This window comes from Coptis chinensis, chromosome 7 (assembly GCF_015680905.1).
Source record: "Coptis chinensis isolate HL-2020 chromosome 7, ASM1568090v1, whole genome shotgun sequence".
Classification (NCBI taxonomy): domain Eukaryota; kingdom Viridiplantae; phylum Streptophyta; class Magnoliopsida; order Ranunculales; family Ranunculaceae; genus Coptis; species Coptis chinensis.
The window spans coordinates 89,442,132-89,514,220 of NC_141462.1; the positions used below are offsets into that span (position 1 = coordinate 89,442,132).

At 38.9% G+C, this 72,089-nt stretch overlaps 3 protein-coding genes across 3 annotated transcripts; 1 reads left to right on the plus strand and 2 right to left on the minus strand.

Annotated features, from left to right (window-relative positions):
- Positions 1-27,803: 27,803 nt before the first annotated feature.
- On the plus strand, positions 27,804-32,813 carry LOC147489807 (uncharacterized). Its single transcript, XM_086573459.1, has 7 exons — positions 27,804-27,965; positions 28,113-28,247; positions 28,365-28,436; positions 30,993-31,142; positions 31,220-31,356; positions 31,711-31,891; positions 32,497-32,813. Exons 2-7 carry the CDS (start codon positions 28,191-28,193, stop codon positions 32,623-32,625), a joined length of 726 nt encoding a protein of 241 aa, XP_086429585.1. The 5' UTR covers positions 27,804-27,965; positions 28,113-28,190; the 3' UTR covers positions 32,626-32,813.
- Positions 32,814-49,300: 16,487 nt separating this feature from the next.
- On the minus strand, positions 49,301-51,284 carry LOC147489808 (patellin-6-like). The gene is given in 3 exon segments (XM_086571582.1): positions 49,301-49,458; positions 50,317-50,820; positions 50,822-51,284. Coding segments are annotated over 3 exon segments (927 nt in total). The 5' UTR covers positions 51,092-51,284; the 3' UTR covers positions 49,301-49,305.
- A 2,780-nt stretch (positions 51,285-54,064) lies between these two features.
- Positions 54,065-56,709, minus strand: LOC147489809 (uncharacterized). Its single transcript, XM_086574737.1, has 6 exons — positions 55,570-56,709; positions 55,284-55,381; positions 54,877-55,185; positions 54,708-54,795; positions 54,384-54,616; positions 54,065-54,266 (listed from the first exon to the last, which is right to left on the minus strand). Exons 1-6 carry the CDS (start codon positions 56,707-56,709, stop codon positions 54,065-54,067), a joined length of 2,070 nt encoding a protein of 689 aa, XP_086430863.1.
- Positions 56,710-72,089: the final 15,380 nt, after the last annotated feature.

Below are 72,089 nucleotides of genomic sequence, written 5' to 3' on the forward strand. Positions count from 1 at the left end.
ATCAGTTTGACCAAATGACAAGTCATTATATATAGATTAAGACTCGACAGCCCCGATCTTAGACGGACTTCGCATACGAGATATGAGAGAGATACATTTTTTTTAGTTAGTAGGGTCCATAGCTCCACTTTAATAAATAAATAAATAATAGAACAAAAAAAAAATCAAAAAAGAAGGGTGATTTTGGACACACCCATAAAAACACTCCCGCCTAACTTTAAAATAAATAAATAAATAAAATTATTTAAGACATATTTAGGTTCCTAAATTACATTTTTTTTATTAGGCGTACCCAAGACAAAACAAGTCATTTACTTATTCTTCTTTCTTTAAAAATAAAATAAAAAATGTTCTTGAATTCTTCTCCAATAATTTATCTCGCTCTCTAACAACATTTCTCTCACCAATAAGCATGATTACAAATCAACAACTAATTATTTTGAATTATGAAGTGCAAGATTACAAAGCCGTATATTATTGTTGTTGTTGTTTTTTTTACCCCTATTGGAAATACCCCAAATGAATTTGGGAGATATTATTGGATTGAAGCGGTTATTGGGTATGGCAAAAACTTTAGTTAGTTATGGGGTATGGGATAAGTTTTATGGGTGTGTCCAAGATCACCCAAAAAGAATACTGAAAAAAAAAAATCCACGTATCACAGCCCATTCTCCTCATTCAACACTTTGTCTCCCACCCTTTATTCTCCAATTGTAATTCGATCTCCTCTCTTTTGTACTCCAATCTTCATAAAACCCCACAAACCAAATTAAAGTTGCTTCTTTCTTCTTTGAATCATAATATTTGAGAAGTTAATGGTGTAATTGTTGTCTGAGGAATTTGTGTGAGGATAGAACATTGTGGCAGGCAAGGCGATGATGATTTTACCGCGTATAATCGACACATAATTTTTTGCTTCTTGGTTGGAGTTGGTGAGTTTTTAGCCTCTTTTGAAATGAGGATTGAATTTATGAAAAATTGTGTTTTAGTTTACAGAACTTTTTGTTGATTTATGCTATGAATATATGTTAGATGTGGTTTAATTGGATTTAGAACTAGCTAGAGTTTTTGAGTTGGTTGTGATTTTGGGGATTTAGAACCCTAAGTGAAATTGACACGTGCATCGTAAGACAAGATAACTAGAATCTAAGACATTATAAGTAGCCCCCTCAGGTCAATATAGAAAACGGTTTTTGTGTTCATTAAGTAGTTAGATTCAAATTTAAAGTAAGAGTTCTAGGAACACGACCGTGCATCCAATGACAAGATAACTAGAATCTAAGACATTATGCGTATCGACACATAATTTTTGGTACTGTGTGTTATTTTTCATTATGGAATTTAGCTTAAACGGTAGAGCGCTTGAGAACACTAGTGGATCTCCACTACATCTTAAGAGATGGTGGTTCGAGTCCATCAATATCCATTAGTGCTAGTGGGTTGCTGCGGATGCAATGTGTTGATTGTGATCCTATGATAAGCGTCAAGTTTTGCATCATATTGCATGTTTATTGTAGGATGGTAGTAGGATTGCATGGCTAAGATTTTGATCATTGATCCCTTTTACGACAAATATTCTAGTCTCTTTGCTTTATAATATTAATTTTTTTTCTTGAGTTGTTTCGAACTTCTAAGTAGAAAATATTACACTGTCAACAAGTGTTTTCCATATGTTTGTTGTGGCAAGGTTAATAGTTGATATTCAATTTTACTTTTTTGTTGTTGTGATTATGTGACTTACAAATAAGTTTTGCTATATGGTTCAATAATTAATACTAAATTTTGGTTTCAAGTTTGTGTTTTAGGATTAGTGGTTATGCAGATAATTTGGGTCTCTTTGATTCAATGTATTCGGTAAGTTCTATTGTTGTGAAATGTGATCCAATCAAGCAACATGAATACAGCCTAGAAAGCAGGTATCGTATGTCGAATAATTCTAGTGGAAGCATCTTGTAAAGAGTACACCTACCATGTTCCATCTATTTAGCTCTTTCAATGGTAAGTAGAAAATATTTAAGAACATAATTTTCCTAACTGCACCAAATAGTATAGCCCAAATTCATTACTGTCTCAAGTGCTAAATTTGTCCAGACTAAAACCATAATACAAAGTCAGGAGTTCAGAAACTCAAAATAAAATCCTTCTGCACTACAAGGAAAATGAACTACAATTTGATAGACAATCAGGGAAAGTCGCTGTAAGTACCTTCCATTCCACACTATAGTACACGTGTCCACATACCAGGTCGTCCTCTTTCAACTCGTACCCACGATCCAACACCCAGGTCGTCCATAGCGTCAGTTACAGCCATTTATGGAAGCAAATCAACAAGCACAATCTTGGAGCTCAATCAACGCCACAATCAAGGAGACATTAACTTTGTAACAGCAGAATAATAGCGAATCATCAAGATAGTACACAAGGTGGATCTACACTTCATAACGGTCCAGAGCAAATATGAAAAGTTAGCTCAAACATCTATAAATAGAGAGAGATGAACTACGTAAAGCTTGATTCAAGTTTACCCCAAGAAACTTGATACGTAGGCAACTCTTATCCCAAGAAGAGTGCAGCCATTCCCAATCCAACACATCATCAGGTCGTAGACCCAAATTAAGTAACATCTATATTGGCGCCGTCTGCCGGTTCGTTCTCTTGAGAAAATACACATACCATTTTCTTAAGCCCACGAAGCTAGTCACAACAAGCCACCATGGAAGCACAACTACAAGCATTAGCAGATCAGATGAAAACGTTACAGGAGTCATTCATAACACTTCAACAAGAGAACTGGACGATGTGCGAACAAGCCACCTCCAACAACAACAACGACACTCCAGATGCAGTGGAGAACAACGCCGTCACAACCTTCACCACCACCACCACAAACAAAAGGTTAGAAAACTTCGAACAAAGATTGGAAAAGTCGAATGACAAGGCCAGCGCGCTCCAAATCGCTCAGAAGATCCTCCAGACGTACAAGGCGTCACCATTCACATCTGAAATCAGAGACAAGCAGCCTCCATCAGAGTTCATCTAACCAAAATTCCCGCTGTACGACGACAGCTCATGTCCAGGCCAGCACGTAGCTCGTTTCACCAAGATCCTCACCTTATACAGCGCTGCAGAGTACGATTACTTGAAGTGCAAACTCTTTTCAACCAGCCTGAAAGACGGAGCTTTGGAATGGTTTTACACGCTCGCTCTTGATTCTATCAGCAACTTCGACAAGCTAGCTGAGTCGTTCGCATTAGAGTTCGTCCACAACAGGAAGAAGCAAGCCGACCTGGACTCCCTGTTTCAGTTCAAGCAAGCACATGGCGAGAGGATCCACGCCTTCCTAAGACGTTTCAAAAAGGAACTCCTCTCAATGGAGCCAGGCCTAAAGGACAGTTTTGGAACTTCAGCTTTCACGAACGCTCTCTTGGAAGACTCCGACCTAGCAGGATCTCTGATGCACAACAAACTAGAACGCTTAGACGACCTGTACCACCGAATTGACAAGTACATCAAGTATGAAGAATGGCTCACCTAGCGCAAAGGAAAAGAAGTCCTCGCAGTAAGCGACAAGCGAGGACCCAAAGAAAACAACCACTATTCAGGCAACAATAGCAACAACAACAGCACTAACAATTACAATAAGGGCTCCAGCTCCAACAAACCCTCTTACACAAAAAGGGAATTCTCCAACTTCTCCAGGACACCCAGCCAAATCCTGAAGAAGATATATACAACACCATACTTTAAGCCCAACATCAACAAAGTGATCGCCATACCAGAACGTCCATACTGCCATTTTCACAAGCTCTATCATCATGACACTAATGAATGTTGGAGCCTCAAGCAGTACCTCCAAGACTTAGTGGAGGAAGGCAAATTGAAAGAGTTCCTGCCAGAACGCGACCTAAGGCACAAGTTGGATGCCAAACGCCACAGAAGCAGGAGTCGCTGCAATGAACGACCTGCCAACAACAGAAGAAGGAGCAGAGTAGCCCAACGATCTAAATCTCCAGGTCAGTCAAGGCACAACAAGAGACAACACTCCTCCGACCACGATGAGGAGAAAGTAATCAACATGATTACAGACACCTCAAACGACAAAACCTCAGGTCGGGAGAAGCGCAGAAGAGTAGGAGCGCTTAAAGAAATTTACCACCTCTCACACAAAGCTGATCAGATGATCAATCCCACCAACCCTCAAACAACAACATCAATTTCATTTACTAAAGAGGATCTAGACAAGGTGTGCCAACCCCACAATGATGCCCTGGTAGTGCACATCAAAATCAATGGGTGGACAGTCAAAAGAGTCCATCGATCCAGGCAGCTCGTGCAACATACTTTTCTATCAAACTTACAAGGACATGCACCTGCCAGACTCGGTGATGATAGAGTCAAATGCACCACTGTCACACCCCGAATTTCGACAGAATTCGAAAAAACAATATTTGTTCCCGACTCTTCGATTTTTGAGGTGTGATGCACTCTCACCTCCCAAAAACCCATAATCAGTTTAAATACGCGGATAATTAAAACCAATAAAAAAATTTAAGATAAACAAAAGTCCTCTTCATTTCCCAAGAACTCACAAATATGATTAAATTACAAATCTCCTTTCAACCCTATTTACTTATAATTACAATTGAAAATACAAAACCACATGTGTCTCAACTAAAATCAATTACACCTTAAGGAAAAACAAAACATATCCTGAATGTGACGTTAATGCAAACCACAAGCAGCAACCAATCTTCTTCAACACTAATCATGTCAAGACTTATCACCTATGTTCATTTAATGAACACACCCGATAAGCAAACATGCAAATCGGGTCAGCATTATAAACAATGCTGGTGTAAGTAGCCCTAAAATACAAATTATACACAATCTATAAGGCATTTAGTTCCTCCACCGAGGTGCCTTAACATCCAACGAATAATACAATATTCTTATTTACACTAATTAAGGCAGGTAGTTCCTCCACTGAGGCACCTTAGCCTCCAATTCATTAATAGTAAGGCATTTAGTTCCTCCACCGAGGCGCCTTAGCTTCAAACCGTACTATATCAACTATATCTAATAATCAAATAATAAACATAAACTTACTCTTTACTTACACTAGTATAGGCCAAATCACAGAGTGGGTCGCACCTGCATAACTAATCAATTCAACCCACCATTTCTGGCAAAACCTTGTGAATGCAACCTAAGTTACAATAGAACAAGCATATCATAAACCTAATTCCAAACATCTCATTTGAACCAACAAGAACCATCTTAAAGACTAATTTCACAACCACCATAAATAATTTATTATCGATTTAACGTACGCTTCGATATATCGTCACAATTATTGTTTATAGTTTCTTCAAGTGTCTCTAGAATCACGTCGTCTCTATGTTTTACCTAGTTTCCTTGGCTACTACAATCGCTACCCAACGCCGAACATGTACATCCACATGCCTCCCCTCACATAATGAACCACTCCGTGCATAGTTACCCTAAGCGGGATATCGCATACTAGGTAACCATCACACGAAAGCCATTATGTGAGTATTGCCACTATTCAGCATACAATATCGCGCGTCTCGTTCTAATTTTGCGAACGGAATAATCAAACCACTATTCGGCTACGCCAGAAGGGCCATTCAGATTTACTGAAACGCCAGAAGGGCCAATCAAATTACTTATGCCAGAAGGGCCATTCAGATTCACTGAAACGCCAGAAGGGCCAATCATATCACATACGCCCATCACAAGGGCCAAATCACATGAGTTGTGGTAGCTAGGTTCTAGGATTTTCGTTATGTAATTTATTCAGGTGTCATACATTTGTATCTCATAATCATTCCACCATATCACGTGCATGTCAAATACATTATTGCACTAAGCCAAATATATTTAGAGAATTATCTCAATACATCTCATAACAACTTTCCTTCTTTCACGTGCCAATTAATTATTGCACTAAACCACAATCCCGTAGGAAATATCCACAAATATTATACTACCTCATAGTAGCATCTCACAAAAATGATAATGGAGAGTTTACCTTTATTTCTCCCAAAAATATTGCATTTAATAGATATCCTAACATATGATATCATTTAACCGAACAACAATTTCAACATACCACATAATGTCACAATAGCTCCAAACGTACCGCATAACATTTTTATAGCATTTTAGGAATATTAGGTCTCCTAAAATTTCTATATCGTCACGTGTCAAAAATACACAATATCAACGTCAAATCTTTCTTAGATAATGACAACCAAATTTATACAAGCTTCCATAACATTTTAGCATTTGATTTGTCCATACAATTTACAACATAAAACGTAGCACAATTCAACAATCAAAAGTCCACAATCAAAGTCCGAAACCAAAACCCAAAAGTCTAAATATTTAAAGATCCCATTGGATCTATTTTAATTTATATGGACCGGTCCCAAAACAAACTTGAAACTGGCCCAAAGAAAGCAAATTGGTTTCGGCCCAAGCCAACAAAAAAATGAAACTTAAACTGGCCCAAAACTTTAATTGGTTCGGCCCACAAACTACTAAAATGAAATTGGCCCCAAAACAAACTAAACTAATTTTTGGCCCAAGGCCCAACCAAACAATCTAACTCAGTTCCGGCCCAACAACTAACAAAGGGTTAGGCCCAATCCCAACCGACCAACAGGTTGCCTCCCTCAGCTCACCAGCAACCTCTCCTCCACCACTTCCACCGATCCACCACCATCAACTACCCACATTTGACCCCTCAAAACCCAGTGGTTTTAACCCTCATGAAAACCCCCTTCTATCGATACCACCATAACCCGATTCCCCTTATAGCCAAAACTCAACCCCGACCGCCATTAACGAGTCTTCAAGCTCCCAATAGCCCCCATTCGACAACCCTCACACACACTACACTACCCCACTACAACCAATCATAAATCAACCAACACAATCAACAGAATAACAGTTCAAAATATTTTACAGGATTATGTTTGGGCGAGCCACCATTAACACGTCCTTCAAGCTTTGAACTCACTCAAACCAGCGTCAATACCACATACCCAACACTTCACCACAACCACCTAACATCATTCAATCATAACCACCTCAGTAAGGGTTCAAAACCACAACCAGGAGAGTTCAAATACTAGACCTGACCGATTATTTCTTTTGGGCTCGGTGATGCCATTAACGGCCCATCAAGCTTCGACAGTTCAATGTCGATTTCCGAGTCTCAACAGAGTTTCAACAGACAGTTTAACCAATTTTAACAACGATAAGACGAATAATAATAATAGAATAATGAGCCGAAAATATGAGTAGAAACCTTGAACAGTAAAGTTAGACGTGAAATAGAAAACTAATCTACTCACATTAATCCAAAGCTCCACGAATCCCTCATAGACCGAATTGTTGCTGTCACACCCCGAATTTCGACAGAATTTGGAAAAACAATATTTGTTCTCGACTTTTCAATTTTCGAGGTGTGATGCACTCTCAACTCCCAAAAACCCATAAACAGTTTAAATATGCGGATAATTAAAAACCAATAAAAATTTTCAAATAAACAAAAGTCCTCTTCATTACAAAAATTCACAAATATGATTAAATTACAAATTTTCTTTTCAACCCTCTTTAATTATAATTACAACTGAAAATATAAAACAACATTTGTCTCAACTGAAAATTTATTACACCTTAAGGGAAAACAAAACATATCCTGAATGCCAAGTATATTCTATACTTACCGCATTTCATGCTCAATTACAGAGTGGGTTGTCTCTTCACAAGTAATTAGTTTGACCCACCCTTCTGCAAAACCATATCTGATCATATATTTAAAGATATATCATTAACCAACATATTACCATAATTATATTATTTAAGGGTTTCTTTCATGTCCCTAAAATCACATCAATATATCTATGTCTTTACCTAGTTTTCCCTGCCTACCAGTTTTCTGCTACCACAATTGGCGCTTAACATGTACATCCACATGTCTCCCCTCACATAATGAACCACTCCGGTGTGTAGCTACCCTAAAGCGGGATATCGCGATACCGGTAACCCTCACACCTAAAGCTATTATGTGAGTCTGCCACTATTCGCATAAAATATCGTCGCGTCTCGTTCTAAATTTCGCGACGGAATAATCAAGCCACCATTCGGCTCGCCCGGAAGGGCCATTCACTTCACTGAAACGCTAGAAGGGCCAATCACATTACTTACGCCCGAAGGGCCATTCAGATTCACTAAAACGCCGAAGGCCAATCATATCATATCACATCGCCATCACTAGGGCCAAATCACATGAGTTGTGGTACCTAGGTTATAGGATTTTCGTTACGTAATTTATTCAGGTGTCATACCTTAGTATCTCATAACCATTTCACTCTACTACGTGCCAAATAAATTATTGCACTAAGCCACCATATTTGGAAAATCTCAATAATAATTCTTGTTCTATCTCATGTCAGTATACTTAATTGTACTAAAGCTCAACGTTTCTCGTTATAATAAAAATCCACATTATCACATGCCAATACTATTCATTGCACAATATCCAATCATCTCTATATCAAATCTCAAAACTTATTATTTCACGTGCCAATCATATATCGCACTACACCATATAGAATATCTCCAGCCTTCATAAATACTACAATTCATTTAAGTAGCAACTCATAATAGTAATCAATAATGTAACATATTCATTCAATATATTTATGTGAACTCAATTCACCATCAAAGCCCAATACTAAAGTCCATGAATCTAAGTCTGTATATAATTTAATTATTATAAAAACGTATATATCTAAGTCTTATAAGAATTCCCCTCTTGTTACGTGCCAATATTTATATGCTTTACACACTACTCACGTCAATCTTAATTAGATAATGACAAACAAAGTTATACAATTTTTGACAATATTTTATTACTACATTTGTCCATATTCTTAAATATGTGAAAATCTGGAAAAAGTCAACATTCCATAGTCAACAGTCAATGTCAAAGTCAACCTGTCATTTCCATGTTCAACAGGTTCAGGGTCATAGCCATGGTTTATGGCTAAGGTCAAGGTGCATGGCTCCTGGGCTCATGACTAAGGTAATTGTAACGCCCGTATTTTTCAATACGTATTTTTCTATTTATTTATTAATTAATTTAATTATTTATTTTCAAAATTTGTCGGATTGGACTCGGGATATGTGGGCCTGGTTTTGGGCCCGAGTCTGTGTTGGGCTTGGGTTTCGGACCCAAGTATATAAACATATTTTTCTAGAAAATAGGGTTCAGAGAATAATAAAATAATTAAAAATGGAGGCAGAGCATGAAAATTTGGATTTTGGAGGGTGGAGCCGGCTTGACGGCTTCGGACTTCGGAGAAATTAAGTAGGAGCTGTTCATCATAATTGAGTAGCTATTTTGCTATTTCACCGAATACGAAAACCGTTTTGTTTTATTGTCCTATGTTTTCATTAAATTTTACAGTTTATTACTTGGTGTCCCGTGGTGTTGTTAAAAAACTAGAACTCACGAAATTGAGATTTAAGCTGTCCAAGCTTGATGGGCGTTAAGAGGCGATTAAAGTCCCATAGAAATCGTTTTTTTTCTCCTTGTTTTCTCTGTTGCACTTTTTGATTTATCTTGTGATCTTTGGGGTATTGTTGTGGTGTATTGGTTGTGTGTGTGGGCTGCTGAGTGGGGGCTTGACGATTAAGCGGAATGGAGCTTGAATCCGGCGTTAATGGCGGTGGCGAACCGGTGGTTGGGCTGTTTTCTTGTTTAATTGGAGTGTGGGGTTATATGTAAGACTAGTGTATTGTTGTGGTGTATTGGTTGAGTGGTGTAATAGCTGTTGGAAGCTCCCAAAGCTCATTAATGGCGGTTCGAAAATTTGGCTAGATCTAGTTTTTTGAAGAAGATATATATGGATTGATTTGAGGGTTTTGGTTTTGTAAATGTTATGTGGTTTTTCCTTCTCTTCATTTTTTAGGTTGATAGAAGAGAAGAAATGGTGGCCCGGTTTTTGGTGGTTGGTGGAGGAGAATTGGAGAAGAGAAGATGATGAAACATGGCTCAATTTGGTTTGGGCCTTGGGCCAAAATCTTAAGTTTTGTTTTTTAGGCGGTTTTGTTTTAGTTGGGCCGACCTTGTTTTTGTTTTAGTGGCTAGGCGAAATTTCAGATGGTAGTTGGGCGAAATTTGATTAAATTTTCGGACCACATTAGTTATGTTGGGCGGTTCTCTTTGTTTTTTATTTTGGGCGAACCCATTTGTATTTTTGGATCGGTTTAATTAAGTTTTGTTTGGGCCTTCTCCAAATTATGTTTTGGGCGATTCGATTATAAGTTTTGGGCCCGTTTAATATTCTTTGGGGCGATCCATTGGACTTAAAATAGATCTATTTGGGTTTTAAACATTTAGACTTTCGGGTTAAGGTTTGGGCTTGGCGGTTAAGGTCCGAACTAGTAACTTAGTCGAGAGCCCATGAGCCACCTGTACCTTTGCCATAGCCATGAACCATGGGTGTGACCATGAACCCGGTCGAACATGGAAAAACGATACTTTGACTTTGACTAGACCGGTTTGACTTTGACCATGACATGTTGACTTTGACCGGGCGGTTTGACTTTGACCATCGGTAGTTGGCTTTGTGATTGACTTTGACCTTTGACCATGGCATGTTGACTTTGACTTTGACCATGACATGTTGAGTTTGACCTTGACCATGATGTGGTGACCTTTGACCGTTGACCGTTGACTTTGGTATTGACCGTTGACTTTGGTATTATGGTATGAATGTTGATTTTTCCAGTTTTTCATATGTTTGTTTATATGGATATGTATAGTAATAAAATATTGTCGATATGGTATAACTTGGTTAGTCATTACCAAATTTAGATTTGACGCGTGAGTAGTGTGTAAAAGCATATATATTGGGCTTTGATTGTGGGATCGTGGATCTTTTTTATTTGTCTTCGTTTTATGTGTATATTATATGGACACATATAGTAATAAAATCTTTGTGGAAGCTTGTATAATTTGGTGGTCATTATCTAAGAAAGATTTGACCTTGATGTTGTGTATTTTTGACACGTGGACGATATTGAGATATTAGGAGATATTATATTCCTAATCGTTATAATAAAAATGTATGTGATCGTTGAAGCATTGTGACATGAGATAATATCTTTGGGATATTTATATTAATGCAATATCTTGGAGAAATGTATATACACTCCATTATTTTATATGTGAGATGCTAATATAGTATTGGTGAATATTTGCCGCCGGGAGTGTGGTGTAGTCTGATAATATATTAGCGCGTGAAAGAATGAAAGTGATTATGAGATATAATTGAGATGTTTCTAGATATTATGGCTTAGTGCAATAAGGTAATTGACCCTTGCGTGATATAGTAGAAATGTTTATGAGTCATTAATGTATGACACTGAATAAATTACGAACGAAAAATCCTAGAACCCTGACTACCACAACTCATGTGATTGGCCATTCCGGTGTTTGATTAATCTGAATGGCCTTGGCCCTTCCGGGCGTTTCAATAAAAGCTAAATGGCCCTCTCCGGCGAGCGAATAGTGGCTTGATTATTCCGTTAAAAATAGAACGATGATCGCAATATTTTATGCGAATAGTGCGGTGCTTACATAGATTTGGCTTCCGTGTGAGGATTTACGGTGTCGCGGCATCCCGGCTTCGGAATGGTTACGCCGGAGTGGCTCATTATGTAAGGGGAGGCATGTGGATGTACATGTTGTTGGGTAGCGATTGTGGTAGCCGGGAAACTAGGTAAGACATAGATCTGACGTGATTTTAGGGACACGCAAAGAAAACCTTAATTAATATAATTATGGTAATATGTTTGTTAATGATGTATATGTAGATAGATGATTATATATGGTTTTGCAGAAGGGTGGGTCAAACTAATTACTTGGGCAGAGACGACCCACTCTGTGATTGAGCATGAAATGAGGTACGTATATAATATGTTTGTTTGGTTATTTGTTTAGTTGAACCTAAGGCGCCTCGATGGAGGAACTACATGCCTTATTTATTATGTGTATAGTTTGTTGTGTGGTTAGTGGGAAGTTAAGGCGCCTCAGTGGAGGAACTACCTGCCTTAATTATTATTCTTAAGGATGTTGTATTTGTCGTTGAAAGTTAAGGCGCCTCGGTGGAGGAACTAACTGCCTTGTGGATTGTGTTTATATTTGTATAAGTATATGTTGTTTTTAGGGCTACTCACACCAGCATTGTTTATAATGCTGACCCGATTTGCATGTTTGCTTATAGGGTGTGTTCATTAAATGAACATAGTTGATAAGTCTTGACAGGTTTAGTGATGAAGAAGATTGGTTGCTGCTTGTGGTTTACGTTAGCATTGCATCTCAGGTTGTGTTTTGTTTTCCCTTGAGGTGATATAGATTTTCAGTCTTGACGATGTTTTACTTATTTTCATTTGTAATTTTAATTAAAGAGATTTGTAACCTAATCTTATTTGTAAATTTTTGTAATGAAGATGACTGTTATTTAAGTTAAAATTTTTATTGGTTTTAATTATCCGCATATTTAAAACTGTTTATGGGTTTTTGGAAGTTGAGAGTGCGTCACACCTCGGAAATCGAAGAGTCGGGGACAAATAATGTTTTTCCGAATTCTGTCGAAATTCGGGGTGTGACAGTAATGGTTCAGGCCCAACTAGCCAAGCCCAAGCCCAAACCCAAACCTTAGAACCCGGCCCCAAAAGTCTAAACTGGCTTAGTGAATCAACCTGACCCACTTTAAAACATATGGACCAAGCCCAAAACAAAAATAGAAAAAAACCGGTCCAAAGAAAGCTAATGTGAGCCGGCCCAACAACAAAATTAGATTTCGACCTAGCAACTAATACAAAAACCGGCCCAAAACTAAAATAGATTTTTGGCCCAAACAAAACCAAGCCACTTGGTTCCGACCCAAGCCCAAGCCCAACTAAGAGGAACCAGGTCGTCTCCTCCTCCTTCTTCCTCACAGCAGCTCTTCCACCAGCCACCACTAACCGCCCCCGACACTCCAAAACAAATCGAACCAACTCGGTTTTGCACCCCCTAAAAAACCCAACCTGCCGATACCCACAAAACTTCGATTCCTCTCACCCTCACCAGCGCCAGCAACTCCCCTACGCCACCAGCCACCACCGGATCAGCCACTACTCACTTCCTCATACCCCCGGTTTGACTCCCTGCGAAAACCCCTAATACTTTAATAAATCAAAAACCTCAATTCCTTGATCAACAACCCTTCCTCAAAATTGTATTGACATCTTGTCCGCCATTAACAGTAATTCAAAGCTTTCAACACCCCCAAACTCCCCACTACCACCATTCATCAATCAACCAATCCACAATACAAAATAACAGTTAAAACTACAATATCAACACCACCACAGAAGAGTTCCACCAAAAATGTAGGACGATTTCTTGCTGTTGGACTTGCGACGCCATTGACGACTCTTTCTGAGTTCCAACAGTTAAATCCAGAGTTTCAAGGATTTAGTAAATAACTATACTACCATCTAACCTAACTAGTCCAAATATTTCACAGGAGGAGCAAAATAACGAAAATAAGGAAAGCAGAAAAACTGAGCGAGAACCAAAACTCTAACAATAAAGCTTTGTGAAATCGATTTAAAAATAATATAATTACTCACCGGTATTAAAAGCTCCACGAATCCTTCATAGTCCAAATCGTCGTTCTCCAACTCCCTAGAAATCGAGTTTCCTTATCTCCGCCTCCATTTTTATTTTATTTTTATCTAAAAAACCCTATTCTCTGGAAAAATATGTATATATACCTGGGTTTGAAACCTAAGCCCAACACAGACTTGGGACTAGAAATTAGGCCCACGTAACCCAAATCCAGTCCAACAAATTTTAAATAAATAAATAAATTAATAAATAAATAAATACATATTTTATAATAAATAAATACAGTTGCGCTCCAATGCTCTAGCAATCAAGCCGCCTCCATTTTATTTTATTTTTATAAAAAAAACCCCATTCTCTGGAAAAATATTAATATATATATATGGGTTTGAAACCTAAGCCCAACATAGACTTGGGCCCAGAAATCATGCCCACATATCCCAAATCCAATCCAACAAATTTTAAATAAATAAACTAATTAATAAATAAATAAATAAATACATATTACAAATACGGGTGTTACAACCACTCTATGGGTTCAACGGAGATTGCACAGATGCCATCAGAGACGTTATCCTACCAGTCTCCATTGGCGACAAGGAAGACATGGTCAAAACTTTAACATGCTTCAGTGTGATTGATGTCAAGTTGTCATACACTGCCATCCTAGGACACCGATAGATTCACAAGATCCAAGCAATTCCATCAACCCTAAACCAGGTCCTGTGATTTTCCGGTCCCCGAGGCATCATGTAGCTGAGAAGCAACCAACTAGAAGCTCACTGATGCAATCACGTCAGCACAACGACCTTACCCAAGCCTCAGGTCATCGAACACAAAGACGTCCCAAAGAAGCAAGATCTTCAAGCATCCAGCCCTCAAGCAACTGCAGCAGACAAGCTCAAATAGAACCAGGAAGAAAAAGTCAATCTGGGCATAGATGATGACCCAAAGTTTATTTATGTAGGGGCTGATTTAGAACCCAAGCTCAAGGAGCAACTTGTCAAATTTCTATCTCTCAATAAAGATATTTTTGCTTGGTCGTATATCGATATGTCAGGAATCGATCCTTAGGTCGCTTGCTACAAGTTAAATGTAGATCCAACTGTCAAGCCTATCAAAGAACGACCTAGGAAACTAGCACTCAAATTTCAAAAAGCCATCAATGAAGAGATAGAAAAGCTCAAGAATGTTGGGTTCATTAGAGAAGTCGAGTACCCGACCTGGCTAGCCAACATTGTAGCCATTCCAAAGAAGAACGGTCATGTACGACTTTGCATAGACTTCACCAACGTCAACAAGCACTGCCCAAAGGATAGCTTCCCCCTACCAAGGATCGACATACTGGTAGATCAAACATGCGGCCACGAGCTTTTATCATTTATGGACACATACATTGGATACAACCAAATACCGCTTGCAGAAGAGGACCAGGAAAAGATATCCTTCATAACCGAGCAAGGAACGTTCTGTTACAACGTCCTACCATTCGGCTTGAAGAACGTCGGTGCAACCTACCAAAGACTGGTCACCAAAATGTTCAAAGACTTGCTAGGAGACACCATGGAGGTCTACATAGATGACATGGTGGTCAAAAGTGAAAAGGCGGGAGATCACATCTCCCACCTATAAGAAGCCTTTGAACGACTTCACCAAAACAAGATGAAGCTCAACCTAGCAAAATACATATTCGGAGTAGCCTCGAAAATACTCTACTCAGCTCGAAAGTTCCAATCTTACTTCCAATCTCACAGCATTAAGGTTACCACCGATGTACCCATCAAGCAAGTATTGAGTTCCAACAACAAAACCGCTCGAATGGCCAAGTGGGATAAAGAGCACCACATAGAGTTCGTTCCCAGAACGTCTCGCAAAGGACAAGTCGTTGCTAATTTTCTTGTGGACTTCCCCGTCGAAGACATCAACTGGAACCCGAGCCAATCACTTCACTCCATCAACCAGCCACCCCAGACATATAGCACCTCTACGTAGATGGAGCGTGCAACAACAACGACAGTGCACTGGGGGCTGTGTTAACTTCACCAGAAGGCACCCAGCTACAAAAATCAATCAAGATCAATTTCGTAATGTCCAACAATGAAGCCGAGTATGAATCATTGATCACAGGCCTCCACATGACACAACAACTACAAGTCCCAAAGCTTAAAGCTTACAGCAACTCCCAGCTAATCGTCAAGCAGATCACCAAAGAATATGTCATGAATGGAGCAAACCTGGCAAAGTATGCTCAGGTCGTCAATGAACTCATCAGATCGTTCACAACATTCTCATTGGAGCACATTCCTAGGGAAGATAACAGACATGTAGACAGTCTAGCTTTCTTAGCATAAAAGACACAAGAGGTTTGCCCCAGCATAGTCTACATTGACATCCTGGAAAGACCCGCATACCATAAATAAAGTGTCAACAACCTCACTAACTTTTAGCCCTCATCCGAAGAAGAAATCACTCAATCTTGGATAGGCCCATTCCTGAAGTACATTTCACAGGGTGAGCTCCCGGTAGAGGTAAAGAATGCTCGTGTAATACAATTCTGAGTCCCAAGGTATACAGTAATCAACGAACGATTGTTTCGCAAATCCACAGGAGGACCCCACCTAAGGTGCATAACTTCGCACGAAGGCCAACTCATTTTTGACGAAATCCACAAAGGTGAATGTGACGACCATGCAGGAGCAAGATCTCTGGCACATAAAGCAATAACCCAAGGGTATTATTGGCCAGGCATGCATATCAAGCCAAAAAGGTATGTTTTTAAATACCACCAATGTCAAACATTTGGCCACAACCACCTAAGTCCAGCAAGGGAATTGATCAATATTGCCAGCCTATGGCTCTTCCACATGTGGGGGCTAGACATCATGGGACCATTCATCTCACAAAAGAAAATAGGGCTCAAATACGTCCTAGCAGCCACAAATTACTTCACTAAGTGGGTTGAAGCAATCCTACTAGTCCAAGTCAAGGAAGTCAACGTCATCATCTTTGATAAGCACCCAAAACTATACTTATAAAACCCCGTAGAGACATAATATTTCGGTTAATTTTGTGCTTATTAATCATGAAATAATCACATTTTCATGCTTTTGTAGGTTTGAGCAACTAACGTACAAATGATGATAAAGCCAACATATAAGCACGGAATAAGGAGTATACATAAGCTTTCCGATCAAGCCCATATGAAACCCAATAAATCCGGACTAAAGCCCAAAGACTCAAATAGTATAGAATCCTGCTAGAAATGGGATTACGTGCAGAAGCATCAAACTGTCGAAACTCATATCTCTTGAACCAGGACTCCAAATGCTACAAGTGAGCTGCTCAGACGATTAATCAGTGCGACGAACTCTACTAATAGGCGGGAAGTTGCAAAAATACCAAAAAACCAGACCACCACTGGACACAACACATGGACCCACTATGCGGGCCCGTAAAAATTGATGAGTCATCATGCAAGACAAAATACTTAGTGCAAATAATTGGTGCAAAAGTGACACCATGCATGTAATTAATGATATTAGGTGCTAATAATAAAAAGAAAGCAAGGTGTCAAGTTTTTGGATTGTGTGGGCAAGAAGGAAGTAAATGTGGTTTTGTTTTTCATGTAGGAGAAAAGGAGATTTCTCTCAAATGGAGAGAAAAACAAAACAAGGGGGGATGCACTACATTAACTCCCTTGACTCTTGTTCCATTTCAATTACTAGACTTTATGTTTTAGTTTTTTTTGTTTAATAAAAAAAGCTTGTAATATGTTAATGGTGGACAACACTTTTTAGTTATTCCGTTCTTCCTTAGTTAAACACAGGTTGTTATATCTTGTTTCTCTCTCTCCCTCTCTCTCTTTACATATCTTTCTTGTAGTTTTTATCAAATCTTTCTTGTAGTTTTAATCAAATCCTAGGGTCAATGATGCTCATGTGAGGGTTCGTATAGATTTCTTAGTAGTAAGATTCATTGCCTAGACTTAAGGACACATCTAACACACTACCCCAAAATGGTAGTGTCCTGCCAAACTTGAGGCCTGGAAGTGAAGGAAGACTCACATGCACCTCCCTTTCTATGCCTGGGCTAGCCTCGCGCGCTGGTCTTATTTAGCTTCTTGTTTCCAGATTTGACAGGATTAAGTTTTATGAGTCTAGGAGTTGAGATGGGATTTCAGAGATGAAACCCCAGTTCAACTTCTTAAGCTAGGGAAATGGACTTAGAGATGAGTCCATTTCGCTAGGGATCGACGCTAAAGCCGGTTTGGGTTTGATAATGAACCCAAAACAACTTAGAGATGGTGGTAATCCGATACTAAGATAGGATAATATGACCTTGCATGAGCAGCATGATTTTCCACCCCTTCTTTCTCTTTGAATATCTTAGGAAACATCTTAGTTTTTACCGTCTTTTGTATTCCACATGTTTAAACGCACGTTAGGATTTAAATAACATAACTAAACTTAGTTAGTAATCCAAAATGAATCTTACTCACTAGTTTCCTTACTTAGAGCACAATAAAGTTGTATGCTGTCCTAGTATTTAGGTTGGTTCGAATCCTTTCTCGAATTAGACGCACGAAGACGTGAGTAAGGACTTGAGTCTACACCTAACGGAAACGAGATTTCATATCTTTAGACCGCAGAAGTAAAGAGATTAAACTTCATATGGACCAATATCATCACAAGATTTGGTCTACCCAACACCTTTGTCATGGACAACGAAACCCAATTTGCTGGCACACAAGTCAAAGCTTTTCTACATAAATGGTGCATTACTTAAGCATTTTCTACACCTAGATATGCACAAAGCAATGGCCAAGCAGAGGCCACAAACAAAGCCATCAAAGAAAATCTCCAAAAGAAATTGGAGAGCAAGAAAAGCCAATGGCCAGAGCAGCTCGAGAACATTCTATGGGCATACAGAACAACAGCTAGAGCTAGTACCAACGAGTCTCCTTTCACACTTTGCTTCGGAACAAAAGTAGTAATACCATCAGAGCTCACAATCATAACCACAAGCTCAGACATCGTCGAATCAGGAGACAATGACAACATCTTAGCCAAAGAAGTTGATCTCCTAAAAGAGCGAAGAGAAACAACTGCAATATCCCTAGCTCGGTACCACCAGGACAATCCAACGATCATACCACAAGAAGATCGTCCCAAGATCCTTCCAAGTTAGCGATCTAGTCCTCAAAAAGACTTTAGCACCAACCAAACTCGACCCAACTTGGGAGGGACCATACATAGTTGATAGAGCCGTTGGAAATGGAGTGTACTGGATCAAAACTCAGCTCGGTGACATGCTTCCCCGACTTTGGAATACAACTCTCCTAAAGCGATTTTATCAATAAGTTTTTTCTCTAGATATATAGGTTGGTATGAATAAAATTCCATAAACATTTTGAGTACATATGTTATTTTTGCATTACATGAGTACCATGCACCTTGCACTACATAACCCGACTTAGGACATCACAATGTCAGGTCGTACATCAAAGAAGGAGCCAAGAACGACTCAAATACAACAATCACGCAGTGGTTAATTATCAATCAATTCAAACCAAGGTCCCCCAAAAGGACCCTAAATCAACTTAACACCAACACCAGGGTTAAGTATGATTCAACTGTAATTGCCACTCGAAGGCCAATTATCAGACAAATGCAATCCAGGGGACCCCCAAAAGGACCCCAAGTCAACTTACGACCTCGAAATAGTTTAAGTTAGACTCAACTATAATGGCTATTCAAAGGCTAACTATAAGAGGTTCCCCCAAAAGGAACGACTTACACACACCTAAACATGGCAAAACCTAGGTGTCAACTACGGAAATCTACCAGGTTGTACATAAAAGCTCTACGACCTATTACAATAAGATGACCTACCCAAGCAGTTCATTAATGCTATTGCTATACAACCCAGGTCGTCAAACAACAAGCAACAACAACAAAAGCAATCACATGCATGCAAACCTCAAGCACAATCTCAACAAGTAAATAACTTAAATATTTCTACTTAAATAACAAATTTGGTTAGATACTGGAATCCCCCAGGTCATCCCAGGAAAATGACCCCAGTATCCTCATCATCAAAAATATTGTTTATCAGTAGCAAGAGCACAAGTGCTTCAATATTGTTAAAAGAAACAGCCAACCAAAATCAAACCAAAGAAGCTTAAGACAAAACAACAGGAGAAATTCGATTAACATTCAAAGGATCCACCTTGCTGCCCTGTACAACACCAGAATTGCTAGTCAGATCATCACCAACAGTCAACAAATCTTCGACAACATCACCAGGAGAGGCAGCTGGAGCAGCACCTAGATCGGATGGCAGATCATATCGTCTACTAGCATTTGCACCAGTATCTTCAGCAGACACTATTATAGCCCCACGTTCAATTGACATCTTGAGGAGCTGATACTTACGATCTAGCTCCAAAAAATTATCCACCAGAACGTAAGTATCACCACCTTCCACCAAATCCACCAAGTTGTTATATTCATACTCAGCTTGTTCAACAATGACCCCACTCCTTCTTCCACTCAGCAACCCACTGCTGAACCTCCAACCTTAAAGAGTCAAGAGAGGGTTGCAACAGAGCCACTTTCTCACCAAGCTCTTGCACCTGAGTCCTCAACCCTACGACCTCAGCCCTTTCCACTTGTTGCTTGGCCACCAGCTTGCCATAGGCCTCCTTGGTGGGATCCAACTCCTTGTACAGATCGGAGATAGATGCCATCTCCCTCAACTTCCTGTACATGGCCAGAACCTGACAAATAACAAATTATGATTATATCGGACCAATATTGACAAAGCCCAAAGAGAACAAACTTAGAATGGAAGAACACTCACAAAGCACAGCGACCGATCCAACTCTTTCAAGTTCACCTCCAGACTCTTACCATCCAGCTTATGCCTATCTCCATAATGCTCTCCAGCAACCCTCCAACAACCAATGTGGACTTGAAACTACAGTCCCCATTTTTCACAAACTTCCTCAGCCCACTAGCAGGGTTCTCATACATGATAAGCCTGCCCATAACGTCATCTCCACTCTTGTCACTTGGGGCCACACTCCCTGACCCCTTGCACTGCGGAGCAGCAGGCTCACCATCAACAACCTTCTTCTTACCACGGGCTTCAGCTACTGCAACATCAACAACCAAATCACTCAGGTTCATCTTCTTTAAAGGTACCTGACTGAAGAAGTACGACCTTCTATAGTACTAGGTTGTTCCTCAGACTCAGTTCGGGACCTCTTAGCCCCCTCCGTCTCAACCACTTCGAAGTGCCTATTCAGATTAGGCCTCCAGAACGAAGTGGGAGCATCACCATCTCCACCAACACTCCCATCAGCATTATCAATAGCAAGACCACCAACACTTCCAACACCTAATTCAGAACGGGTGGAGGCAGAACGATTTGCATCACCAGAGGAGAAGCAGTTGGATGCAGAACGATCCACATCACTAGCAGAGAAGCGGTTGGATGCAGAGGGTCCTCCATCCCCCAGTTCGGAACGTTTAGATGCCAAACGATCCACATCACCCACCTAAGAGTGTCTTCATGCAGAACGGCTTTCAGCAGCCACGCCACCTGTCTTAACTGCCCCAGAACGGCTATCACCAGCCCCCTCTAGCCTTTCTCATTCCAGAAACAGGTGCCTTCTTTTGGCTTTCCTTCTCCATGGCAGAATCCGAGCTAGAATCAGAGAGAACAACGACAGTGTTGAGCCCTCTTCTTTTGCTCCAACTTCTTACGATTAATTTTCTCTCCTCCACGCCTCTTAAAGTAATAAGCAACCTCCCCCAACAAAGCTCGTTTCTCCTCCCAGCTCAAACAAGCAAACCTTTCTATAGCACCGGTCTTGGTACGACCACGAATAGAAACCTCTGCAAAAATAAAACAAATAAGTCAGAACATCCAAATCATAGTTTACCATACACACATTACGACCTAAAACCAATGACCTACCAGCAAACTGTACAACATGATTTGCCAACTCCCAACGAGAAGGACAATATCTACCCATAACCAACAACGACCTCGACTCCATTCCTCCTTACTCACTTCCATAATAATAGGAGATTTCCCCTTACCGACCTGAAAACTGAAGTTCAGAGCACTCGACCTCCTCACAACAAAATGCTCCAATACATCTAATAAGCATATGTTATAGCCCTTGTCATTCAACAAATCTAACACATGAAAAATCCTCCAACTGTTCCCTACGAACTGACAAAGGGCCTTTCCTAAATAATTCAGCATCTCCACAGTAAGACGGGAAAAAGGCAACCTCATCCTAGCCTTCAACTGTCCATAACAAATAACTACTCCTCCACCCTAAAGAACGTAGTCACTATTAAACAAATTCCCATCCCCCCTCAGGTTGTACATGACCAGGTTGGCCTTCACCCAACCAAACTCCTCCCTCAGAGAAGCATAACAATCTTCCGACCTAGGCCTCGTCGCATCCTCAGCCCTCGTCTCCAACAATGGAGACGACGAAGCCTCATCACCACTATGAGACCTAACTTTAACATTTTCCTCTTCATCACTTAATGTTCTCTCTCTCCATTCATCAATTTCAACTTCACCACTCAAACTATCACTAGCCATAGACATTGCAAAATCAAAAGAAGAAGAAAATATCAAATTTTTAAAGTTGAAAAGCATGCACCTGATAGCAAAGGAAGAGAAAGTTTTTCTTTCTTTCTTTCTTTCGCTCTATTTTTTTTCCTTTTGCTTGAAGAATGAACAGACTAAAACCTTTCACAAAACCAAAACCCTTACCTGAACAAAAACTTTGAGAAAATACAAATCGTTTCGGTTTCCCATGCAAGCACAATCATGACTAGCCCACAAAATCGCCGTAATTTGGGCCCATGTTTCAAAACCCAACTGTTCCGACACATTTTTCGAAACCTAAATTAAAAACAAATAGTTGTCAGGCACGTGTTTTCAGACTTTATTTTTTAAAACCGTCCTTTTTCCACCCACCAGCTGTCCAAAGAACGGATAAAAAAAATAAAGGGGGCTGTGTAAGTACCCTCCGTTCCTCACTATAGTACACGTGTCCACATACCATGTCGTCCTCCTTCAACTCGTCCCACACCATCAGATCTACCCACGACCCAACACCTAGGTCGTCCACAACGTTAGTTATAGCCATTTATGGAAGCAAATCAACTAGCGCAATCTTGGAGCTCAATCAATGCCACAATCAAGGAGACATTAACTTTATAACAGCAGAATAATGGCGAATCATCAAGATAGCACACAAGGTGGATCTACACTTCATAACGGTCCAGAGCAAATATGAAAAGTCAGCTCAAATATCTATTAATAGAGAGATGAACTACGTAAGGCTTGATTCAAGTTTACCCCAAGAAACTTGATACGTAGGAAACTCTTTTCCCAAGAAGAGTGCAGCCATTCCCAATCCAATATCGATTTTGTTATGAAAGAGGAGAATATTCCAACGATGGCTAAAATCTGAGTTGGGTAAGTTGTTTCTAAACCCTGCGGGGTGAAGCTGCTCTCTATATGACATTCGCAATCTCAATGAGTATTGACGAAATCGAATTATTATGACAAACACGAGTAATATATTGCATATTTAGTTTTACGTATCTTTTTTGTATTTGCATATTAGTATATATACGTGTACGCATAATATTTTCGCATGCTACCGTATCTAAATACGTATGAGTAATTCCAATTTGCCTGTTACTGTTAGATATACGTCTACGTAATATCTATTTACAAATTAGCCTACGTATACGTATTACTAATGTGTATTTGCCTGTACGTATCGAAATATTTATTGATGATACAACCTTGCCTATAAGTATTGCTATACGTATGAGTAGAGTATCTTCACATGCTCTGTATCTGATAACTGTATGAGTTAGTTATAGTTGCATGATTAGACTTCAATTTTATACAGAAAAAATTGTATTTCCATGATGGCATGATTTTAATTTCTATCTTGCATAAATTTTAAGTTAATATATATATATATATATATATATATATATATATATATATATATATATATATATATATATATAGGACCTTGCATAGATTTTAATTCCATAAACCTTAATCATATTCTGACGGTGTCTAGGAAACTTGAAAGATTGAGGTTACTTAATTAGAACCGTGCTTGCACGGAAATCATCCCTCATATATCTTTCTTGTAATCTGGCTGTTGGTTTATGTACATGTATTCCTAGCTATATTGCTACGTTAGTAGCGGCTTAGGCCTACGTTGTTCAACTCTAATGCTTAAAGATAATCATAAAATCCAAGTAAAAATATGTTCCTTCTATCAATTAGATCTAATTTTATGCTTGCATGAGATTAAAGTTTGGTTCAACTAAAGAATTTGAACATACTTATCGTAGGAGAAAATATGATAAGCATTTGCGTAAATTTTCACCTCCACAATGTTAAGTTCTTCATCTATTAATCCAAATCAACAAGATTCCTTGTCATTATTCCCTTCATTCGTTATAGCCGACAAAAATCCACTAGTTGAGAAGCCCCTTTTGGACTTCTACACAACATTACAGGAAGGACCTTCTTCCAGCATCAAACTCGAGGATATTGTCGGAGATTTTCGAATTCCACCCAACGTTTTTAGTTTGTTACCTGTGTATCATGGGTCGGATCATGAAAAACCGTACAATTACCTTCGTAGGCTTTAGCAAGTAGCCATAACATTTCACCATCTAGTCGTCTCTAAGGAACAACTCTTGCTTTAGTTGTTTCCATTCACTTTAGCGGATAAAGCGTCAATTTGGCTAGAAGGACAACAACCACAATCCATAGACACATGGAATAAAATTGTTCAAGCTTTCATGCTACAATTTTATACTCAAAAGAAAACTATTGAAATGCTTCAGAAAATTCAATTCTTTCGTCAAAATCTTCATGAATCCTTTACGGAAGCATGGAGTCGATTTACCGATCTTCTTTTAGAATGTCCTCATCACCAGCTAGACAAAGCACTACACCATAATAGCCATTTTGTAACAGTGCAAATTTTCAATAGGTAACGGATATAACTGTTACTGATGCAGTAACAGTTATATCCGTTACTTACTACAACAAGTGTTACTTAAAATCTTGAATTAATATTTAATAATGTTTTTTACGGTTATTTTGGGATATGCTAACATTTATATCCGTTTAGAAAAAGGAAACAAATATGCATAATAAATTGAAAAATAAAATAAAAAAATCCTGGCAAGGGCAAATTTGGTAACGGGTCACATTTCCCCTTCTTTTTCTTATTTTTTCGCTAACAATTAGAAAAGGAATTATAATCTAGCCTCTTTTTTACGTCACGGGGAAACAAAAAAAACCACTCTCTCTCTCTCTCTGAAGAACCCTAGTTTCTATTCGCATCTTCTACGATTTCTCATTCTCGACGAACCAAGTCAATCTCTTCATAGATTCTTGATTTAAAAAGGTTAGTTTTTTGCTGACTCTCTCTCTCTCTACTCTTGGTTGTTTGTATAACTTATGGATGTAGTCCCAATTTCCAGTGATTATAGGATTTGTCTCTGTAAACACATAATGCTCCGCTTGCCACATACCGCGAGCAGGACTTCATTAGGATCTGTTTTTTAATTGAGGGTCGTGATCGGGCTATCTGAGAGGGCATTCTCTCATCATCGTTATTTCATTCTTGGTGATGAAAAAATAGTTGTAGAGATTAAGATTTATATAGTTCTGGCTTTGCTGCAAATAATGCGCATAGTGACTGATGATTTCCAGAGCATCTGCAACTCCAGTGTCTTGTTTTATTGATGGTCTCCTTGTTTTATTGACAAAAATGGCAGTGTTGGCATGTGCAGAGATGTCAAGAGCCAATTGAATTTTGTCAATGAAGCTCAGTTCTTACTAATATCCGAGGAGAGCATCTCGGACTTGAACACAAGGTTAATCTCAAGTATGTTTAGTAGTTGCATCCTTTTTACGTTGGTTACAATTTCCCTACTTTCTATTACTATTAATCAATTATAATGGAAAAGGAAGACTTTTCTAGACCCTTATATTACATATACTGGGGAAGTAACACTACATTTTTTTTTATTAATATATATTTTTTTTATTATTATTGAATTCCAGTTCAGAACGACACACATGAACTTACAAACTTACTCTTGGGTCCTGCCCCTGGAAAAGGACATGGAAACATTTTCTATTTCCTTATTTTTTTGATAATGATGACCACCATGCATCACTTCAGAATTTTAACAAACATAATCCACTGGTTATATCATCTTGTGGTTTTGTTGCTTCTATTCTCTTAAAATTTTTGTTTCTTTACGTTAATGTGTTCATACGTTTTATTTGCTGAAGATGAACAAAATGGTTTCCATGATGAGCCAATTCATGTTAATCCCATGAGGTTTCGACCCAACCTTGTTATTTCTGGAGCAGACCCATATGAGGAAGATAATTGGAGAAGTCTTACTATTGGCAAGGCACAATTTACGGTAATCTCTCAGACAAGATATTATTTAAATATTGCATGGTAGGAAGTTGGAGGTGTAATTTTTTATTAAGAAAAATAATAAGTCGAGCAACTTCTGAGATAAAAACTTTGTGCTTAGAAACTCTTGACACCTATGAGGCTGTCCAAGATATTTTTCGCGATGTCATAGTAGTTCTGATGAGGTCAAGTATATCTTAGTTATAAAGTTAGCACTACTAAATGTCTAAATGCCTTGAGTTGGTTTTGGTGAGAGTTTTGAGTTGGCCCCAGGTAATAAAATACCCGGAATGCACCTTTGGGATATGGAAGTTATACTATTGCTTCACACCAAACATTCATCATATTTATATTATTGTTGTATTTCCAATGAAACCGATCTTCCTAATGATGTGTTTTGTTGCAATTGTATCGGATCCTTCTTTCCCTTTCAATTTGCAGTCTTTTGGTGGATCTGGCGGATGCCGGATTATAAATCTCGACCACCTTAATGGACAAGTGAAGAAGTCAAAAGAACCTTTGGCAACTTTAGCATCATTTTAGTGAGTGAAGGTCTATAGATATTATTTTTCGACAAATTTTATTATTTACTAATGGAATCCTCTGAAATGGTGTTCCGTTTTACTCAAAGAGCACTTGACATGATGGATACGGTTTGGTGATTTGGGGACCATGTATGGTCTTTCTCTGGAAAATACACCAAATGCAAATATATAATGTTATCTTTGTTGAAAGCAGTGCGGTGTTTTCTTGGAGGGACCTTTCAGTTCACCAATCAACCAACCTATCTTCTAAATGAAGGGCTCCTCGGTATCCTTGGAGAGGCGGAAACAAGGGAATTTGAAATTGCTTTCCTTCGATCCACGGTTCCAGCACAAGAGCTATGCACATTGTCAAGTCCATTTAGCATCTTTTTTTTAGGTTTTCGTGAATGATACTTGATATAAATTCTTCCGTGGAAACAGGGAAAGATTCTATTTGGGATCTTCTTTGAGATATGATAAATCGATGATGTCGCGAGAATCGAAGATCATTTGCCGAGCTTCAAGTGGGACAAAGAATATACCCATGCTAAATCAGCTATGCAGTTGCATTCTTTGAAGTAGATTTTCAGAGTTAGATCAAATGGATTCAGCTAGGCCTTTAGCCAACTCACAAAGATTCAAAGACGCTCCGGTGAGCCATCACGCCATATCTTGAAAAGAGGGAGCGGTCGGGGTTCTTGGAGAGGATGGCTTTCAAGTAAGCGTACAAATGATGAGCAGGTTACAAACTTAAGTTATGAAAGTCCTTTTCATCACCTATGGATATATAGTATGTATTGTGTAGTAGCTAAAAAGGAGCATATTTCTTTTGTTAAGAACCATGAAGAAAGATTAACATCATTTAGCTCATAAGAAAAAGTAAGTCCTCAATTTTTCCCCATTGTTGGTTTTGAAGGTACAGATCACGGATGTGATATCCAACAACAGCGGAGAAGTTTGGGCCGGGGCTGATTTGGTTCGGCCTTTGTTCATGAAAAAAATTGTCAAAGGCGAAACAAGTTTAAAGAAAACAGGTTAATAGTTTTCAAACTTTCTCTTCATAGGATTTTACTTTGTTGAAAAATTTGCACAAGTCAAATTTGCACCTTACAAGAACGTTGATTATATATGGAATCCAGCTGTAAGTCATGAAGTGCATGAGAAATAGGGAGGTGTAGACGTGAATGAGTTCGATCTTGTGATGCAGGTAAAATGTTTACTCTTATATTGATAACTTTAGGTGGAAGCTTTATATAAATGCGTAATATTACATGCTATGAAGTACTTGTTTGTTGAAGGACCATTCCATTGTTTTTGACTTATAACCTTGGTTGCCTGTTTACGACATCCGAAGGGCAGTGTCTTGTCTTCACTCCCGCCAATAAGTATTACATCAGGATAGCCCAAGCCTATCTTATTAGTAGTGGCGTCCATGGATTCCGCGTCTTTTTTCCGTGACAAAAGTCCTGGTGCAGATTCTCCTTTATCTGTATGTTGAAAGCCTTCTATTGCAATTCCTATAGTCTTTATAGCAAATTCAGAGATAATTTTCCTGTGTGTTGAATATATTGTTAAAAATTGAATAGCTATTTCAAACAATGTTCAGGGAATGATTTCATTGTTGGCAGCAGTTGATGCTCTTTCCCATATTGATGGTGTAAATGACCTTAAGAAGCAGGTATGTTTGAGATTGATATCGTCGGGAATTTTTATATACAATTTATGTGTTGTAATTACTTTACAAGTTATTTTGAAAATTATTAGGCGTTCATCCCATAACTGCAAACAAGGATAAATGTCAATATCTGTAGGCAGCAGGGGAATTGCTAGAAAAACAATGTTATTTCTCATTTTTTGTGGCTAAATTTGGCCATAAAATAACCGATGACTTTGTGCTTGATTTAGCAACCACGCGGCAAGTCTCCCGTCTGAGAGCAGATTGAAGGCCATTTCATTTAGAAGGTTCAAGATCCATACCGGGCGAGGGATTGGAGCAGGGGTATAGGCGGTTGACTTAGTGAACCGAGCTTAAGTGGATTCAGTAGATTATGCAGATTAAGCCATCTATTAAGCCGTCTAAGTCAAGCCCATCTAAGCCAGCCTTAGCCTGTGATCCATACCGCACAGTAGATCCATAGCTTCTATGCGAATCAAGTACCGGTGTTGTTGCGTTTAACGAGCCTACAATGCCTCCTCGTTTTATCCCTGTATCGGATAGGCTTGTTTATCATGACTTTGATTAAGCAATGGCAATCAGCCGCCTAATGAGATGGAACCAAGCAGCGGGGCGTAGGGAGGAGTACAACCCAACACTTTACTTGCCCGCCGCTTATTAGCCAACATCTCGGGGGTACCCGAACCCATGGAGTCCCCTGCCGGACCAAACGGCAACCCTTGGAGGGCTCTAGCTCGGGGAAGAAAGGTATGGTGCGGGAGTGCACGAATCAATTGACAATGAATGCCGTGGAACCAACCTGCGGCTGAAGATGGTGGGGCTAATCTCCGCCCGGGGAGACTACTGATGAGCTAAATTTGAGGGCGGAACTTCGCGGGTGTATGAATGCGGTGTCAATGATCCAAGTAGAACACGGCTCAACTTTCGAAAAGTATTGGTGGCGAAAGGTCGTTAATTAATGCTTTGCCTAGTCTTGTAGTGATCTCCCACTAGGCTCGTCAACGGTAGGGGCTTGTAACCCTAATATGCAATCAACTAGGCTGAGAAATGCAAATCATCGTTTAACCCCGCACAATTATTGTATTCAAACAGTAGCCCGTCTCGGCTTATTCGTCTTGTCCTTGTATTGCCCTCGGCCTTACTAACGCTCACTCTACTATAACAAGCGTGCCATGCCCCGGTGACTATCCTTTTGCCGCCTTGCCGGAAGACTTCGAAAACACTCCTTGCTTTGCTGGAAGCTTTTCAACTACATCTATAGCCCTTCTTTTGCAAGCTCACCCGAAATGCCTCGCTTTCCTCTCTAAAGAATGGTCCGTTAGTCGTTGGTTTAGTAAGATACGTTGTTCGTTCTAACGCGTGGTCAGGGTCCACACGAGCTGACCTCCTTGAACAAATCTCTTAGATCAAGAGGATGTGCGCAAGCCTTCCAGCCATAGGCATATTTTCTTTCCGGGGCAGATGCATATAGCACCTTTCTCGAGTCTAGTCTATAGAAGACATCCACCTTTACATATGAGTTTTTGCCCGTTCGATCTGGCAGTTCAGCCACGTAATCATCGAATAAGAAAAGCAAGAAAAAGAATCATAAGAGAAGAAAAAAGAAGAAAAAAAAGGGTAAAGATCCTCCAGATTGATACTTTGAATAAACCTATAATAGAGTGGAGCTCTCAGTTGATGAGAACCGGCCTTTTAATAATTATACCATCTTTTTCAGTTTCTAAGTAATAAGTCTTAAAAGTACAGAACGCTCTCGAGCTTTGAAAGGGAATTGGTAGTGGCGGAAACCCCATTGATCGGTGAAAGGCTTTTGAAACAGCGTATAGGTCCTCGTCGAGAGTACGATGGATAGTCTCCTTCCTCACTGATGCTCGCTACCATCGTGTCTCCTTACGCCTCTAATTCCTCTTTCTATATACAATATTGAAGACAAAAACCCCGGGTATAATTGAAGTTATGATTCTCACCTAGCTTAAAGATCGATCACCTTGCCTAATTAGTACCCGCTCCTTGGATCAGTCAATATCACACCGGCGAGGTCGTGAGGGCTTTTTCTATGAGTATGCATGAGGTAGCAACTCCCATATCAGCCTAGACAGCATTAGTGCTAAGGGAGGTAGGTGTACCCAAGCATCCAACGATTCTGTGTGAACCCTAATGAGGCAGCTAGGCTCCTTTCCCAGTACCCATGGGGAGAAGAATTCAGCTGCTGTACGACTAGTCCTCTGCCGCATGGTGACCTTTTCTGATATTATTTTATGTCTGTTGAAAGAAATATAGCCTTAAAATATGAGTGTTGGTAGATTCCAGATACCATATGACATAATATCTAATAGTAGCTTCATGAGCTACTATTAGAAATTATCTTCTTGAAAGATCTCGTGTTTGTCAAATTTCCGATCCTGAGCGCAACTACCATTGTTTCTACCTTCTATGTGCAGTATCATCACAGGTATTTTCTTATGAACTTGATCCTCTGTCCTTGGGAAAGTTCCTTCATTATTAGACTGGATACAGTGCTAATATAGCCGATGCGCCTATTGTTTTAAAACTTAACAGGAAATTGAGAAGTATAAGTTGGGAAATCCCCAATCATTTCGTTATCTTAACCAGTTAAATTGCTATGAACTAGTTGGTGTAAGCGATGCTCATGAATACCTTGCCACTCGCAGAGCTATGGATATAACAGGAATTACTGAAGCAGAACAGGTGCACAAACTGGATATTTTTAATTTCTTTACAACTTGCATTGATAAGAACCACGTCCTCATTCTTCTATTTTCCAGGATTCAATATTCAAAGTTGTCGCGGTGATTCATCATCTTGGTAATATCAAATTCGATAAGGGGGAAGAAAGTGATTCATCAATTCTAAAAGATGAGACATCCAATTTTCATCTTCACATGACCGCAAAACTTCTCATGTACTCTACTGGATCCTTTATAGTAGCATACTAGATGGTTACATTTTGTTAGATATACTGGTGGCTGGAATTTTTTTTATTAATGTCATCATTTCAGGTGCTTATATAAGGGTCCTAGACATCATTTTGGGCTTGTTAAATGTTGTGGGAGCATGGACTCATTATTCACTTTGTGAAGTTTCTTTCTATTTTTATGGAAAGTATATTTGGATATGGCTGCTTTTCTAAAGAGATTTTGGGTAAGGGAAGAATGACTTTCCATGATTCTCCCGTTCTGCTTATGGCGAGTGGTTTTTGTGATTGTCTTTTATCATACCATGCTAGCTAACATCAGAATCCTTAAATTTCTTGCAGGTCACTGCATCATCTTAATTGGTTAAGTGATCTACGGGATCAAGTCGAGCATACTAGAATTTTGAATGTTGTTTATCGATCTGCATCTGCTTTAGGATCACGTCTACCCTCTATAGTTAGCGCAAGAGCAAGGGTTGCTGGGGCAGGTGCCATTTTGCGCCCAGTCTCCAGTAGTACTCAGGTAACTTTGTACCAACTTTGAAAACTTATGTCTGTTTTTGAGCAACTAGGGATGTGGTTTATTGTGCTAAATGATTCGTTCGAACAATTGATGTTACAAACTTCTTATGCTTATGTTAGAATTTAAGGAAATAATATTGTCTTTGCCGAACAAGTATTAGGCTGCAAAGAGGATAAATTGCAAGGCATTGCCTTGGTGGTTTGGCCTTTCTCTTTGGTACTTTAGTAGCACATTAAGCTATGTGACATGGACACTTCATATTTTGAAAGCCTCAGTAATGAATTGACTCTTGCAGAAAAAAAAAATCTTTCTAGTAGGGAAAGGTTTGTGTTGTGTCTCCGAAACAAATGCTAATATGTGCCCAATAAGATAAGTATCCGCATATCCGTGTGGACACAAACACATTGACGCATAAAATTTCTAATTGTGGTTACCCTGATAGACTAAGAACACTCTCTGTTAACATATAGTCACAATTCCATGAGATGCCCCTAGCATTGATTTCCTTGTAAGGAGGCGCTTTATAAGGTTTTAACCCCAAGAAATATTTGTGTAACTAGAGGATTGAAATATTTTTTTACCTAACTATGTCTTACTTCATATAGGTTGCCATGTCAGAAACCAACACACACCTGTGTCAATGTTTCTCAGATATTTCAATTCTTGCCAGGCTTTGTCAAATAAGTGGTGATATCGTGGGAGAAGTTATGGGAATTGCAGATGTGCACCCCTAAAACTGATGGGGGAACACTCGAGAGAGCAATAACAGGCGACCAGTGACGACCAATACAATGGGATATTCTATGACAGCATATTAGACATCCCAAGATTAGGTTAGGTGAAGTCATTTCTATATAAGTTTGATTTGTAAATTGGGATTTGGACTAGTGTCTATATTTTTATAATAATGTTTAATTGATTAGTGGTTTTGTTTTTTGTTATTATATGTTGATTAAGTTTGTGGAATGTGATATCTCTATAAGATGGAATATTCATATGTGCAGGGTGAACTTTTTTTGACATTTTGACCCAGGAAAAAAATAAATATATATATATTTTTAACTGACAAAAATTTAGTAACGGATATATCCGTTACACACATCGATATCAATAGCAAGTGGCACATTTATTACTAACGGATGTATCCGTTACACATATCGATATTAATAGCAAGTGGCACATCTATTACTAACGGATATATCTGTGACATATGAAAATTGATTTCCCGCCAGAAAAGTAACTAAAGCAGCGCCAAAACGTTACTAACACTTATATCCGTTAGAAATGAATAGATTAAACTGCCGATCAACAGTTGGCTATCCGTTACAAAGAATTATAGTAACGGATATAAGCGTTACTAAGATTAATTTAAGTAACAGTTATATCCGTTACTAAATTTTGCCTAAGTGACTGTAACACCCCAGAGCTAACGGATATAAGCGTTAGTAAAAATATAAGTAACGGATATAGCTGTTAGTAAAAACCTTTTTTGGTGTAGTGAAGCTGTCCTTGTTCGTTCATTCTTTAATAGACTTTCTGATCATCAAAAAGAAACTCTTGATATAATGAACGGCGGTTGCTTCATGGACAAAGGAGCTACTGAAGCATATACTTTTCTCAAAAAACAAGTGAAAAGAGGTACACATTGGGGTAACACTGATTCTTCTAGGTCATCTAAGGATATTGTTACAAAAGCTACGACTATTTTTCAGGTAAAACTCGATCCCGAATTGAAAAAGCTGATAGAATCCCTCACTAAAAAAATAGATGCTCTTGCAATTCAAGTAAACGATCAACTTCCACAATAGGCTATGAACGTTAACACTTCCCCGTGTGTTCTATGTCTCAGTCCAGACCATCTCGATACTTATTGTCCCTTATTATATGCCCTCCATACTCAACTAACGGAAGAGGCAAATGAATTCAACATTCCTAATGCACCTTGGAGACAACATCCGAATTTTTCTTGGTGCCCAAATAACCAACAGATGGCTCCTCCAGGTTTCGTCAATCCACTTGTTCGACCAATCAACAATTTTATTCCATACCGCCAAGGAAATAATCAGCAATACCAACAAAGTCAAAATCCGTTTCAAAGTAATTCCAATACTAACTATCAAAACAACCGCAGCCTTGTTCCAGCCAATCCAAATTCTGGCTATAATCAACCACTTCTAAGCAATAATCGTGAACTCGTCCTTGTTGCATAACCTATGCCTCTCGCTACCGATAGGACGAACGAGACTTTCTTCACTTACATGAACCAGCAATCCTAAATCCTAACGTCTATCCAACAATCACTTCAACAATTAGCACAAGAAAAGAGTCAGAAAGGCGTGTTTCCCGGCCAAGCAGTTCCAAACCCTAAGCCAGTGAACACTGCCTGTGAAGTCACAAATGCACCTAGTACAAATGCTCCAAACTAAGGTGAGGTGAATGTAATAACTACTCTTCATTCGGGCAAAACCGTTGACAATCAAATCCGTATGCCGGATGATCAAACAAAAGTAAATGAAGATTCCAATGAATCTGCTCCGGATAATGAACCAACAGTGGAAACACCGAGTTCATCAAAGTCATCAACTCAAAAATTGGGAAACGAACAAGCGGATCCTTACGCCAAATTCCGCCCTAAGGCACTATTTTCTGCCCGTTTGGCAAAGAATAAACCTGATGAAAATTTTGATAAAATTCGAGAAACTTTTAAGAATTTGACAATCAACTTACCCTTTCTCGATGCTCTAAAACAATTGTCAAAACATGCAAAATTTATGAAAGATATGTGCACCACAAAAAGGAGAACAAATATTCCTCAACAAGCATTCCTTACCGAACAGTTTCAGTCAAGCACCGAATACAATGGTATAGTCAAATACAAGGACCCTGGTAGATCAACAGTTCTATGCACATTAGGTGACAAATATACAGCCACTGCATTACTAGACCTAGGCGCGAGTGTGAACTTACTTCCTTATTACTTATTCAAACAACTAGGTCTTCATGAGCTTAAACCTACCACGATGACTTTATAATTAGTCGATCGTTCCATTAAGTATCCAAAAGGCATTGTGGAAAACGTACTTGTAAAAGTCCAAGACTTTTTCTATCCCATCGATTTTGTCATTCTGGATACAGAGGTTGCCTGTGACTCCAATCCTATCATATTAGGGCGTCCGTTCCTAGCAACTGCTAATGCCCTCATAAACTGTAGGGATAGTTCTATGACCATGTCCTTCGGAAATCTTTCGGTCAAGGTTAATGTGTTCAAGTTGATGAAACAAATTCCAGAGAATGACATTAATGGGGAGGTTAACCTGGTTGACACCCTTGTGTAGGAATATTTCACAAACTCTTTTCCTAAGGAAGAAGTACACTAATTCCTTTCATGTGGTGATTCTGAATTTGATGTGGATGCTTATTCACAGGATGTAAACGAGTTCTTATAGTCAATACCACTAATTGACCCTACTACCGTCCTATCAAGTGACTTGGACGAGCATCAATCTGTTTTCTCTATGGAAGACGACATTCCTCAAGAATCTTTAATACCCGCTCCTCCCACCCCTGACTTAAAACCTATTCCTTCGAATTTAAAATACGTACATTTAGATCTAGATGGTAGTCACTCAATTATCATATCCTCACAATTGACTGCCAATTAGGAATCACATTTAATTAAGGTCATTCAAAAATACCGTTCTGCTATTGGATGGTCCCTCGATGACATTAAAGGCATCGACCCTAATGTGTGCACCCATCACATACATCTTGAAGAAAATGCCAAGACATCACGTGAACCGCAACGTCGTCTAAACCCCACCATGAAAGATGTGGTAAGGGAAGAAATTTTAAGGTTACTTGATGTAGGTATTATTTACCCCATCTCGGATAGTGTTTGGCTGAGTCCAGTACACGTTGTTCCCAAGAAGTCTGGCATTACAGTTGTGCGAAATGATAAAGATGAATGCATCTCCGCTTGTATTCCAGTGAGGTGGCGAATATACATTGACTATCGCAAACTTAATGCGGTCACTCGTAAAGATCATTTCCTACTTCCCTTCTTAGACCAGAGGCTTGAACGGTTAGCGGGTCATGTATATTACTGTTTTCTTGATGGTTATTCAGGATATTCTTCAAATAATCATAGATCCTGCTGATCAAGAAAAAACAACGTTCACCTATCCTTTTGGTACATTTGCATATAAACGAATGCCTTTTGGACTTTGCAATGCACCTGGTATATTCCAACACTGTATGCTTCATATTATCAGTGATATGGTTGAACGCTTTATGGAAGTGTTCATGGACAATTTCTCAATATATGGTAATTCTTTTGATAGGTGTCTATCAAATCTTGAAAAGGTTTTAATACGTTGTGAAGAGAAAAATATCGTTCTTAATTAAAAAAAATGCCATTTTATGGTTACAAAAGGAATAGTTCTATCATATCATTTCAAAGGATGGAATCGAAGTCGATAAAGCTAAGAATGAAAAATTTGCTTCACTTCCTATAACAAAATTAGTTCGCGACATACGTGCATTTCTAGGACACGCAGGATTCTATAGGAGATTTATTTAAGATTTCTCAAAGGTTGCTCGACCTTTAACAAATCTCCTGCTTAAAGATGCCGTATTTGACTTCACTTTCGATTGCAAACAAGCTTTTGAGACCTTAAAATCCGCCCTAACTACAGCTCCGATAATTCAACCCCCTGATTGGTCTAAACCTTTTGAATTAATGTGTGACGCGAGTGACTATGCTATTGGAGCTATCCTAGGGCAACGTCGAGAGAACAAACCAATTGTCATTTACTACGCTAGTAAAACTCTTAATGAAGCGCAATGTAACTATACCACCATTTAAAAAGAATTTCCTCGCAGTTGTCTATGCCATGGATATGTTTTGTCCTTACCTAGTTGGTTCTTCGACAATAGTATACACTGACCATGCGGCTCTTTATTATCTCTTAGCAAAGAAAGATGCCAAACAAAGGTTGATCCGCTGGATACTCCTATTGCAAGAGTTTACTCTAGAAATTAGAGATAAAAAAGGTTGCGAGAATGTGGTTGCAGACCATTTATCATGACTCATCAATGATGTCGATAATGATGTCAACCCATATGTGATTCATTCCCAGATGAATACTTGTATTCCATTTTTTCATCTCCTTGGTATGTTGATATAGTAAACTACCTAGTTACCAAGGAAGTCCCTTCATTTTGGACTTGTACGGACCGGAAAAAGTTTTTATCCACACTAAAATTTTATTTTTGGGATGATCCCTACCTCTTCAAGTATTGTTCCGACCAATTGATATGCCGTTGCATTCTTGACTAGGAACACAATGACCTGTTATCCTTTGCCATGAACAATCTTGTGGTGGTCATTTCAGTGGTAAGAAAACTGCGACCAAGGTTCTACAATGTGGATTTTATTGGCTAACACTGTTTAAAGATACACATGAGAATTACAAAGCATGCACCCACTACTAGCAGCTAGGATGCATTACTCAGCGCAATATGATGCCCTTAAATCTAATTTTAATTATCGAAAATTTTGATGTGTGGGGCATCGACTTCATGGGTCCCTTTCCAAATTCTCAGGGTTTTCTCTACATACTAGTAGCTATTGACTACGTGTCAAAATAGATTAAGGCAATGGCATGCCGTGCTAATGATCACAAAACTATCGTTTTTTTGTAAAGGAACATATTTTCTCTCGATTTGGTGTTCCCAAAACTAATATTAGTGATGGGGGAAAATATTTTTGTAATAAATTTTTTGAATCATTAGTAAAGAAATATGGAGTCACTCACAAAGTGGCAACTCCGTATCATCCTCAGACCAGTGGACAAGTCGAAGTGTCAAATAGAGAAATTAAGTCCATTTTAGAGAAAACAGTTAATCTATCTAGGAAAGACTAGTCTCTTCGATTATCTGATACCTTGTGGGCATATAGAACGGCTTTTAAGACACCTATAGGCATGTCCCCTTACCACCTCATTTTTAGAAAACCTTGTCATCTGCCGATTGAGCTTGAGCATCGTGCTCTATGGGCCATCAAAAGTCTCAATCATAATTCCAATGCGATAGGCGAGAAACAAAAATTGCAGTTAAACGAGCTTGAGGAGATTCGGAGTGATGCCTATGATCTCTCGAAATCCTATAAAGCCAACCATGAAAAGAGTGCATGACAAGCACATATTAAAAAAAAAATTTAAAATTGGTCAAAAAGTTTTGTTATACAACTCGAGATTACACATTTTTCCAGGAAAATTAAAAACTTGATGGTTTGGTCCTTTTACTGTCTCTGCTGTCACCCCTTATAAGGCTATATCTTTGAAAAATTTAAACGATGACAACAAATTTCAAATAAATGGCCAACGCCTCAAACATTATCATGAGTTGTGCTCTCCCGATGTCGAAAAGACTCTTCTCAAAGATCCAGTCTACCAAGACTAAAAGATTCATTGGTGTATTTCCTTCCAGGTGATTAAAACAGGAAAAGTACGCCATAATGGTAGCCGGGCCCTTCTTCTATTTTCTTCTCTCAAATCTCCTAGAATGTGTGGTTGCAAGCGCTGGAACTTGAGTCCACAAAAACTCTATTTCAAACCGAGTATAAATGTTTTCTGATAATCGAGCAAACGTGCCTTCTGGTAAACAATGGGTACCAAAAATTTCCCATCCTTCCTTCTCTTCCCTTTTCTATTCTCTTTCTCGTGAACTCCAGCTCATCATTTAGTGTAAATCTCACCCATTTCGAATAGGTAATGGTCTTAGTACTTTTGCTCGAAAGCGACGTGCGCGAAGGATGGGGTGGTGTATGAATTGTCAAACACCTTTCTGTCCAGGTCTTGAACTATTATCTGATATGAGTCGGTATAAGGTATATTTTTGTCTACACTAGCTTAACAAGATAAACTTTGTCGACGACCCGTTGCTCCCACAGGTTTGGATTCGTCTTGAGGATCTGACGTTAAAAGACTTACATTCGTCTTTGAGGATCTGATGTTAAAAGACTCACATTCGTCTTGAGGATTTGATGTTAAAAAACTCACATGTATATACTCGTGTCTTTTATTTTTCACATTTGCACTAAGCATTGTGCACAAAGAGAGTCGTGATGTACAACATCGGATGGTCCCTCGTTCGCACGAGCAATGGATTTCATCAGGCCAAAGAATAGTTTTCTATTTGATGGTAGTTCGGGGCGGTTTGAGGCTATACCATGTGTACTAAGGGTAATATTATTATTAGACCATTGCACATTGGTCAGGGATGGTACCATCATGAACCCTAGGCCCCCAAAACATAAAGGTTAAGCCACACCGGGCGGATTGGGTTTGCCCTGAGCCGACATGATTGGTTGTCCGATTTTCTTGTAATAGTTTTCTTCTTGAAGTCCGGTGTTGTTGACACATTCATCTCCCCTTGTAAATTTGTACATAAATCAATAAATAAATAAAAAAGGGTTGCGTTCTATTTTTACAAGACTCACCCCCCCTAAAATAAAAATAAAAATACAAAAGGTTGAATGTGCTTTTGCCATATTCCATTGGATGACATTTTTAATGCTAATCATTTTGGCATCTCATTCGTTTAATTTGGAGTTGAAACGAATCGAGATTCCGCGTTTGAAATTTTGTGACATTTCGGGACATAATGGGAATTTCTGAAATTCATTTGGGCTTGGGCCAAAAATTAGAACCCGACCCAAATCACGTGTTCCGATCACAAAACCCAGCACGCGGGCAAACCATGCGTCAGCCTCTCTCATTTCGTCTTCCCCAAAATCCAGATCTTGCTTCCCCTCACACATCCTCGTGAACGCGGTACTACTAGTCTAAAATCTACTCATGCACGCGGTATAAACCTAACCAATTCCAAACCTGTTTGAACAGAACCATCCCCTCACTTTGCGCAACCAATATAGACTCTCAAAACCTCATCTCGATCACTATATTGCTGGAAATCGTAGAATCACAGTTGAGAGAAATTTTACAAATCTCTATAATTCCGGCATGTTTCATCCCTTTTTCGATGAGGAAATTGCTAGTAGGGAGTGGGAATACCTTTTGCATCGAATTCCGACTCATTACTCTGAAGAATTGGTGTTGAAGTTCTATAACAATGGAGGTGTTTGGGGGAATGAGTTTTGGATCACGGCGGATGAGATGGAAGGTGAACTCACGTTGGAGTTGATATCGACTACTGTGAATATTCTAATCAACTCCGATAGTCCAACCCTGCTGTTTTCGAGCAATCGAATAGAGTTGATGTTTGAAACGCTTCTCGAGGGAGAATACAACGATGGCTCGAGATGCGTGTACCAACATTCCCTCAGACAAAACCAATTGGCCGTCACCCAATGGCTGGCCTATAACATCATTGGTACTTCAAAGACATCCGACGTCAACAAGACGTTTTTGCATTTGCTGTGGATCCTCCAGGAGAAGAAGGATACATTCTGTATGGTCCATTTCCTGAGCCATGTTCTTACGATTGCTTCAAACATGTCAACTCCTCTTGCTGTACTTGTTACTCAACTTATGATTAATTTAGGGTTCCAGTCCTCTAGGCCATTAATTCAAACAAGGTCTTTCGAAAATTTCACATTTTTCGAGACTTGTGTCATGGATCATTGGTAACCTATAGCGAGAGATGATATTGAGCATGATAATGTGTCTCCTCCTCCTCCTTCACCACCCAACTATTTTAATGAGAATGCCATATGCCGAATCAGCACTTCCATGGAAGCCTTGAGACTAATGAACATTGGTATGCACAACATGTTTCTTCACCAAGAAGAGATGCATACTTCCATGAGTGAATTTCAGCAGGAGATGCGTAATCGTTAGGGCCGTTTTCAGCGCATGATGCTGGCTAATCAGCAGTAATTTCAGGACCGAATAATTCAGTCCTTAGGCAACAGACAAGACCAGTCAGTTTAATCAGGAGTTCATAGTACTCGTCGTCATCGGAACCCTGGTTCTTCATCAGCTAACCCTGAGGACTCACAGTAGCAGTTTGTTTCTCTTAGTCTAAAATGCCTCTGTCATTTATTTCCCTTATGTAGTGCATTTTTCTAGTAATGTAAAACGGTATATCATATGATTTCTCATAATTTTGTATCTCCAAACGGATTAAATGAGAAATTATTTATGTTATTAGATTATTGTCTTCCTAATATAAATAATTAGTTTGTTCCTTTATGCATTGGGCCTACTCTTTAGGCCCAACGGACTGATTTAAATAGTGGCCCCATCACTTTGATTCACTAGGCCCAACGGTCAGAAATCAAATGGTCAGATATAAAAAAATAGTCAGATTTTCGACTATAAAATCCATCACTTCTCATCTTACTTCACTCATTCCATTCTCTTACTCTCCATAACTTAATATTCATATATTTTCATCTTCTTCAACGCAATGGATCCGATTGAGAAATTAAACAAGGAGCAACGTGATGGGGCATTCAAAGTCGCATTGATAGCAGTATTTATCATTGTATCATTGTGATACTGTTAATCATGCATAACATCTTTCAGAATATCTAGATTTATGTAACCTACATCTCTCTTTCCCTTTTGTCATTTTGTAAATTACTATGGTGTGTTAAATAATTCTCAAAATATTTGTACGGGTTATGTATTAAATGGAGAAGTCCCCTATTTAATATTTGTGTGTATTAATCGTATTTTCACTTTATCATAAACATAAATAAAATTATTATCAAATCCATAACAAAGAAAGAAAATCAATAACTCACGAAAATAATTCAATCTAAACTCATTTGGTTCATGGAAAATCGCGCACGTTATACGGTACACCTAAACAATGGCTGCGCACATGATAAGCATCTAAAACTGTAATATTAAACCCCGAGAGATATAGCATTTTGATCAATTATGTGTTTAATAATCATGTAATAATTATAATTTCATATTTTTGCAGGTTTCCGCAGTTAACATGAATATAATGATAAAACATGTATCGAAGTACGGGAATACTGGAATATTTGAAGTTTCCCACTCAACCCCAGTAAAACCCAACAAAGGCTGACTAGAGCCGAAGTTTTCAAAAGAATAAAACCAGTGCAGAACGGGTCCACATATAAAGAAGCAGCAAACTTCCGAAGCTCACATCTGATAAATCTAGATGTCGACGTTGGCTAGTGAACTTCCAGAGCGACCAGGGCGACCCACTCTATGCAAAGACAGAAAGTTATAAAAATGCCAATATCAGTGCCGCCACTGGACACACTAAGTGGACCCACTCAGCGGGCCCAAAAGGCATGATGAGTCAGCATAGGCAGGTGGCAAGAGATGGTCACAAATTTGTGCCACCTTGCAATGTGAGAAGACACGTACCAATTCAAAGTTTAAATTGAATTGGGCTACAAGACAAAACCAAAAACAAAATTTGGTTTGATATGGAGAAAAAGACAAAAGCTAAAATTAAACCAGGTAAAACCAAAACTTTGTATTTCAAAGTTTTGAGTCTTGCAATTCAACAAAAGGACAAAATCAAATTAAAAGCTTCACAAGCCATTTAACCTATATATATATGAGGGGGTCTTCGATATTCTCCTTCAAATTTTCATGTTTTAGCCTCCTTAGCTAGCAAAATTTAGTTTTATTTCAAAGACTTAAATTCTCCCTTCCTTTTATTTCAAAGAAATTAATATTGTAAGTCATTTTCTTCTTAATGAAAGTTATTTCTTTTCCAGTTTTTAATTTACCCGCATTTATTTATTTAATGTATACAGCCAGTTTAATTATTCTTCCAATGACCATGAGCTAATCCCCCCCCCCCCTCAGGGGGGAGGGTTATGCTGCTCGTGTGAAAATCCGGATTGACTCTTTAATACTCTAGAATCACTACTTAGGAATTAGATGTAGATTAGACATCCGGTCCCAAAATGATTGAGACTGTACAAAGTTGGAATGCTGATGCTCCAGAACAGTCTCGCGAGAGACCCAAAATGTCTCGCGCGCGACTCTCTGGTGTCAGAGAGCTCTCAAATTAGTCCAGCTGATGTAGAATCAAGCCAGGAGCTGAAATGATATTCCAGAGATGAAATATTAGTTCAACTTCTTATGCTAGTGCGATGCGACTCAGAGATGTGGGCATTTCGCTAGGGATCAATACTCGACGTTGTCTTGGATTTGTCTATGAACTTGAGACGAATTTGAGCTGTAGTGATGTGGTAATATAAACTGTTAAAAAATAATTCTTGCATGAGCATGATTAACCCTCTCCCTGTTTCTCTATCTTTGTTTATTTACATCGAAAATCACCGTTAGTAATTTACATTATTTACATTTCCGCTAAATTAATTAAACCAATAAAAAAAAACCTAAAATCCTACTCACTAAAAGTTGTAATTCCAATTGTGAACCTTGCCGAGCCCTAAGGTTTGGACGATCCCTTACTCGACCTATCCTACCAAACCCACGTGAGTAAGGTAACTTGACTAAACGAATGACTATACAGACTTTGGACTTTGGACTTCAGACTGTGGACTTAAGTAAAAGAACTAAAACCATAAACGTACAATTCCACATTTATCAAATGGCGCCGCTGCACGCCGAAGGAATCTAGACATTTAACGTAATAACTGGAATACATGAAACATAAAACCCCTCCCCTACCCCCTCATCTTTTTGATTTCCATTTCTTTTGCAATACTAACGTATTACATACCTTACTACCCCAATTTTTTCTACTAACAGATATATGTGAACCAAGTCTTGTTTATTTTCATTAGCACAGTCTAAGTATTCAGTAGGAACTTAAAGCATTGAACTGACAAAAGAGTCTCGGACGAGACTATATTAGTAGCGCGCGAGACTAACATGGAGTATCAACACTCCGGTTTTCAGGTATAGGCCACTTTCCTTTTCGGTACTCTTTTGGACTCTCTAGTCCAGTTTATCCAGGAAGTTCACGAGCTCGGGAGTTAGTTCGATTGTGTACGAGGAATTGCGGGACGCCAGGTTTCAAATTTTTAAACTCCTCAAACTTTGTCGAGGATATTATTTGGTTGTTGCTATAACCTGTTTTACCTTGCATGTTTGTGTGTTGGCATGAGAACTCTTTACATATAAATGTGGTTCGTCATTACATCTTCACGTTAACACGATTAATATGATTCGAATATATTTGGATGTATGTGTAGTTTCAAACCACCTGCTTAGAATATTTGTGTATGTGTATGTTACATCAATTCACGTAAGCGGTATTCATTTGTATGAGTTCGTTCTCGACATTCCCCTAGCTCACATTTAAGTTGCACGTATCGATAGCTATAGATTATTGCATGCGTATGACACAGTTCTATTCACATAGATTTTCATATGTAGACTTCCTGTGTAAAACTAGCATGTGTTAATTGTATGTTTAGTTTCTATTTTGATATCCATCGTTTTTAATTGCATGTTTTGTAATCACGTCTCCATAATACATTAATTACGTAAAATAAAAATTAAAAATTAAAAATTAAAAATAAATAAAAAATAAAAAAATAAAAAAAATCCTAGTAATTAAAATTTCATCTTAATCATCTTAATAACACCCGCATAATACACCATCATAAATCATCATCCTATTCTATCAGTGCCTAGGAACTTGAAAAATTGAGGTTGCCTAATTAAGGAACGTGCTAGCACGAACAACCTCCCTCAATTCTATCAGGTGACCTGGCTACTGGAATATTCACACGTTGTCCTAGCTTACCTTCTCAAGTAAGCAATAGCTCAGGAAGACGTGCTTCACCTCCCTCCTCCCTTAATTCTAAAATCTCTAGTCATAATTCGTTCCTTATGAGCCTTGAATTAAAAATTTTATTTGTATGAGACTACGGTCTGGTAAGCATAAGGAATTAGAACTTACATATCGTCGTCGGAAATACAATAAACAACTGCTTATGCTATCTCCTAGACATAGTTCCTCCTCCGTAAACCAACCTCGTCAAACATCTCCATTGCCATTATCTCCCTTAGTTATGGCTCAGGAAAATCCCACAGTCGAGAAACCCCTTTCAGATTTCTATACTGCCTTATAGGAAGGACTTGCTTCATGCATTAAACTCGATGCAATTGTAGGTGATTTTCACATTCCGCCAAACATTTTCGGTTTGTTACCTATTTACCATGGTTTAGACCATGAAAAACCGTACAATCATCTTCGTTGGATGCAACAAGTGGTCACCACTTTCCGCCATCCGACCGTTACCAACGAACAAGTCTTGCTTAGGTTGTTTCCCTTCACCTTAGCTGATAAAGCTTCAGTTTGGCTCGCCGGACAAGCGCCGCAATCCATTGACACATGGGCCAAACTCGTACAAGCATTCATGATAAAATTCTATACTCAGAAGAAAACTACAGAAATGCTTCAGAAGATTCAATTCTTTCGCCAACATCCCTAGGAATCCTTTTCGGAAGCCTGGAGCAGATTTACTGATCTGATTCTCGAATGTCCCCATCATCAACTTGACACCACTGTATTAGTCCGTTCATTCTTTAATGGTCTCTCTGACCATCAAAAGGAAACATTAGATATTATGAACAGCGGTTGTTTCATGGACAAAGGCGCTACTGAAGCATTCATTTTCCTTGAGAAACAGGCTTCACGAAGCACCCATTGGAGAAACACGGATTCTTCTAGATCTTCTAAAGACACTCCTACCAAGGTTACATCTATGTTCGAGGTCAAACCCGATCCGGAATTGAAAACCCTAATCGAGTCCCTAAACAAAAAGGTCGATGCTCTTTCGGTTCAAGTAAATGATCAGAAACCTAAACAGGTCATGACTGCCAACATTTCCCCATGTCTTCTTTGCTTAAGTTCTGAGCACGCCGATTCTTATTGTCCTTTGGTATACGAGTGCCCTCCCCAATCTTCTGAAGAGGCTTGTGCTTTTAACATCCCTAATGCACCTTGGCGACAACATCCGAATTTGGCTTGGGCACCCTCTGCCCAACAACAAGTTCTTCCGAGTGTCAACAATGGTTCTGCACGACCACCTGTGAACTACAATTCCTACCGTCAAGGAAATCCTCCACAATTTCAGCAAGGGCAAAATAATTTTCCCAACAACGCAAATATAGGGTATCAAAACAACCACAACCTTGTTCCCGCTAATCAAGGATATGGCTACCAAAATCAACATGTAAATAATAATCGGGAACTTGTTCCTACTACTCCACTGGTACAATCCGCTACCGATAAAATAGCTGAAACTTTTCTGATTTACATGAATCAACATAATCAAATCTTAACATCTATCCAACACTATCTTCAGCTATTAGCACAAGATAAAAGTCAAAAGGGCGTGTTCCCTGGCCAAGCAGTTCCAAACCCTAAGCCTACAAACACTGCCTTTGAACTCAACAATGCACCAGGATCTAGTAATCCAAGCCAGGGTGAGGTAAATGCCATTACCACTCTTCGTTCTGGCCGAACCATCGATAATAACATACGTATGCCAGACGAAGAATCGACGGAAGCCACGGCTGACGTCCTTCCAACTCCTACCCCGCAACCTATAACGGACGAAGTTGTTCCTTCCAAATCTACACCCACGTCCCTAGGGAAAGACGCCACTGATCCTTATGCGCGATTTTGCCCAAAAGCTCCATTCCCTGCCCGTTTGGCAAAGAACAAACGTGACGAACATTTCGATGAGATTCGTGAAACCTTCAAAAATTTGACCATAAACTTACCTTTTCTAGATGCGCTTAAGCATTTGCCCAAGCATGCCAAGTTTTTGAAGGACATGTGCACCACCAAACGACGTACGAATGTTCCTCAACAAGCATTCCTCACTGAGAAGTTTCCCTCAATTACTACTACCAATGGTGTGGTTAAATACAAAGACCCAGGTCGACCAACTGTACCATGCATGTTGGGGACAAGTATACCGCTACCGCACTTTTAGACCTAGGAGCCAGTGTTAACCTACTTCCCTACTATTTATTTAAGCAGTTAGGTCTTCATGAATTAAAAACTACCAATATGACTCTCTACAACACGGGCGGATCGCTTCATCAAGTACCCAAAGGGCATAGTAGAAAACGTCATAGTCAAGGTCCAAGATTTTTACTACCCCGTTAATTTTGTCATTCTAGATACCGAAGTAGCCTGTGATTCCATTCCTATCATCTTGGGATGTCCATTTCTTGCAACTGCTAATGCTCTCATAAATTGTCGGGACGGTTCAATGACATTGTCTTTCGGGAACCTTTCCGTCGAACTCAACGTGTTCAAATTAATGAAACGATTTCCCGATCCTATAATGGAGGGTAAGATTAGCTTGGTTGATAGTCTGGCACACGATTATTTCACAAACTCTTTTCCCGAAGACGAGGTACACCAATTTCTTTCTTTTGATAATCCTGAGTTTGACGATGACTCGTACATTAAGGATGTCCACGCATTATTAGAGTCGATTACTCTTTTGATCCTACTACTGCGGTGCCAACTGATTCAGAAGAACCGTACTCGATCTTTTCCATTGAAGAGACGGTCACTCACGAATCCTTAATCCCCAATTGTAACACCCGTATTTAAAATATGTAATTACTTATTAATTAATTAATTTAATTATTTATTTAAAATTTGCTGGATTTGGATTTGAGATATGTGGGCCTAGTTTCTGGGCCCGAGTCTGTGTTGGGCTTGGGTTTCAAATCCAAGTATATATTTGTATTGTTCTGGAGAATAGGGTTCAAAGATAATAAAATAATAAAAATGGAGGCGGCTTGTTTGCTCGAGCGTTGGAGCCACTACAAGAAACAGGGTCATTGGCGACAAAAAAAACTGTCGCTGAAAATTGCCAAAACGTCGCCAATTACATTTTGCGACGGTTTTTGGAGTGTTGTGTCAGCGTCGCTAATGCTATAGTCGGCAATGATATGGGCCTACGATTTTTTAACGTCGCCAAATATCATATATTCACCGACGATTCCTAGTGTCGCCAATTACCTAATTACGTCGCTAACTCTTTTCCGCATTCTAAATGCAATAACGTAGCAAAAGATGGGGTTTTTGTGACATATTCAACATCGTCGGTAATGAGGATTACTAGCTACGTTTTTATCGTCGATAAAAGTTCAGAAAATTTGAAAATTTTAGCGTTATTAGCGACGTTTTTATCGTCGATAAAAGTAAATTTTTTTTGAAAATTTTAACTTTATTAGTGACGTTTTAATCATCACTATAAGTCCAAATTTTTTTAAAAAAAAAGTAGTATTAGCAACATTTTTAGTGTTCCTAGAGATAACAGTAATTTGAAACTTTGTTCATATAAGCGATGTTTTTATCGTCATTAAAGATTTAAAATATTTGAATTTTGTGTGTTTTTAGCAATGTTTCTATCGTCGACGAAGCTAAAACGAATTTGAAAAATTGGCATCATAAGCGACGTTCTAATCGCCGCTAGAGTCCAAAAAAGTCTATTCGTTGTGTTCATATTCTGACACTACATGCGCCGCAGAAGACTATTTTTATCACTAATATCGGTGCCAATTGTGCCCCATTTGTAAAAATTATTTTTCACCTGTCCACCCCAACTATCATTTAACAAATAAACCTAAAAACAAATAATATGTAATAAACAACAAATTTTCAATAAATAAAATTGGGTCAATTTACTCCGTTATAAACAAATGAGTTGCATATTTTTTTTCTTCTAAACTCTTCTTAATAATAAAAGTATTAACTTAACAAAAACAATTCTAAACATCCCCCAAGTAGCTTTCAAATAAAACTATCTTCACTAAAAAGCAAAAAAAAAAAAATGACATAAAATAGCATATAGATTCATCTTAGGCCTCTTGCAATTCCAAACCGCCATTTCTTCACTCCTCTTTTGATGTACGTTTATCTATCTGCACACGAAAATGTTATCTATTAGACCTTTTGCATTGTAGAGCATAATAACATGAGCAAGCAATATACAAACAACTGAAATCATAAACAATACTAACACAAGGTTCTTCGTCCTGTTCGTTTAAGCAAATAAATTAAAGTTGTGATTATGACTGAAGAATCCCAAGTTTAATCGAACTGTCCAAAAATGAATGTGGGTGCGAACGTATAATATATGTCACCATAAGCTGGTAGCATATATCTGCTACTGCCAATTCATTTGAGATGTTCACTGCATATCTACTCTTTACAGCATAATACTTGCAAACTTATACACCAGTCTAAAAGTTAATAATAGGAACGATTCATCGATGTGAAAATTAGCACAGGAATACAAGTTTAGGCCGCAGTGTTTTTTCATTTTATTGTAGTGTTTGTAGTGAACAGCGTGTTAGGTGTGTAGACTAGTGGTTAAGGTCGGGTCAATATCGGGCTAGGGTAAGAGAATAGAGGGTACCTTGCGTTACTGTTCTTAAAGATTATACAGTAGGCTGACGGACGATATATCGGTAAGCAGCAACCATCCTTTGTCGAGAATTTGTGTTATCAATAGCTAGGACCATTCTCCCAGCTTCTTTTGTGGCGAAAGATTTGTACACTGGCTCTTCTGAAGCAGCCATCCATTTTGCCTTCTGAATAGCAATGGTGTAGCTTTTCTCGGCATTCGGAACAAACTCAGCTGCATAGTCTAACTCCCAACCGCCCACTACTAACTCCCATGTTATGGTCGCACCAACCTCAATTCCATCAATCTCTAGATTAACCTTCTATCCTCCTTTAAGAGTGAACTCAGATGCTGGTTTTGGGACACCATCCTGTGAATCACTAGGTTGACTGAGACCGCTGTATTGCACTGGAATATTCTCTGGCCTAATGTACTTGTAAAGGGTCTCTACCACGCAGCCATCCATTTTGCCTTCTGAATAGCAATGGTGTAGCTTTTCTCGGCATTCGGAACAAACTCAGCTGCATAGTCTAACTCCCAACCGCCCACTACTAACTCCCATGTTATGGTCGCACCAGCCTCAATTCCATCAATCTCTAGATTAACCTTCTCTCCTCCTTTAACAGTGAACTCAGATGCTGGTTTTGGGACACCATCCTGTGAATCACTAAGTTGACTGAGACCGCTGTATTGCACTGGAATATTCTCTGGCCTAATGTACTTGTAAAGGGTCTTTGCCACGCAGCCATCCATTTTGCCTTCTGAATAGCAATGGTGTAGCTTTTCTCGGCATTCGGAACAAACTCAGCTGCATAGTCTAACTCCCAACCGCCCACTACTAACTCCCATGTTATGGTCGCACCAGCCTCAATTCCATCAATCTCTAGATTAACCTTCTCTCCTCCTTTAACAGTGAACTCAAATGCTGGTTTTGGGACACCATCCTGTGAATCACCAGGTCGACTGAGACCGCTGTATTGCACTGGATTATTCTCTGGCCTAATGTACTTGTAAAGGGTCTCTGCCACGCAGCCATCCATTTTGCCTTCTGAATAGCAATGGTGTAGCTTTTCTCAGCATTCGGAACAAACTCAGCTGCATAGTCTAACTCCCAACCGTCCACTACTAACTCCCATGTTATGGTCGCACCAGCCTCAATTCCATCAATCTCTAGATTAACCTTCTCTCCTCCTTTAACAGTGAACTCAGATGCTGGTTTTGGGACACCATCCTGTGAATCACCAGGTCGACTGAGACCGCCGTATTGCACTGGAATATTCTCTGGCCTAATGTACTTGTAAAGGGTCTCTGCCACATTCCCTTCTCTAACTATTACAAACTTGCTCTTAGTTCTTTGAGTAAGAAACAGACTAAAAATCCCATATAACACACTGAAGTACCATGGAACATTGATAAAAACCTTTCTAGCTACCAGCTCAGGATAGTTGTCTGGAAAGAGAGATAGAATCTGATTTGAAGCTACCCTTAACTCTCTCTTTGGCATATCATTCAAGTCAGTTACTTGTATAATTGAATTAACACCACCAGGCAGGCTTAAAATGCAAAAGTTTGATACCCCTTTCAAGCACTTGAACTCTCCATTTCAAAAACTTCTTCAACTTCTCATCATCCCCAAATATCCTTTCATGCATTTCTCTATCTTTAAACACACCATATGCATTATAATACACAGGGTGTCCATCTTTATCATAGCTATGCATATAGGCTACAACCCCTTCAAGTTCCTTAAACCCCAACTCTTCATCAACTATACTTTTAGCACTAAACTCTTTTCTCCAAGCTAAACACTTCTCCAGCATAGTAAAAGCCTCAGACACGTCTCAGAACATTTTAAGTTAGAAGTAACGTAAGTGTCTTCTTTGAATGATGAAGATCTAAATGGAGCAAAAGAAACAAGACTTTTCTTCAAGGATTTTAGGGAGGTTTCTGGTTGGGTTGAGAGAGGAGATAGTATAGCGTTTTCTTCCATGGTGAAGGTTCTAACCAAGATAAATGAAAATGAAATCTAAGAGAAGATTTACCATGTCAACTTGAAGGGTTCAATAGACTAACTAATGTAGATTGAGTTCACATGGAAAAGTCAGATTTTCACATGGTCCTCCTATGCACCCTCTGTGACATCCTCCCAATTGATTTTCTCATCACTTCTCTTGATTAATTATGACTTGAAACAAAATCGAAAACTTCCATTTTATTTCCAATCACACTATCCGGGCACACTCTATCAGATATTGTTAGCATGAACAAAGCAACACAAATGAATCTTTGCTTGTGCTGCTCCAATAGGATATACGCTTGCCCCCACAGAGGACTTTTCAAGGGAGTTTACCGTTAGGTTCTTAAGAACCTGAAACATACTAACATACTAACTCCTAACATCTACCAAGAGAATGTGGCGGCAGAAAATAAAGCATGCAGCCATTGGTAAAATTACTGCTACATATAGAGAAAACTGGTAAACTATTAAATTATTTTACACGGCATAAAGCTGGTAAACTATAACTTGGGGACAACTCAATAAAGGCAACCCAAAGGATAGTGATGCCTTATATGGAGGGTTATTCATTCTATGGGACTTCAAACAACTAAAACCCAATCAAACAACACCAACACATATCAGAAAATAGTTAAATTCATAAATCATACCACATTGAAGGAGGACCACCAAGCTTCTCCATGAGATAGTCCAACTGGCGTTGTTGTCGTTGAATTTGCGCCTGGTGTGTTGCTTGTGTCTCTTGAGCCGCTTCCTTCCATTCTCGCAACTCTTCCAGCTGAGACTCTGCCTCCTCTGCCCTTGCTCTCAACTGATCCACATCTGGGTGCTCATATCCAGCCACACATTTACGGGATGGGGGTGCCTCGCCATGTCCAAGACCACGTTTATAACCAGGTCTTACTCCCAAGACTTCATCAAAAATCTCTTCTTCAGTCAAAGGGTTAGAACCTTCTGGTGTAGGTTGATTTTGTAGTTCCACCATTCTCTCCTGGAAAGAAAACAAATAGATATAACTATCTCACAAAAGTACAATTTAGCTAACTTAAAGGGTAAGTACGAGTTAATTACATAATTATTTTCTCGCTTCATGAGAAACCCAAATTTTTTCTCCATCAAATGAGTCTTACGATATAGTCGCGATCATCCCAACCTCTTGTTGAGTCTCTGATCAACCGCTATGTCATTTCAAAAAGACAGACAAACTTCCAAAGTTAGTACTAAAAAAAATAACTATTTATAATATCTAAAATTAATCAATTAAGTGTACCATGTCAACACGGATCCACACAAAAGATTTTGAACCAGCACAATGGTTGACGACGAGGCATGAGCGGCTGTATTGGTTATCGCGTTACTAACATCCCGGGTTAAAACAAATAAACAATGCATCATAAAAAGAACTATTATAATGTGTATAAGTACAACAACCATCCTTTTAGCACTACCACTTCCCACATTGAATTTGGCCGCCATAACCTCTTCTTTAAAAAGAGGAGTAAACTCACTTACCTTGAACTTATCTGTTTCCCATAGATCGCACCATCTCTCCCAAGAATCTTGCGATACACCATTAAATGGGTGTTGACGTTTGTTCACATTATTTGGAATCCTCACGTAGTACTTGTGAAGGGCACACCTATGATCTCTGAAACGATCCCTAATATAATTATTAACAGTAGTTTCGACATGTGGTAGATGGATGTCCATGTCAAACTTTTCCTACAAAAACAAATAAAATAAAATACATACAAAGATATCATAAGGACATAATTTTTGACACGATGCTTTAAAGAGTTTAGTAAAAGAAACAATTAGTAAGCAAACATCAATTACCAAAACAAGCTTGTGAAGACTTTTCCTTTGATCATCAGTCACGTCTTTCCAGTAATGGGCAAAAGGCGGTATTCTAAACCTAGCAATGACGCCAAGCTCGGTGATCCACTGTTGGCTCCAATTGCATATAGGCCTATCTTTCCCAATAGCAATCTCTATCCTCGGTTTTCCACCCCCTCGCGCTAAGTGGTTCTTCAGAATTAGGTTTTGGGTCTTCTTTCTAGGCTCCCGTTTTTTGGCTTTAATAATTATTTAGAAGACAAAATATTTGTTAGCAAGTATTGTACCAACACTAGCAAAACTGTAAAAGATTAGTATGAAGAAGAATAGTACAAAATTAAGAAAGAATTATACCAACACTAGAACCATCTTGCGCGGGCTGAGTGGCCTGAGACTGTGATGTAACACGAGTACGCGGTGGACGACCAGGTGCCATACTAGAACCATCAAAGCAAATTAAATAGTAATACTTTTAAACAAAAAGCAATAAAAGAAGAGTAAAAAGAGTACAATATCAAAAGGCAATAGAAGAAAAGTAAGAAGAGTACAATACTTCTAAACAAAAGGAAATAAAAGAAGAGTACAATATCAAAAGGCAATAAATACAAAGCCTACAAGTATGAATGTGTGATATACATTTATAAGTATTTGAGAAATATATATTTTTATAGAAAAAAAATAACAAGCTTTTACATTGATTATGATTAATCAATATCAGTATCATTATCACTCGAAAGAATCTCATCTTCAGTACAATATTCTATCAATGTATCATCTTCTTCAGTGTCATAGTCATTGGTCATAATTGTATCGTCAGTTTGGTTAGAGTCCACAATATTGTTAAAGACCTCATTTGCATCAACCTCTTCAGCCTCATCTAGGTTCACATCATCTCTATTCATTTGCACAAGCGTAACTTCATCACTTTGAATTTCATCAACTATGAGTTGCTCCTCTTGTTGATAAGTCTCAAAGATTCTCGATGTACTCCGATTTCTTCCTCTTTCTCTAGAACATCAAACGTGTTCCTATGAACTATCTTCTGTGCAACTTGCCAATCACCACGCAATTTGGTGTCTGCAACATAGAATACTTGACTTGTTTGTGTGGCCAACACAAATGGATCATCTTTATACCACTTCCTAGACACATTAACACTAATGAAATATCTATCTACATGGATTCCTGTTTTTTTGTTACTAACATCCCACCAATCACACTTGAAAAGCCAAACTCGTTTTCCAAATATATATTCTTACTCTATAACATCCGCCAGGACACCATAAAAGTCGATATCATTTGATTGGTCATCCCCTTTAACAACTACACCACTATTTTGAGTCCGTAGAGTTTTCTCACGATCCTTGGTATGAAACCTAACTCCATTGATAATGCAACCACTATATCGAGTCACACGATGATCGGGACCGCATGATAGTGAATATAAATCATCGGTTGCCTTGGGAGATTTCTCATAATATAGTTGTTCCATCTATCAAATGGAAAAAAAAAAATTAATAATAATTTAAGATCCTTCGTAATCGAGTGAACCTAACTACATGTCAACTTAATTTAACACTTACGCGAGCCCGGAACCATTCAACAAAATGTTGTTCCTGCCTTTGTTCCAAATCATGAGAGCTGTGCTTTTGTAGCTCAACCATATGCTCACTGCAAAATGAGTATTATTATCTTTTGTGATTGATTTAACACAATCTACACAAGACACATCTAATCAGAAAAGACACTTACTCTAAATATGATGATATTTCTTCTGAATTGTTTAACACATAATATCGAGCCTTGTTGAAATCCTTTGAACTCATTGTTATATAATTCGGAGCTCCCAATGGTCTAACATTATGTGAGAAAACATGCAACCCCTTGGTTTGTTTCACTTGACCACCGTCGTAGTTACGATCTTCACGGTTGAACCGCTTTTCAATTCCTTGGAGATACATTGAACAAAAAGTGAGACATTCAGAGTCAACATACGCTTCTGCAATGGAACCTTCTGGGTGTGCCCTATTACGAACATATTGTTTGAGAGTTTTGAGGAATCTGCGATAAAGTGTTATATAAGCAAAGTTAGATGAGGATATCAAAGTATGATAGTATTTTAGCATCAAAATGAGTAGAATATAATTTATGAACATCACCTCTCAATAGGATACATCCACCGGTATTGTACAGGTCCACCAACTATTGCCTCACGAGGCAAGTGGACTTTATAAGTGGACCATGACGTCAAAGAATGCTGGTGGAAAAATCAATTCGAGCTTACAAAGTATCACTGCAATGTCCTTTTCCAATTTCTCGAGTAATTCTATTTTTAACATTTTGCAGCAAAGCTCTCTAAAGAAGAATCCTAGTTCAATTAGAGCAGAAGATACGTCATTAGCCAAAAACCACGGCGCAACCGGGAGAACTTCGTTGTAAAAGTACATGACAATCATGACTCTTCAGTCCATGTACTTTGCAGCCTGTAACATTTACACATCGAGAAATATTTGACGTATAACCATCTGGAAACTTCACCGTTTTCAACCACTCGCAAAAAATCCTTCTTTCAACAAGAGACAATGTATAACATGCAGGGGGTACAACAAATTTATTACCCCTTGAAATTAGATGCAACTCTTGTCTAATACCCAATTCGGCCAAATCCATCCGAGCTTTTGCTGAATCTTTTGTCTTCCCATCTAGGTTCAACAATGTCCCTAAAACACTTTCACAAATATTCTTCTCTGTGTGCATAACATCAATGTTGTGGGGTAATTTAAGGGTACGCCAATAGGGTAATCGAAAAAATATGCTATGTTTTGTCCAGTTCAACTCAGTCTCAGTACGCATCCTCTTCTTGTATTTTGGATGCTTTCCATACCCTTGTTCCTCAACATGTTCTAACTGCTTTAACACATCTTCCCCAGTCAACTTGTTAGGAGGCAACCTGCTCCAATTGTTTCTACTGAATAACTGCTTAGCACGCTTTGTCAAAGGATGTCGTGGCTGCAAAAACCTACAATGGTTCATATAACATAACTTTCTGCCATTTTTCAAGTACATAGAACATGTATCCTTGTTGCAAGTTGGACATGCTAGTTTGCCTTTTGTAGACCAACCGGATAAATTAGCAAATGCAGGAAAGTCATTTATAGTCCATAGTAATGCAACGTGCAACCGAAATGTTTGTTTCGTTACAACATCGTATGTATCCACACCATGTACCCACAACTCTTTCAGTTCCTCTATTAATGGCTGTAAATACACATCAATGTCATTTCCAGGAGCTTTAGGCCCAGGGATAAGGAGAGACATGAAAATGAACGGCTCCTTCATACATTTCCAAGGGGGCATATTATACGGCATAAGCAGTACTGGCCACATGCTATAGATACTGCTCATGTCAGAAAAAGGGTTGAACCCGTCACTTGCTAGGCCAAGACGGACATTGCGGGGATCACTAGAAAACCACTCATGTTCCTTGTCAAACTCTTTCCAAGCTTCAGAATCAGCAGGATGCCGAAGTATATTCTCCTCCCCAACTCGCTTCTCCTTGTGCCATCTCATGTCCTCAGCGGTCATCCTCGACATAAATAACCACCAAGTCTTGGCTTAAGTGGAAAATACCGTAATACTTTCCGCGGGTACTTTTTAGTCTTACCTTCATTAATTTTATACCTCGATGCATTGCAAAACGGGGCAATTTTCAAGATCCTTATTCTCTGTCCCCCCGGAAGAGCACACAATCATATTGGCATGCATGTATTGAGATATAACCTAGGCCCGTGATCCTGCGCAAGAATTGCTTAGCTTCATAGTGAGATTTTGGGAGCCTCTCTCACGTAGGTAGTCTTGACTTAACCAACGCTAAAGGACCATGTCAAAAGATTTGTTGCTCCAACGATAAATTATCTTCAAATGGAACATCTTCATGAGAAAATCCAACGTGCTATATTTCTCATACCCCGGATAGAGAGGTTGGCGCGCTTCGTTTAAGAGTCTATCAAATGACATTGTATTTCCATCACTTTCGTATTATGATGGCGACAAATGCACCCCCATCAGTTGCATCGGGTATGTAACTATGCTAGCTTCCCCATGTGTTGGATGTCCGCTGATTGTCTCTATGTGTTGATTGTCTCACATCTTCAAGCATGTCATCCAAACCATCATAGCGTATTACCTTCACCACCTAAATCAAGATTATCATCGTCGTCATCACTTGCCACTTCTAAAGGTTCTCCGTGGTGTATCCAAGAAGTATAATCTTTGTCAAAACCATTATCATACAAATGATCTTTTACTTCTTGGAAGTGTCGGTACATCCGATTATTGCACTTTTTGCATGGACAACGGGCCCTACCTGCACCGTCTAAACGATTGCTAGCAAGAGCAATAAAATCCCTAATACCTTGGGCATATTGAATAGGCCTATGTGGTATATTCAACCAACTCTTATCCATATTTGTTCCTATTAAAAATTCATTAGACAAAATGATCATTTAACTAAAAAATAATAAATAAGCAACAAACACCATGCATTTCACAACATTTTCCACATTAACCATATTTGTCTCCTTATGACTGGAGGATTTAAATGTGTGAGCCTATTTAACATATCACATTCTAAATTAAACGTAAGGTCGTGTTTGTTGGTATTTCTCACCTATTGATTTTCTAGTATGTTACAAGGTTCTAAAAGCATGGTGTGGGACTAAAAACAAGCTATTTCCCTCTCACTACAAACCAAATATATAGGAAGCAAAAAAAGCGAGGGCGCTGCTACGACATGTACCTCAAGGCACCGGATTCAAACTCCATTACTAAACTCATTTAAGAATAACAAATACTAGGATGCTACCGACCTCGGATAAACTTGCAATAACTTCGTCACTAATCGGACTATTACGAAACTAACTCATAGGTGCCTACAGAAGAAAACGGGTCAATATAATCTTGTTAAGTTATGTAGCGTCTTGACAATTCAAATTAACTAAAGAGACTCATAAATCCATTAAGCATATATATCTAACGAATTAACTTATCATACCCAGTAATTAAAAATGAATCCTAGTATATAATCATACATGCAAAAAATCAAAACTGCAAGAAATAATTTATCTTTCAACATATAAATTATGTCACAAACATAGAACATACTCCTTTCAGTAGTAATCATTGAGCAAGACAAACTAAACAAAACTTTGTACAAATATTTAAGAACAATCAAGAAAGCAATAAAAGGTGAAAGCAAAAAATAAGACTTGCAAAATTTAAGAAAAAAAAAAATCAGCTCTATAAAATGTAGGCTTTGACCAAGAACTAGAATGTTCGTTCCAAAATTGAAAACATAAAATTATGAGGGGTATGAAAACATAAAAATCAATTAAATCAAGTAAGAGATGCAACCATCGACTATGTATCAGCCAAGCTAATGAAATCTACTTTATCCAAACCTATTATGTTCTTCTATCCCTAACCAAATCATGTATTTTCACTCTTGTGCGATTATGAAGTGGCTATCATATAATATTAAATTCTATTTTATAGTGATAATAAAAAAAATAAAATAGATGAAGAAAGTAGGTGTTGTTTTTTCTTGTAGTGGTTTCACCTTTGTTTAATTTCGAGAGAGAGGGAGAGATAGATAGAGAGCTTACATTTGTTACTTTGACCTTTTGTTACAAACCATGCTATTAAAAACTAGTGAATATAAATTTCTATGAAGCATTTTATCAAACAAGAAGGAAAGGATATCAAACTAACACAACAATACAAAACTAGTCAAGCCTCTCTTCATAAAAAAGGTTCATAGGTTAATTTAAGGTTTCTAGAAGATGAACGAGAGTGTAAAGTTTCTAGAAGATGAACGAGAGTGTAAAGTGTACCAATTGATAATGAAGTTTGATTTACTGTTGCCCATGTACAGGGGAAGTTAATGCTCTCCACCTTTTGTTAGCGCCAAGGCTAATCTGAGAACTCCTATCTTTGTGTAAGAACCTGCTTGAAACAATGTTTTATCGGATAACCAATATTAAGGTAAAGGTGGGTTACGGTAGTTGGGATTGAAATAACCTCGATCACCTTTAGCCACTTCAAACCAAAGGTTGGTGTATTGATTCGTATGGTTGCCGCGATTCAAGATTGAGAAAGATGAGTGTGGGAGAAGGGGAGGAAAGTCGGGTTTTAAACTTGGTTATTTTCTATTTTGGAGACTTAGGTTTCCTATTTAATTTTTCTTTGTGTTTTCTTAAAACAATGGGGCGGCAACAACAGCTAAAAATATAGCGGGCTCGACCGAAAAAATATAGCGCCATATATAAGAAAATTTTGTCACTAAACTAATTAGATATAAACTAAATTATAAAGTGAATTAGCGGCGATATATTTTTACGTGGTTGAAATCCCATTAGTAGCAACGGTTCAAAAAAAAAAACGGTAATGAAATACAATCACCAACGCTAAAAAAAACGTAGCTAAATAGAAAAATCAATTTACGCGTTGACTTAAATCAAATAAAATTCTATTTTCGTTCTACAAATAATGATTGCCACTTTTGGCTACGCTAAAAACGTCGGCAAAAATATTTTTCAAAAGCAAGTTAGAATAGTATGGGCAACGATTAAAAACGTCGCCAAAAGTGACCATTGGCTACAATATACTGTCTTCGCTAAAACTTTTGTCGCCAAAGACCCTGTTTCTTGTAGTGAGCGCGACGACTTGGACTATGATGAATTCGTAGGAGCTGTTAATATAGGTGAGTAGTTATGTTGTTTTTTTTTTTTTTTTCATAAAAACTAGAGTTTTAGAATAAAACATTTTTGTCAGAGTTTTTGTTCTCGCTCAATTTCTATTTTTTCCTATGTCGGGTTAATTTTTCTCATCCTGCGGAATTCCTAGGGACTGGTTAGATGTTAGTATAGTTATTCATTAAATCATTGAAATCCTTAATTGAACTGTTGGAGCTCTGTAGTAGTCGTTAATGGCGGCCAAAGCTACAACCTAGAAATCGCCAGTTTATGCTTTGAATTATTTTGATTGAAACTAGATAATGTGATTTATGTTGTGATGATGGTGGGATGATGTTTGGCTGTCGAGGTTGGATTTGGGTACTGTTGGAAGCTTGAAGCTTCGACAGGCTTTAATGGCGTCGCCCATCCTCCTGTTCGTTGGTTTGAACTTTTTGGTGGTGAGGTTAGATTTGTTTGGTTGTTAGTCGATTGAATAGGGTTATGGAAGCGTGAAGGAGTGTTAAGGGGTGCTGTTAAAGCTTGGAAAAAGCTTGGAAATGGCGTTAATGGCGGCTCGCCCAAATATCCTCTGTAAAATGGTTTGAACTGTTATTTGGTTTATTGTGTTGGTTGATGGATGATTGGTTGTAGTGGGGTAGTATAGTGTGTGAAGGCTGTCGAATGGGGGCTGTTGGGAGCTTGAAGATGCATCAATGGCGTTGAGAATCCAGATCTATGGTTGGGGGAGTGTTTTCGAAACTTAAGATTTGGAGTTTCTTGGTGAATTAAAGTTATAGGATTTTTGTTTAGGAGTGAAACCGTGGGGTTGAAAGGGGAGGACGAGTGGTGGCCGGACTTGAGGGAGCCTGGTGGTGGTAAGTGCCGATGGAGAAGATGATCGGCTTGGGCTTGGGCCTTGGTTGGTTTATTTGGGCCCGATCTTATTTTGTTTTGCTTTGCCCCGTCCATATTAGTTTAAACCGTTTTGGGCCAGTTCTTTTTGTTTTGTTTGGGCCGGTTTGGTTTAAAGTTTTGGGGGTTTAGCCAAAGTTTTTGGGCCGGTTTAGTTTAAGTTGTTTGGGCCAAAACTAATTAGTTTTCTTTGGGCCGGTTTCTAATTTTATGTGGGTTGGTCCTTATGTCCCCAATTGGGTCAGGTTGAATACAAAGTTGGTTTAGACTTTTGGGGCCGGGTTCTAAGGTATGGGTTTGGGCTTGGCTAGTTGGGTCCGAACCATGACCTTAGTCATGAGCCCATGAGCCATGCACCTTGACCTTAGCCATGAACCATGGCTATGACCATGAACCTGTTGAACATGGAAACGACAGTTTGACTTTGACAATGACATGTTGACTTTGACTTTGACCGTTGACCGTTGACTGTGGAATGTTGACTTTTCCAGTTTTTCACATATTTAAGAACATGGACAAATGTAGTAATAAAATGTTGTCGAACATTGTATAACCTTGTTTGTCATTATCTAATTAAGATTTGACGTAAGTAGTGTGTAAAGCATATAAATATTGGCACGTAACAAGAGGGGAATTATGATAATAAGTCTTAGATATGTATGTTTTTATGAGTATTAAACTACATACGGACTTAGATTCATGGACTTTAGATTTTTGGGATTTGATTGTGGACTGTTGACTGTTTAATTGTGTTACGTTTTTATATATTACATTGTATGCACAAATCAAATGCTAAAATGCTGTGGAAGCTTATATAAATTTGGTTGTCATTATCTAAGAATGATTTGACGTTGATATTGTGTATATTTTGACACGTGAGGAGATAGAAACTTTAGGAGATATAATATTCCTAAAACGCTATAAAAATGTTATGCGATACGTTTGAAGCAATTGTGACGTTATATAATATGTTGGGATATATATATTAAATGCAATAGTTTTGGAGAAATAAATGTATAAACGCTCCATTATTTTATCTGTGAGATGCTACTAGGAGGTAGTAGAGTATTTGTGGATATTTTCCACGGGAGTGTGGCGTAGTGCAATAATATATTGGCACGTGAAAGAATGAAAATGGTTATGAGATATATGAGATATTTCTAAATATTGTGGCTTAGTGCAATAAAGTAATTGACCTGCACGTGATATAGTGGAATGATTCTGAGATATAAAGGTATGACACCTGAATAAATTACGTAACAAAAATCCTAGAACCTAGCTACCACAACTTATGTGCTATGATTGGCCCTTCTAGCGTTTCAGTGAATCTGAATGGCCGCCCGGTAAAAAGTAATGAATTGGCCCTTTCGGCATTTCGAATGAATCTGAATGGCCTTTAAAGGCGAGTCGAATAGTGGCTTGATTATTCCGTTAAGCCAAATTAGAGCGAGATGCCGCGATATTTTATGCCGAATAGTGGCGTGAGATTTACGTAAATGGCTTTCGTGTGAGGGTTACTTGGTGTCGCGGCATCCCGCCGGGGTAGTTACACGAAGTGGTTCATTATGTAAGGGGAGGCATGTGGATGTACATGTTCGGCCTTGGGAAGCGATTGTGGTAGCCAGAGAAACTAGGTAAGACATAGATACGACGTGATTTTAGGGACACGCAAAGAAAGCCTAAATTAATATAATTATGATAATGTGTTGGTTAATGATATATCTTTAGATAGATGATTGTATATGGTTTTGAAGAAGTGTGGGTCAAACTAATTACTTGGGCAGAGACGACCCACTCTGTAATTGAGCATGAAATGCGGTAAGTATAGAATATGCTTGGCTGGTTATTAGTTTAGTTAGAACATAAGGCGCCTCGTGGAGGAACTACCTGCCTTACTTATGGTATGGTTTGTTTTATTATGTGTATGGTTTGTTGTGTGGTTAGTGGGAAGTTAAGGCGCCTCAGTGGAGGAACTACCTGCCTTACTTATGGTACTTAAGGATGTTGTAGTAGTGGTTGGAAGTTAAGGCGCCTCGGTGGAGGAACTAACTGCCTTAGGGATTGTGTATGTATATGTATAAGTATATATTGTATTTTAGAGCTACTCACACCAGCATTTTTATAATGCTAACCCGATTTGCATGTTTACTTATCGGGTGTATTCATTAAATGAACATAGTTGATAAATCTTGACAGGTTTCATGTTGAAGAAGGTTGGTTGCTGCTTGTGGTTTGCGTTAGCGTTGCATTTCAGGATATGTTTTGTTTTTCCTTAAGGTGTAATAGATTTTTAGTTGAGACAAAGGTTGTTTTATATTTTTAGTTGTATTTAAATAAAGAGTTATTGAAAAGAGATTTGTAACCTAATCTTATTTGGGAATTTTTGTAATGAAGAGGACTTTGGTTTAAGTTAAAATTTTATTGGTTTTTAATTATCCGCATATTTAAACTGTTTATGGGTTTTTGGGAGTTGAGAGTGCGTCACACCTCGAAGATCGAAGAGTCGGGAACAAATATTGTTTTTTCCGAATTCTGTCGAAATTTGGGGTGTGACACCAATCCTCCAACTCCAGATTTAAAACCTCTACCCTCTGATTTGAAGTACGTGCATCTCGATCCCGATGGTAGTCACCCTATAATAATTTCTGCTCACTTAACTACCGAAGCGAAGAAGCCGCGTTTGATTAAATGTCATTAAATGAACACCGCTCATTATCGGTTGGTCCTTAGATGATATCAAGGGAATAGACCCTAGCGTATGCACGCATCGTATACATCTCGATGACGGCTCAAAGACATCACGAGAACAGCAATGTCGCCTTAACCCCGCCATGAAAGAGGTGGTGAGAGAGGAAGTTTTACGTTTACTTGATGCGGGTATCATATACCCTATCTCTGATAGTCTGGGTTAGTCCTGTCCACGTTGTTCCTAAAAAGCTATCTCTGATAGTCCGGCATTCAAGTTGTACAAAATGAAAATGGTGAATGCATCTCCACTTGCATTCCATTAAAATGGAGAATTTGCATTGACTATCGCAAACTTAATGCCAAAACACGTAAAGATCACTTCCCTCTCCCATTCATTGACCAGATGCTAGAACGTTTAGCCGGTCATGCTTACTACTGTTTTCTTGATGGCTATTCCGGCTACTTCCAAATTGTCATCGATCCCGCCGATCAAGAAAAGACAACTTTCACATGTCCCTTTGGAACCTTTGTATACAGACGAATGCCTTTTGGTCTTTGCAATGCCCCAGGCACTTTCCAACGCTGCATGCTTCACATTTTCAGTGATATGGTGGAACGTTATATGGAAGTCTTCATGGATGACTTTTCCATTTACAGAAATTCCTTTGACGACTGCCTATCCAACCTTTCTAAAGTGTTAACGCGTTGCGAAGAGAAAAATCTGGTACTTAACTGGGAGAAGTGCTATTTCATGGTTACCAAAGGACTTGTTCTAGGTCATATCGTTTCGAAAGATGGGATAGAGGTTGATAAAGCTAAAATTGTTAAAATTGCTTCGCTATCTTTCCCACGTACAGTTCATGATATCCATGCCTTTTTAGGCCACGCTGGATTTTACAAGCGATTCATTCAGGATTTATCTAAAGTTGCTCGACCTTTAACTAATCTCCTGCTTAAGGATGCGGTATTCGACTTCAATTTCAATTGAAAACATGCTTTTGAAACTCTAAAAACCGCCCTAACTACCGCTCATATCATTCAACCCCCTGATTGGTCTCAACCATTCGAACTGATGTGTGACGCTAGCGACTTTGCTATTGGCCCGTGACTTTGGCCAACGACGTGATGACAAACCCATTGTCATTTACTACGCTAGTAAAACTCTTAATGATGCTCAACGTAATTATACAACAACTGAGAAAGAGTTCCTAGCTATTGTCTATGCTTTGGATAAGTTTCGCCATTACCTAGTTGGATCATCCACTATCGTATATACTGACCATGCAGCACTTCGGTACTTACTCGCGAAAAAGGAAGTGAAACAGCGATTGTTCCGCTGGATCCTTCTCTTGCAAGAATTCACCCTGGAAATTAAAGATAAGAAAGGAACCGAAAATATCGTGGCCGACCATTTATCAAGGCTGGTTGGTGACATTGATAGTGATTCTGAAGCCATCTGTGATTCCTTCCCAGACGAATATGTGTACTCTATTTTCTCATCTCCATGGTACGCGGATATTGTTGATTACCTAGTTACTGAGGAAGTTCCTTCCTCTTAGTCACGTCCCGATCGTAAAAAGTTTTTATCCACTATAAAATATTATTTCTGGGATGACCCTTACCTCTTTAAGTATTGTTCCGACCAACTCATTCGTTAAATGCATTCCATTCCGGGAGCACACCGACGTATTATCCTTTTGCCATGAACAATCTTGCGGAGGTCATTTCAGTGGAAAGAAAACTGCGGCCAAGGTGTTACAATGTGGTTTTTACTGGCCTACCCTTTTTCGCGATGCACACGAACATTGCATAGCCTCGCATTCGCTTGTCGGCACCTAGGTCAATTACAAAAAACCAATATGATGCCCCTAAATCCTATCTTGATTGTGGAAATTTTTAATGTTTGGGGCATTGATTTTATGGGACCCTTCCCTATTTCTCAAGATTTTCTCTACATTCTAGTCGCTGTAGACTATATGTCCAAATGGATTGAGGCATTCGCATGTCGCTTAAATGACCATAAGACTGTCGTGAAGTTTGTAAAAGAAAACATTTTCCCTCGTTTTGGTGTCCCCAAGGCTATCATCAGTGATGGGGGTACACACTTTTGTAATAAAATTTTTGGGGTTTTAATGAAGAAATATGGAGTCACTCACAAAGTTGCTACTCCATATCACCCACAAATGAGTGGCCAAGTGGAAGTCTCCAATAGAGATATAAAGTCCATTATGGAGAAAACTGTCAATCCATCAAGAAAAGACTGGTCTCTCCGCTTATCGGATGCCTTGTGGGCATACCGAACAACATTTAAGACACCTATAGGGATGTCTCCTTACCGTATTGTTTTTGGAAAACCTTGTCATCTGCTAGTTGAACTTGACCATCGTGCCCTTTGGGCCATCAAAAGCCTCAACTACAATATCAACGAGGCAGGCGAGAAGTAAAAACTGCAATTAAATGAGCTTGAGGAGATTCGGAGTGATGCTTATGATCTCTCGAAATCCTACAAAGCTAATATGAAAAGAGTGCACGACAAACACATTTTGCGTAAGGATTTTAAAATTGGTTAAAAGGTTTTACTGTACAACTCCAGATTACACATTTTTCCTGGCAAATTGAAAACACGATGGTCTGGTCCTTTCATTGTGTCAGCTGTGACACATTTTGGGGCAATCTCTTTGCTTAATCCACAAGATAACAACGAATTTCAAGTCAATGGACAACGCCTAAAATATTACCACGAATTACGCTCCCCAGATGCTGAACAGACTCTTCTTCAGGATCCAGTCAACATAGACTAGATGTTTCGTTTGGTGTACTCAATCTTGTTTCTATATAGGGTACGCCATTTTGGTAGCCAGGCCATCTTCTATTTTATGATCTCAAAAGTTTTTTGAAGTGTGTGGTTGCAAGCGCTGGAACCTTAGTCTACGAAAACTCTATTTCAGAACTGAGTATAAATATCTTCTGCAACACGAGCAAAACGCGTGCTGCCGATTAATGGATGGGTACCTAAAATTTCACTTCCTTCCTTCTCTCTTCCCTTTTTCTATTCTTTTGCCTCGCGAACTTCAGCTAATCATTTGGTGTAAGTCTCACTCATCACGAATAGGGAATGGTCGTAGTACTTTTGCTCGTAAACGTCGTGCGCGGAAGATGGGATGGTGTATGCATTGTCAAACACCCTCTTGTCTAGGTCTTGACTTCATATCCGATGTTAGCCAGTTTAAGGTATACTTTTGTCTGACACCAACTGCGCAGGATAATCTTCTCCGTCGCGCCGTTTCTCCCACGGGTTGGGAATCATCTTGAGAATCTGACGTTAAAAGACTCACAAACGTCTTGAGAATCTGACAATAAAAGACTCAATTCGTCTTGAGGATCTGACGTTAAAAGACTCACCTTGTAGATATGTGTATATTGTTGCCCTTTATAAACAAATTCCCCGTGCTTTAAGTTGTACCCATAGAGATTTATGTTCAACCTCGAATGTTGCATACTTGGAACACAAATGGGCAATGGATTCCACCATACCAACCCCTAGAATTGGTTACTTTGAGTTCCCTTTGGGGGGGTTTGAGGATAGCCGTATGTAATAAGGGCAATATTATTAGATCGTAGCATGCACGGTCCAGGATGGTACCGTCCTACCCCTAACCCCATAATACATAGAGGTAAAGCCACAGTCTGGCTGGATTGGGTTCGCTTTAGAGCCGACATGACAGTTGCCTATGAATTTAGATGGTGACTCTTCTGGACATCTAGTGTTTTTCACATAATCTCCCTTGTATATAAATAAAACATTTGTTTATAAATAAAACACCCCTCCTTTCTTTTCAAAACTCTTGTGACCTTTGAGAATGACTCATACAATTTGATAGTATTTTTCGTGCCGATCATTTCGATATCTCATTCATCCAATTCGGAGTCTAAATGAGTCGTGGGTGAGCGTTTATATTTTTTAGGCTTAAATCGGGTTTTAGGCTTGATTTGGGCTTGGGAAATTTTTTTGGCCCAACCAAATCTTGAAATCTCGGGCCCTTTAAACTCGACAAACCCGACCACACGCGTCACCATCACACACTTTGTCTTCCCAAATTTCTGGATCTTGTCCCCTCTCGATTAAGTCTCGCACAGGATAGGCCCACGTTATATCCAGGTCTCGCGCGAGACTCCTACAACTCCGACCCCAATTCCCTTCCGTCAGCAAGTTCCATTTCTCCCCCTCATCATAAATCAATAACCAGCCTCTCCCTAAGATCAGTGATGGCCGAAAACAGGCGAATTTGTGTGGATAATTTTTTTGGAAATTTGTTCGAAAATGGGATGTTTGCTCCATTCTTTGATAATGAAATTCACTCTAGAGGATGGGAGTACTTGTTATATGCTAATGGCAGGCTTTATTCCAAGGATTTGGTGATGAAATTCTACGACAATGGGAGCTTTAATGGCGACCATTTGTGGGTTACCGTTGAGGGTGTGCGCCACGAAGTCACACTTGTTTTGATCTCCGGGATCACGGGCATTCCTCTGGTCGACCACGTACTAACTCAGCAGCAATTCGTGTACCCACGGCCTTACGACCTAATGCTTGACACGCTAATCGAGGGAGAGTACAACATAGATGGGAAATGCGCCGTATTACGCCGGTCGCGACGGAACCACCGGGTCAGTGACTCAATGGTCGGACTGAACGTCATTGGCACCTCGAAGCCCCGGACATCAACAAGACCTTCCTCCACCTTCTCTGGATCCTCCAGGAGCGAAAGGGTAACTTCTGCATAGTTACCTTTCTTTTTGATATTATTACACATGCCACTCTTAGGTCATCCCCTTTTGACGTTCTTGTAACGCAAGTTATGATTAATTTGGGTTTTCTGTCTGCCACCCCGCTACTCCCCATACCACAATATGAGAATATGCTTGTCTTCAAGAAATGCATACTGACCCCTTGGGAACCCACAACACCAATGGTTGTTGAGCACGCTAACGTAGGCCCATCTCACCCACCCTATTTTGATGAGACTGTTATGAGTAAGATGAGTCACCCTATGGATGCCTTGCGTGCTATGAACAGTGGCATGAGAGACATGTACACTCGCCAGGTATCGATGAAACATGCCTTGGGCGAGTTAAGGACGGATATGACCACTCGCCACGGGGTACGGTGTAGACAGACAAAGATGGGGGCGAATTTCAGAAATGCGAAGCTTCCATGAATGCATTTCAGGGACGGATGACTACTCGCCCGGAAACAAGTTCCAACGAATGTTCATGGCAAACCAAATCGATTCGGGCCGGGTGTTGGATACTTTGGGTGATATCCGGGAGCAGTTAGCCTCCGCGGGGAGCTCGTCCCCGCGACGTCGCCGGGACTCTCCGGTTCTTCTTCTGCAGCCCTTGAAGATTCTCTTGCAACCCCGAGGATTCTCAGTAGACAGTTATTTTCACCGTTCTTGTATATTAATTATGTCGGATATTTTATTTACGTGTTTGCATTTTTATTTTCGAACTTAGGATGTCTGTCAATTCTTGCATTCTCCCAAAATTTCTGCCTTGTCAAATAGTATATTAGTTATCTCCAATATTATATTATATAGGTAGAAACATATATAATAATAAAAATATATATAGATATATAAAAATATATACATATATTTTTATCGTCACAATTAACGGAAATTTTTTACCGTAAACCAACGTTTTGAAAAACGGTCAGAAAACGATCATGAAATCGCATCCTAAAAACGGTCAGAAAACAGTCATGAAATCACATCTAAAAACGATCAGAAAACGGCTCAATTTTCTTCTATAAATAATTTCAACACATTCTTCACATTTCACTCCTTTCACTTTCTCCCCTCTCCACTTTTTATTCTAAAAATCGTTTTTAGATCATTCCAAGTTTCAAGATTCATGGATGCACTAGAAAAGTTTGAGCAGCAGCAGATTGAATATGCTACTCAAGTCTTCATGCTCGGTTGTTTTATTATAGTAATGTTGTTAATGTGGCATATAATTCTATATAATATTTAGGGTTGTATTTTAGTTCACGTATCCTTATGATGTGTTTCCAATCCTCTGTACGTTCTTACATCTTATTGTAATAATATATTTACATCTTCCTTTGCCTTCTACTTACGCTATTTCTTTTCCAAAAAAAAAAGGCACTCCTTGTAGTCACATACCCCATTATTCTCATCCACACTTTGTGCCATATTTTAGAAAATACACGTGGTCTAACTACCCTATGACACCTCGATCCGTATTTTCTACATCTTCGGATTGGTGCCTATTTATAACAAGGATAGACACCCTAAATACCAACTTCCTTTTTTCCACTAAAAATTTTCTTGACCCCTCCATCTTTAATGGCCCTCACTCGAATTTTCATGCCCGAGCAAAATTTTATGGAAAATTTCCAAAACAGTCTTTTTCATCCTTTTTTTGTCACAGAAATTTTACGTCGAGGATGGTACCCTCTTTTACATCATAAACATGCATTTTTTTTTTCCAGAGAATTGGTCCTGTTGTTCTATAAACATGGTTATTTCCAAAACGGGCAATTCTTTGTCCGTCTACGGATCGAAATGGCGTGAATTGACTATGGAAATTATCTTCGAGGTACTTCAAATTCCCATTACAAACCAAGGGATGCATCTTCAGGATTCACCATTTGACAATATCAGACATCTAATGTTTGCAACTATCCTTCACGGTGAATACAACCGGAAAAACCGTGTTGTTTATCAGCGATCTTTGCAAAAGAACCAATTATCTGTGATCCAATGGGTGGCTTATAATGTGATCGGCATGTCTAAGACTTCCGAAATAACAAAGCCCCTCCTCCATCTACTATGGGTCTTGCAGACTAACTGCAATGATTTTTGCATTATTAAATTTATTTGGAACGCTATCGCATGTGCCAGGAAAAAGGCAGCTCCTTTGCCAACCATTGTGACACTTATCATGATACGTTGGAGTTTTTCTAGTAGTTCTCCTAATACACCTCTCAGAACAGCTAACATTCTTACCATTCACTCAGTTTGCAGGAACGGTTTCTGGAATCCCGATGTTGCAAAAACCATGTCAGTACAGAAACCGAAGAAGCTTGTTCCACTGATAACATCTTCACTGAAAATGCATTAAGCAATGTATTTAATCCTATGGAAGGCCTTCGTTTAATTCAACAAGGATTGATGACATTATACAAACGTCAAAACATTATCATCACCAGTCTCCTTGAATTTCATGACCTGTGGACAATACAGGAAGAGGAACAAGCACAATTCTTGCACAGTCACAATCTGTTCTCGGCAAATCACACTCTCATAATGGAGAACCACGCCGAGATTTACCAGACACAGAGTGAAATTATGCAACGAGCTATTGCCAGAATTGACGGCATCGAAGATCTTATAAATGGAACCCTTTCACAAAAGGATCCTCGCCGTTACTTGGGCCCATGACATAATTTACATTTTGCAATTTTATGTTCTTTGTCATTTTTTTTTTAGTTTTTTAAATATAGTGCAATTTCCCTATGGTAATTTGTTTTTTTTCTTAATTATTCTCATCATATTCTAATATTTGTTTATCTTTGTCTAACAGGTAGCATCTTTCTTCACACATCTTCTACAATAGAAGCTCCAAAGATGATTCCAGAACAATCTTTCCATTCGTTGCTGAATTCTCCTGCATATGGACATCTTTTCAGAGACTACATCACTCGAGTTGGTTGGAACTCTCTTATTCTACACCCGAGGCAGACATACTCCCTAGGTTTGGCAACTTATTTTTACGATCATATGGAAGATCTACCTGCTGTACAGGGTTTCCCTTTGAACGGATTTACAATCCGTATTGGTAACACCCGACACTATTCTTGGGAAAAATTTGCCGCCCGTTATGGCGATGGCCTTGCCCAGGTCAGGGAACGTGCCGTAGCTGGCCGATGGCCAGACATCATCATTCCCTTAGCCAGCATGACTATGAACGTGAGAAATGCGATATTGTTTGTCCTTCTAAACATCATGGGAGATTGACATTTTTCGACCGCCAATGATGCTGCATGTGTAGTCTTCAATGCGCTTGCCCAAGGTCATGCATTCTTTGATATCTTAAACTGTGTTATCTCAAATCTGAAACGAGCTCGCACTTTTTGGGATCAGTATATACTTTTACCTGTAACCGCTTTCCGAATTATGAAGACACATTTCCCACAGTTTTCAGCTACTTTTCATGATTGGATAAAGGTAGATTTCATGTGCCCAAGCAAACAAGATAATTCGTTCATTAAGGTTTAGGCAATGGAAACGTCCTGCATGGTACTTGAGACATGTTTGTTGTTATCCAGACCATGATAAGATATTGAAACATTTGAACGAATCCGGTGAACAAGAATGGGCTACCATTTGGGAAAGGATTATTTTTTGGCGCAATGCTAAGGAAATGCATTTCACTAAGGAAGATGACAGACCATCACCACATCCTGGATGGTAAACTTGAGTAAGAAATTGTATATAGTTGTATATAGTGTGCTATTGTTTTTCTTTTTCTGTATAATATATTATGTTACCACAACTTTCTGTTCCAGCAATCCAGGTCTAATTTTGCTCACGGTTATAAGGT

Excerpts from the sequence above, each read along its gene's own strand:
- LOC147489809 (XM_086574737.1), bottom strand. The coding sequence starts at position 56,709 with ATGACCGCTGAGGACATGAGATGGCACAAGGAGAAGCGAGTTGGGGAG. Across the intron at positions 55,186-55,283 it reads TGGATGTATCCTATTGAGAG|ATTCCTCAAAACTCTCAAAC; the intron begins GTGATGTTCATA and ends ACTTTATCGCAG. Across the intron at positions 54,617-54,707 it reads TTGAATGGTTCCGGGCTCGC|ATGGAACAACTATATTATGA; the intron begins GTAAGTGTTAAA and ends TCCATTTGATAG.
- LOC147489807 (XM_086573459.1), top strand. The coding sequence starts at position 28,191 with ATGGATTCCGCGTCTTTTTTCCGTGACAAAAGTCCTGGTGCAGATTCT. Across the intron at positions 28,437-30,992 it reads TAAATGACCTTAAGAAGCAG|GAAATTGAGAAGTATAAGTT; the intron begins GTATGTTTGAGA and ends AAAACTTAACAG. Across the intron at positions 31,143-31,219 it reads GAATTACTGAAGCAGAACAG|GATTCAATATTCAAAGTTGT; the intron begins GTGCACAAACTG and ends TCTATTTTCCAG.